Below are 72,089 nucleotides of genomic sequence, written 5' to 3' on the forward strand. Positions count from 1 at the left end.
CTAATCACCTCCCAAAGGCCCCGCCTCCCATCACCCCAAATCACATTGGGGTTTAGGTTTCAATATATAAAATTTGGAGAGGCACATTCAATTGCACCCTTTGTACCACCTCCTTGAGTTGAAAAAGTAGAAAATGTTTTCTTGTGGGTTCCATACCAACTCTTTATAACCTGGTATCCAAAAACATCTGCTGTGACACTCTTACCCTGAACGACACAGAATTTAAACAACTTGTCAAGTGGTTCCTGAGGAAAACCTCTGTGGAGATTATCTTTAACATTTTGAGAAATTCTACAATCAGAATTGGCTTCCACCTTGCACATGACTTCTGTGGTAAACATTCTGTCTCCTGAGGCAACTCCTCTTCACCCTCTGAGGAAGATTCATCTCCCCATGATTTATGGTCTTGGAGTAAGAAAAACATCTGTGTTGAGTGGCTTGATTCTACACTCCTGGACCTTTGAAGTATAGCCTTGAATGCACACAGAACAGGCACGTGCACGTTTGTGTGCGTGTGCGCATTGAGTGGGTCGGTGGAGGAGTGGGGGCTGGTCCTTTGCAGAAGTTGAATCTGCACTGTAGTTTTCCTGTGTTTGGCTGACCCAGGTGGCAAGAATACTTTGCATTCATGATGGCTTTGTTTGCTGAGAATGTTACTGTTGAGTTTTATTAACTATGCCCTTTTCTTAGACTGTTATATGTGTCAAATTTGGTGTAGTTAAGAGGCACTCATAGAAATGTTTTTAAGGTGCTTCCATAACATGTCATATAAAAATTTCCCCAAGTTTCAGTGCTGACAGATGGTGCTGCTCTGTAGTATAAGCAGCAATGTCCTCACGAGACTATTGATTTTTGTTTGTGCAATATAAATCCCTAAACAGTGACTGATGGGCTGGTGAGAAGTGCTTTTTAATAATTCAATAATTTCATTAAAAGATCTGGTCCTAAGTGAAACGGGAGTGGTGACAGGCCTGACTGTGGACTGCATTTTAGTCTTGTATAAAAAACAAGACCATGGTTTCCTTTGTTCATGTTTAGCTATGTTGTTTGCTTCAAGATAAAGTCTTTCAGTACATGAATTCCAAGAAATAGCGCAAATAACATCAGTTCTTCAATGTGTCTCAGGGCAGCCATTTTAAGTTCAATCTGCCCCAATTCAAGGCAGTGGCTTGGTTCATTTGCTTACTAGGTAAACTTGAACATTGATCTATTTTGCCTGCTGCTCTTTAGTTTTCTTTTTTCTTAGCAGGCTCTCACTTCAATAGAGAATTGATTGTTTGTAGGGAGTAGAAGCCAAGATGATTCCAATACAGAGCTTCATTACAGCCAAGAAAGACATATTAACCAAAGTCGTCTTTCTCTAATGTGCCAGAAGCAAAGACCAACAGAAACTCTAAGAAACAAGTAAAGAACCTGTAACTAAATCATGGAAACTCCTGGAAACACAATTAACACTAACCCTAGAGTATCTTCCTGCATTTTTATATTTATTATCTAAGCAAGACAAAGTCCTACAAAATCAAATTGGTTTATTTTACCTCTATTTACTTCAAAAGAGATTTAAACCATCAGCAAATTCATGTATTTACAAAGGAGTTATATACCTAATGTTTTGTATACGTTGTTATCTTATTAGGGACTCCTACATTGTCATCAAACAGATGTAATGACTCTTAAAGTAATACAATTAAGAGTCACAGAGTAAACACATGTACAATTTATTCTTTTTGTTAAGTCTCAGAAAAAACAATTTTGATATGTTAATAGATTCTCATGGGCAAGTAGCTATTAATTAAATAACCCATGAGACTGAGCAGTGAAATGTCAATGCAAGGACAGTCTACTAACATTGTTGAAGAATGGTAATTAACTTACAGTCTTTAGCAGTGGCATAGATATTTGTATTTCATTTTGTAGATATTTGTGTCAGCTATACCAAATTAATTAAATTAAATCAGCAATTATTTAGTAAATCTCTACAGTTTGCACAGTGCTGGGCTAAAAATTTGGGATAAAACAAAAAAGTGGAAGACATGCTCTAGATTCTCAGAGAAAATATAGTGTAGTTTGGAGAGGTGAGACATAAGTAAATTTAAAATATAACTGTTGTATGTGTCAACATATCAGGAATGTTTCAAGGCATTACATCCTCAATTATTTACTATTTTTCTCATCATCCATCATGACTTATGATCATTTGTTAAGAAATATTAGGTAGGGAAAAACAGTGCTGGGGTAGGGCCTGGGGATATGAAGAAGGTGTAAATCCTGGCTTCTACACAGGAAACCAATGATTTAATTTGGTAGATTGATTGCTAAGTGAAATCTCTGCCAAAGCAGAAAGTCCCATGAGTGGGAAAGGGAGGGAGAGAGAGCTGAGGACTAGGATGTTCTGACAAGTTTTGTGGAGGAGAAGAACTTGAAGTACAGGTAGCATATGACTACACAAAGGAGGGGGAGGTGATGGCTCAGGTGGTGACGAGGCTGGAGCCAGCATCATCCAGTGGTGTGGAGGGCGAGGCTGGAGAAGAGATTATGTAACTGGGACCATATTACGTAGATTCTAACAGTTGAAGAATCTGGACTCAGCTGTCCTGCGGAGCATAACAACAGGACGGTGGACCTGTGGTAGGGAGCAGAGGCTCGAGGAGGCAAATCTGGCTGGGAGGCCCTTATGAGGAGATAAGACACCCACATGCCTTCGTAAACCAGATCACAGACTGCATCAGGGACAGGACAGTACCTTGCTTTTCGTTTGTTTGTTTTCTTGTTTGCTATCCCTGATACCTGCAGTCCACAATGTATAATGCAATGTAATAACCCCTTGTAGGGTCATTAACTTATAAGCCATCTAAAGACAGGTGCTGCCGTTCACCACTGAAAACTGTATTTGGCCTCCTGGAACAAGAGTGCCTCGGGCTTCGCTGGTGGCGCAGTGGTTAAGAATTCGCCTGCCAGTGCAGGGGACACGGGTTCGAGCCCTGGTCTGGGAGGATCCCACAGGCCGTGGAGCAACTGGGCCTGTGAGCCACAACTACTGAGCCTGCGCGTCTGGAGCCTGTGCTCCGCAACAAGAGAGGCCGCGACAGTGAGAGGCCCGCGCACCGCCATGAAGAGTGGCCCCCGCTCTCTGCAACTAGAGAAAGCCCTCGCACAGAAACGAAGCCCCAACACAACCAAATATAAATAAATAAATAAATAAAAAGAGTGCCTCGTGAATAAGGCAAGTCAGAGAAACCTAAGAAAATTGAGCAGAGGTCGCTCACTAGTGAGGCGATAAATTCTGTGACTATCAGGGCCTAGTCACAAGCAATCATTATTGAATTACCTGGTAATAACAACAGGGGGAGAACAAAATACACAGTCTAAGCACAATGCAAATGCAAATTACTAGCTTCCTGGAGAGCCAATCAAAGAAAACTTAGGTTTTAATTAAACTGTGACCAAGTTAATTGAAAGTTACTGCATTGTGTGATAATTATCAACTAGAACAGTATTTATTTTGCTGCAGAATCCTGACTTCTTTATCTCCTTTTCCTTTTCAGAAAATGTACAAGTCCTTTTAACCTTTTAGTTACAGTCAGGCCAAAAAATTATGTTAGCAGAATCTATTAAACATTCATTTAATTAAAGCACAATTGGCGAAGGCTGAATTCTTTTTTCTCTAACTATATTTTAACTTGTCAAGATAAGTTTTACTGTGGCACATCTACTTTATTTTTTCCATGAGCTTTTTGTAAAACATGATAATAATAGTAACTAATGATGGTAACAATAGTAATGATAGCTGTCATTTCTCTCCATCGTCTCAGGATCATTTTGTTCTGGGTGTTCACAACTGAGTCATAACTGTCTATGTTAAAGGATTGTTCCTAGGTTTTATTTATCTTGTTCAGCAAATAAAGAAGCCTTTTAATTCAGTTGGGTTCTTGGCTGATCTGTCTCTCAGTGTGATTAATCAATGGGAACTAGGGGCCCAATTCTCATTTTCATTTAAGTCGATAGAAATGTTGAGTGCAATTGTGGTTGTTTAGAAGGGGTTAAAATGGGGTCACTGACTTAAAGATTACTTCTTCTTGTTTTTGTCCCTTAACTTTACTTTCCCCAGCAGGCTTTCTGGTAACTGATTCTCCTGGTTATGAAAGCCTACAGGGAGCAGAGAGGTACTAGCAATTTCTCTTCAGTAGACAGTTTCCATTAGTTTTGTTATTTCTCATCAACTACTGATGTACACCCACGGGTGATCTGAGTGAAGGTAAACGATTAGCAATTTGTTTCACTTCATGTCTAATACTTTCTCAAAAGCACTTGTGACCAGTATCTAATAGAAGTTTAATAGACGTCTAAAGTGGGAAGAAAATTTGGGGGCTACGCTGCTTACCTCCCAGTCCTTCCCTCCAACACCCGTCTAGCATTAGACATGATGGTACCACTTCTCTCCTTCAAGATGTCCAAGCAGGAAGATCCTGCAACAGCCTCTAGGAAATCCATTTCAAGATTAATATCCCTCCTGGCCAAGAGAAGTCATTTGGTTCATATATAATCTGGTTCCTCCTCCTCATGTTGAAAGCCCTTAATGACCGCATCTCTTCCTTCAGCAGGGTTGAGAGTATTCTGGCAAGATGCCATGATGGATGATAAACTTGGTGACCTTCTGGAACTTTTCACAAGGCAGAGAAAGTAGAATGAACGGATGGCAAGGAGGCACGGAATACCCCTATTTGCCACGCCTTAGGAGTCTTTTCGGGACTCTGACCTCGTTCTTGCCCATTGCCTGAGGTACCTCCTCTGACACAGACATGATACAAATTAGAGTACACTCCGTGTTAAGTACTTGTGGGCATTTCTCTCATTTGTGTGTTTCCCAGAAAAGTTAAAAAAAAAAAAAAAAAAGAACTCACTACATTTAAAGGGATGTAGTAAGAAGCTGTGACAGGTGAGTCGGGTGCTGGCTCACCTGGAAACTGCTCAGGTGAGGGGCAGTTTCTCTTCACTGTAAAGGAGCCTTGCTTACCAAAGCCACCCCCGTAACAAAGGCCACTTTCAGTTTGTGCAGAAGTGACCTCAGAATCACAGGCAGGGGAGGGCTGCAGGCAACACTCCGTAGCCAGAGCCCAGTCAGCATTTGTAACACATGTATCTGCCGCCATCAAATCACGGAACAGCATAGTTTAAATCATAAAACCTTTAAGCTTCCATGTTTGTGCTATCTTACACTGATGTTCCTATCTGTGAGGCGCCCTAGCTACAGTGTACTCTGTGCGTCCTATCTTCCCTTCTAGGCTGAAAGCCGGACCACGCCACTCCTCAGAACCCCCAGCCCCCGACAGGGTGTGTGGAAATGACAAGGCACTGGTTAAACAACTGAAGAAGGAATAACAGAGAAACTGCCTCTTTCTAGTAGGTTTACCTAGAAAGACTAGTGGATCCTTCTTTGTAAGAGTTTTACTCTAGTGATTTCTTGGAGAAAAAAATGAAGAAAAAAAATGTATAGAGTTTTATTGAAGACTATTTCTAATAAAAGCCATAGCAATTTTTGGATTGAGAAAGGCAAGAAGGCGGGATGAGAAATATTTCATAAGGAAAAGAACATAATGAACCTCTCTGGGGTTTCGGGGGCTTTTATACAGATTGGTTTCTGTTGGCGCTTATGAGCCAGTGTTTGGGTGGGTTGCTGAAAGAATCTAGAAAGAAGCTCATTTCACTGCTTAGTGTGCAGGAGATTAGGGGTGTGAGGTACATACTCAAACCAAGGGGAAAATGCAAATGAAAATCACGTTTCCTTGAACACATTCTATAGCTCTTCATTTTTCTAGCCAGCTTACACTTATGGCAGTTTTCTCTCTGGACCAATATGCCATTTATTTTGGATCTACTAAGTCACACGCCACTGGAATGCGAGTGGTATTCTTACCGAGAAGCATCTGCTCTCTTCTAGACAACAGCTATTCTGTTCCGTCTCTCTCCACCTCCTGCTTCTTTCAGTTTTCTCCTATATTTTCAATCGTATGCATTCTTTTCTCTGTGAATAAGAGACAGTAAATGCCTGAGGAATTATCTTTGGATACATTTTCTTTCTCAGGCATTGGAATTTTTTAAACATCTTTATTGAAGTATAATTGCTTTGCATTGTTGTGTTAGTTTCTGCTGTATAACAAAGTGAATCAGTTGTATGCATACGTATATCCCCATATCTCCTCCCTCTTGCATCTCCCTCCCACCCTCCCTATCCCACCCCTCTAGGTGGTCACAAAGCACCGAGCTGATCTCCCTGTGCTATGCAGCTGCTTCCCACTAGCTATTGGTTTTACATTTGGTAGTGTATATATCTATGCCACTCTCTTTGTCCCAGCTTACCCTTCCCTTCCCCATATCCTCAAGTCCATTCTCTAGTAGGTCTGCGTCTTTATTCCTGTCCTGCCCCTAGGTTCTTCATGACCATTTTTTTTTTTTTAGATTCCATATATATGTGTTAGCATATGGTATTTGTTTTTCTCTTTCTGACTTACTTCACTCTGTATGACAGACTCTAGGTCCATCCACCTCACCACAAATTTCGTTTCTTTTTATGGCTGAGTAATATTTTAGGCATTGGAATTTTAAAATGTTGTTTGTTCCCTTTCAGTTTTGATCTTCTATATGTAAAATCAAATGTTTATCTGTATACTGGCAAAGGCAAATGTGGTCTTCTGGAAAGTCTCTCCATATTCCTTAGAAAAACCATGAGTCACTTTTTAACTGCTGACCGTTTCCTGTCATATTCCCTTTAGTTCTCAAATAAATCAGGTAAAAAATGGTAGTTTCCAGAGAAAGTGACAGGTAACACATGAGAAAAACAAAGCAGTTTTAATGTAAACTTACTCTCCCCTCTGCTCTGAGAGCCCAAGGATAGACTCCTCAGCAAAATTCAAGGCATTTTCAGTTACAACTTTGGAGGCGCAAATTCATTCCTGGGCTGCTGGTGTTTACTTGCAGTTTGCGGCTTTGGCACCCATGTTCAAGTTTCATTTCTCATTTATTTGTCCATATGTTTTAGAGGAAACTGTGCGGGACTTAAAGTAACGGGGTTTGGGTTCAAGTGCAACTCCATGGCAAGTTATAAACCTCCGTGAACTTGAGTCTCCTCATCTGTAAGATGCAATTGATACCTATACTACAAAGGTGTTAGGAAGGTTCGCTGAGACAGCATATGGGATACTTTGGAATCAGCTGCTGTTCAATAAATGTCAGGTGAATTTTAACCTGAAATTACTAAAGCAAGGTCCAGAAATGAGACCCTAACCAGGATAATTCATCCTCACACATCAAATTTTTGGATTCCTTGCATAAAGAGAAAGTCTCAGGATTCAATTATCTACATAACAATTCAATTTGGCTCTGTATCTTCTAAACAAGCTTAAAATTTATCAGGCAATCACATTCTTTCTGTAGGTAATTACTCGTAGGGAAAAAGCGGTTAAGGAACTGCTTTTCCCATTTTATCCAAAGATTTTTTTTTTTTAAATGACGCCATTAGAAGAGACAGAATCTAAAGTAACATGTCAGCCCCACATCAGAATTAGTCTGCTAGTATTCCCAAATTCTCTGGGCTTATTTAGATGTTATGAATTTAATTAGCAAAATTCCATCACCTCTCACTCTATTTGTAGAGACCAAAGCATAAAACCATTGTTAAAACCATCTATTAATCAATATGCTTTTCTACTTTTTGGTAATTGAGTTTCCCAGATGAAACAGTATATCAACTTCAGTCGTTTTCTATTCAATCAAAGCTTTCCTTTTACTAGCTGGGACTATTTATGCCATTTTGTATTAAGACCGTTCATGCTTATAATGTCAATCATTAAAATAATTTTACAAATTTTGAACAGCATCCTTTAGTTTCCAGACTATTTAAAGTCTGCATGCCCTAATAATTCTTGGAGTCATCTAAGGTCTTCTGTAATCTTATAATTGAGCATTTTAATTCTGATATATATACTTGCTATTATCTTATTAGTGACATAAAGGTGAATTATAAAACTAGCCCCCTCCCCTCCCAGCACCCAGCATCCGTAACACATCACCAACCTTCCCGGCCTTCAAACAAGTTCCCCTTTGGCCTAATTTCATTACTTCATCAATTTTAGGTATCATGAAATTAAATCCATTCGGTTGAAATCAATAAAATGCCATATAGTTGCTGTCAAATTTTCCTTTAAAATGGTATCTTTTATATTTTAAAAATTTAAGTGGTATATTTCATATCTTTGCTTCTTCCCATGTTTATTGTAAAGTCTCTTGAGGTCCAACGTAGTCTTTTGGAAATCCAGTAGAAAAAAAATAATAACACTCAAATAAGGTAACTGACAGGACTGACTGACAAGAGCTAGGTCTTTGTTGGGGACACATTCAATCCAAGGTGACCTTGCAGGGAGGGATTTGGGGGAGTATATATCACATTCTCCTCCTACCCTTCCAACTGCTACCGGGAGTGCCCCCCCCCACCAAGCCCAACTAGAAGATAGAGGCAAGAATGCCTTTTGGTGCAGCTCATACAAGTCAGCCTCTGTGGCACAAAGTGAAACACAGTGGTGGAGCATGACTCTGAAGGGGCCAAGGGGCAATACCAGATACAGGTGCTAAACACATAGGTCTCGAACACTTTTTGTCTGTGATCCTTTAAATTCTATTCATTTTAATGGGAAAAAAAAACCATTGGTGATCTAGACGGGAGCCACCCTAGTGGGTTCTGAGGATATAAGGATAAATAAACAGGACTGGATGAGGGTGAGGGAAGCAAGACACCTGGGACACCTTCATGAACATGAGAGTGAGTGCCTCCTTAAATTTTGCACCCGAGGTGCTTCAATTGCTTCAACCTAGTCTCAGCCCTATAAATAAGACTCCATCCCTGCCTTCAGAAATTTTTCAGACTAGTCAAACATGAACAAAAAGAATTATAACACAAAAGGTTCAACTCCAAGAGCCATGCTTAAAGGATAAGTATTATGAAAGCCCAGATGCCTAAACACTAAATCTCAATTCCAGGGATCTGGTATGGCTCCTCTGAAGGCTGGCTAAGCTGGATCTTGAAGGACAAGTAAGATTGTGAGAGATTTATTTGGTCAACGTGTATTTACTGAACTTCTACTATCTGCTAAGTGCTGTTTTAGACAGTAGGGGGAAGAGCAGAGACTGAGCAGAGAAGGTCCCTGTTCTCAAGGGGCTCATGTTCTGGTGGGAGCAAAAGACAATAAAAAAGTAAGCAAATCAGAGAATACCAAGAAGAGAGAGGCACTGGACGTTGGGAGGCAATTCTCCATGGGTGTTTTTCATGTTCTGCATTTCTTGTGAGCAGAGGCATATCTGCCCTCCTGTTCTGAACTGTCTTTTCAAGCATGTGTGTATAGCAAACAGCCTCGGAAGAGAGTGCCCTCTTCTGGAGCAGAGGGGATTTGCTTACTGTCCAATACAAATGCTCAGGGTTCTTCAGTTCTAACACCACCCGGTGTGTGTGCAGCATTCACTGGGGCCCCTCCGCAATGTTCTCACTGGATGCGAGAGGCAGGGAGAAGTGACACCAACATGGAGCTCATGCCATTTGCTGCACTGTGAGTATAGTAGTCCCCCCTTATCCGAGGTTTCACTTTCCCTGGTTTCAGCTAGCTGCAGTCAACTGTGGTCTGAAAATATTAAATGGAAAATTCCAGAAATAAACAATTCATAAGTTTTAAGTTGCATGCCATTCTGAGTAGAGTGATGAAATATTGCTCCATCAGCCTGGGACATGAATAATCCCTTTGTCCAGCGTATCTTGCCCTTTAGTTACTTAGTAGCTGTCTGGGTTATCAGCACTTTTTAAATTGTTTTCGATTTCAAAAGAGCTCCTCTAATAAATTATGTTTTGTTTCGGTCCAGACTACTGCTGTTCTTTCAAGGTTAATGTCACATTCTTTTGCGTGGCTTAAAAGAGCAGTGTATTTTATCTGCATTCATTTCTATTTAATGCACTCACATTTACTAATGTCCATCTACCAAAATACTTTGGCCAGTCACATACTTGAAGCTCTGAATACTTCTTAAATTTCCTGTGGTATCAGATCCCTGGCTTGGGTGAAAAATATTCTCTCACCACAATGAGGTGACAGTCACATTAGCTGTGTGTGGCAAGGGCCATCTTAGCCTACCCCAACCTCAATGTCCCTTTGCTCCTGATTCATCAGAGAAGGTAATGTGCTTAGCTATTTCCCAGCCTCCTTGCAGCCGGGTGTCGCCATGTAACCAGTCCTGGAGGATAACTGTCACCTCCTATGGGAGATAAATGAAGAAAAACAGGTAATATTTTGTTGTCAGCATCTTCAGGCTTGAGACAAATGCCAATGGTCACCTTACACGTATTTAAAGGTTTACTAGATGGTATGTTTTTGTTCTTTCCCTGTCCCTTCACCCTTCTCTCTTCTTTCCTTTCCCTTCCTACCTTTCCCCCCCGCTCTCTCTCCTTCTTTCTCATCTCTCTTCCCCCTTTCTCCAAAAAAAAGTGCTTTATATTTTAGATGTAAGTTTTTAAGGGATAGTTGGACTAGAGGTAGTCAGCCGGTCTTGAGACTGGCGGGTGACGCAGCGGGGTAGTTTCATGTTCATGTAGAAGCCTCCTTCAACTTCCATTCTAAGTTCTTTTATATATCCTCTCTGGCACTTAACTTCACTTGCTTTCAATAATCTACTCTTCTGCGGTTTTGACTTTCCATTGCCTCCTACACATCTGTTTGGATTGATATTCTGCTGTTTATCACGCAAGCTTGATTTCACTTTGAAAATGATTTCCTTTTGATGGATGCCCTGGTTGTTCAGGAAATCATGGTCTCATGTTCTTAACATTCGCTGTTAGCTGGTCTCAGCACTACAACTGTCATCCCTCCGGGTCTTGGGCATTCACTCATGCTTGCTCTGGACTTCCTTGTAATTGAATGTCAAACACGTTGTATTCCTTGGATTAATCTATATCAGGGCTTGGCAAGCTACAGCTGGTGGGCCAAATCTTAGACCTGCGAGCTAAGACTGATTTTAACATTGTTTAAGTATTGTAAAAGCAAAAAAAAAAAAAAAAAAAAAGGAGAAAATGTGAGAAACTGTATGTAGCCCACAGAGCCTAAGATATTTATATACTATTTGGCTCTTCATTGAAAAAGCTTGCCTATGTCTGACCTATATTAATCAAATAGTTTCTATGTGACACCCACCCCATCATGTGAAACAAGTCATATGTCCTTCCAAGGCTCTTTTCGGTATGATTTGACTTTAAGTATAAGCTATGTAGACTACATAAAATACACCCTAGGGAGATCCCAGGGAAGATATCAGGAGATAGGTAGTGATCTCCCAAGGCAGCCAAAGCTGAGATTCAGTGAGAGATTGTGTATGATCGAACAAGACGTACCAGACAAACAATGGTTTTAAATGTGAGCCCCAAACTATATGAAGACTGAGCTTCTTCTCATCTGGCCTTCTCTACAGCGAGCTGCCTGGGGAGTTGTAGCACCAAGGGCTTGTTTACCTGGTGACAGGCAATAATTCGCCCAGAAAAACTCAGAGGGAGGTCAGCCAGTATGAAACAACCCTGTCCCTCATTCACACCATTCACCAGTCACACTGCTCATTACACAGCGGAAAGGAACAAGCCTTGGTTACTTGCCTTTTATACTATGACATTTGCAATAAACTTGGAACACAATACGAGTTATTTTTACATTGAAAAACTTTGATCCTGTGGTCTCCCTCATCTACACATTTCAGCAGTTTTCCTCACTCCACCCACTTCACAAACTCCTTGCCTGATGCCACGTGCTCCCTCCTGTGCCTCTGTCCAGGTAGGTCTCCACCTGGACTGGCCCTCCCCTAATTCTGCCTATTGAAATTCCGTTTATCCTTCAAGCCCCGACTCAAACACCTTACTAGGAAACCTTCCCAGATCCCCTCAGTTGGAACTCCTTCCTCTGGGCCCTAGGATTCCAATGGCCCTGGGCCAATTATAAGCTTGTTTCTTGGCCTGAGACTTCCCCATCATGCATACAGTATAAATCCAAGTTGTACACCCAAATGCGTCACAGAACTTGGGTTTTGATTTCTGGTGACTGTTTTCCAACCCGAAGCCCAAGGAGGACAGCAACCTTCGTCAAGGTTTGTTCAGACTAGTGGGGAGTTTTCCTGGCCCCTTTTCCCTAGAGCAGGCAGTGCTTCAGGGCTCTGACCTTCGTGCCCAAGGTCCAGTTAGGTTCCCAGCCTCATGGGGCCCAGGCTGAACTTCCTGTCCATGAGTCAGCAGTGCCTAAGGCCTCCATCCCATCCAGTCTCTTTGGGCTACTGCTACATCACACTATCCATTGCACGCTGCTCGGGTTTTGGCTTCTTTCTTTGGATCTGCTTCCTACATTTTTAACCTTTCTTTTGTGCTCGGCTTGTATTGTGGTGTTGTCCTATGTCATCCAGCATTTCTGTTTGGGGAGCTGTGCGTAAGGACAGTGATGCAGGGAGGAACCCTGCTCACGTCAGCTCATTCTGCAAGCTGCCTGATGGTCACGGAGCAGTGTAAAGTTCTGTTTAATTATGGAAGCTGTTGTGATTATTCATTCCACTTAATTTGAGCAAACAGAAAGATCCTGAATACGCTTCTTATGTAATATCACTACTCTCTAACACCTAGCTACCTAGGAGTCCCACACCATATTGTTTTTTACTTTTTCCAACTAAAGGAATAGACCCTGCTGAGGAAAGGTTAAGTGGCCAGAGATGGCTGGGAGAAAAGGAGCAGGCCAAGAGGAATTTCAGACGAATGAAAATACAGTCAATTTTCAATTACCTGGGAAGATGGCACTTTGCCACATGCAGATAGCCAAGAATTCACCTAGTAGCACAGTCAACTCTATGCCAAATAATGTTTAAATTATAATTTAGCAATCTGAGCCCACACTTTGAGCACTTTTCATATAACTAAAGTGACTGTCGCAACCAGTCAAACAAAGAATGGTTTATACTGAAAATAGTTTGCATTTTAAAGGCTGCATCTTATTTTACAGGTCAATGGACTAACTTCATGCAATTTCCATGAAGTCCACAACGGGGGAGTCATACAGGACTGATGGCTAGAAGCCATATATAGCTGGACTTGATTTATTTCTAAGTTTAGATCTATAGAAAATTAAGGCAACTTGATCAATTACTTGACAGTGCTCACTTGATAATGTTATATATGTAACATATATGTATATATACATACATATACATTTAATGTTTGAAAACACAAGTGTCCCCTCTGAAGTTATAGCTCCCAAAGTGAATTCTTGAATTTATTCCTATAATATGTATGACTGGGAAAACACTGAATTAAATCTTTTTTAAAAAAATTAATTTATCTTTGGCTGTGTTGGGTCTTCGTTGCTATGCGCAGGCTTTTCTCTAGTTGCGGCGAGCAGGGGCTACTCCTCATTGTGGTGCGAGGCTTCTCGTTGAGGCGGAGCACGGGCTCTAGGCACGCGGGCTTCAGTAGCTGTGGCTCTCAGGCTCTACAGTGCAGGCTCAGTTGTTGTGGTGCACGGGCTTAGTTGCTCAGGGGCATGTGGGATCTTCCCGGACCAGGGCTCGAACCCACGTCCCCTGCATTGGCAGGCAGATCCTTAACCACTGCACCACCAGGGAAGCCCGAGCCATAGAGTTTTATAGTCAGATGGGAACTCAAAGATTGTGAAACGCAGCTTCATCTTTTTCACACATGGGAAGCCAGGCTCAGGAAAGGTGAAATGACTTGCTCAGGGTCACATGGCTGGAAGCAGGGCTACAGCTGGAACCCAGGTCTCTTGTTCCCCAGCTCCTCAGAAGCACATTCACTACTGGGTTAATGTGAGGAGCTCTGTGCAACAGCACTTGAGGATGATGGGCTCTTTTGGAACAAGTATCTACATCTTGACATAATAAGCACTGCCCGTGTATGTGCAGCTTTGTTACAAAAGGAAGCAGACACATAATTGGTATATATTTTTTTTCTGGCTCTTGATTCTGAACTATCTGAATGTTTCTAAACATTCTGTAATATAAGGAATTGCAACTCATTTCTCATACTTTGTGCAGGGGGCATGTGGTACTTCCGTGGTATTTATGTGGATAGGTTGGCAATTGTGATGGGAAGCCAAAGATAAATAGGACAACGAAAAAAGAAAGATATTTATTTTCCTTATGTGAACTAATAACCATAATATGGCACATATCAGAGTGTGCATTTGAGGGACAGCGGGGATCCTGGCTCCTGGTACAGTCGGCACTGCATTTATCTAGATTGGCAGAGCCAAAGCCTCGGCATTTGACATGTTGTATTTTAGCGCCTTGCACAGTCAGTCCTCTGCTTGGGAAGCATTCACAGGACACTTGTTGGTTGACTGACTCATTCTTCACATCACAGAACTGACCAGTCGTGAGGAGTGGCTCAAATCTTTATTCCACAGTTGAGCAAATAAACAAGAGTGAGGGTATAGCTTTAGACTCACAAATTGCATAGCATATTTGAGATACTCTCTGCAGTTCTGATATTGACCTAGGAGTGTTTTTAAAGCATTACTATGGCAACAATTCCTATTCAGTAGGGGAAAGCAATGCATTATCTATACAAAGGAAGAGGCGAGAAGAGTATTTCAGACGCTGCCTCTTTACACCCTGCAGATGGGTCCTGACCTCTCAGCATTATATTTGCTGAGGACAGTGTCTGGAAAATAAAATTTGTTGACAGCTACTCACTGACTCTGGAAGATATTATCAATTCAAGCACTATGTCATAGAAAACAGCATTTCACTGATTTAAGATTTTCTACAAAATGAATACTTTCATCAGAGATGACGTTGATCAGGTTATCATTTGAGAACACCACGAAGAAAAAAAAAGATAATGTTTTCAGCCGGTAGCTGAAAATTACTGCATGGGATACATTACAAAGACATAGCTGTAGCTGTTCATGCATTTGTCCATGTGGCGTGCACTGAACAAATATTAATTGAGCACAGTCTATGAGAAAGAAAAGTGCTAACTGTCAATTTCATCAGCAAGAGTTACAAAAGTCTACTGATGCTTTTTGAACATTTACAACCAGATTTTGCTTTTATCACTGAACGAGTCAAGCCTCTGCCAACAATGATCTAACTCCACAACATTCCTCTCTTTCTTCCACAGAATTCAGGAACGGTAGGTAACCCACTTTTTATTATCTTTGTTTCAAAAATGAGAAAACTAAGGATACTAGGCTGTCTATATAGCATATATTACAGTGTAAATTGGGCAGTTTCCAAAATTTGCTTGATGTTGATGGCCAAACCTGACAGAACGCTTTGAATATGTGCATGTGTGTATGCATATGTATGCACATATATGCACATGCATGCATAGGTATACACACATATATAAGTACATGAATTATCGGGATTCACTAGATATGTAAATTACTCAAATGCTATATGATTATTTACTCAAGTATGGTTGTTGGACCAGCAGCGTAGGCATCACCTGTGAGCTTGTTAGAAATGAAGAATCTCAGGCCCCACCCTAAATCTACCAAATCAAAGCCTGCCTTTTAATAACATCCCCAGCTATCGTATGCAATTAAACTTTGAGAAGCATTTCTGTAACAGATTGTAACCAGCAAAGTGAGTTGAGAGTTGAGACAGTTTTATCTAAAGGAAAAAAAAACCTGTTTTAATTTTCTGTATGATTTTTAAAAAGTGATAATTTGGGGGGTGGGGTGTAGAGAAGGGGGTCGGTCAGGATGTTGAATTATCTGGATAAGTACCTAAATTCTCAAATTTTTCTGCCAGTGTAGGTGCTGCCATGACGACTGTTCAAGGCTGATCATTCAGGTCTCTTAAATCCCTACTGAATTAAAAGAAGCATAGCGCTGCTAGTCATTGAAAGAGCAATTGTTTATTATACAAACAATGGTAGGAATTTAAAAATTTAAAAAAAGGAAATCCTAAATCTCACCATGTGGCTTTTAAATTTCAGTGCCTTGCCAGAATCTGTGTATTCACATACGATGTTTACATAGTTGTATCTGTACACTGATCCATATATTCCAAGTTAAGGAGCGAGCATGGACAAAACCGTGGAGGTAAAGAGGAAAGAATGTAATGTTTGAAGCTTTTGTATTCAGTCTTTTTCATAGAGTGCTATGTTGAGCTAATTGTAATCATGATTATTAACAGCAATTCAAACTATAATGAAACTTCCTAATCGTGATTTGTAATGGCTGCATCACATCCCATTGAGTTGATGAACAAAGATTACTCAATCATTCTCCTATTATATGGATATTCAGAGTTTTCATGTTTTGTTATTATAAATAATGTAGTAATAAACATCTTTGTACAATAATTTAATTCATTAAGTTCATTTCCATAGTGTAAATTACCAATAATAAATTATTGGATTCAAGTATATGTAATATTATAGGGTTTTGAAAACTTATGGCTGTGTTGTTTTAGAAAAAGTCTGTAACAATTTATTTTGAAACCTGCATTGTTACAGCATTCCAATTTCACCACATCAGGCCAGCAATAGAAATAACTATTTCCAACTTGCTAATTAATCGGTATACAGCTCATGATTTTTCACAATGACAGTAATTAAAACTACCATTAAAATTCATTTTTTCTCTAGTTTTCTTAGAGCAAAATTTCCCAACAGGTGTTCTGTAGCCTAAGCTGTATATGGGCTGCAGATATGTTGATATATTGTGCTCTGTAGTCTTCTGAGTAAGTCTGGAGGTAGCTAAAGCCTGGATGGTCACTCCCCACCATGAAATAGGTTGAAAAAAGTTTGGGAAGTGTAGCCTTAAGCTCACTGTTTTCCCTGCTTCAGCTCTCTTTCTTGCTCTTTTTTTCTTTTAATTAAAAAATTAATATACTTTATTTTTTGAGCAGTTTTAGGTTTACAGAAGAACTGAGCAGAAAGGAGAGAGTTCCTGTACGGTAAATGGAAACCTCCGCTCTTTCCCCTGCCTCCCTTCCCCAGTTTCCCCTTTTATTAACATCTTGCATTAGTGTAGTACATTTGTTAAAACAACTGATGAGCCAATATTGATACATTATTATGAACCAAAGTCCATAGTTTACATTAGAATTCACTCTTTGTGTTGTACATTCTGTGGGTTTTGGCAAATAATGACAAAATCTATTACAACAACATATAGAACAGTTTCCCTCCCTAAAAATCACCTGTGCTCCACCTATTCATCTCTCCCTTCCCAAACTTCTATCACCATTAATCTCTTTATTGTATACATAGTTTTGCCTTTTCCAGAATGTTATATACTTGGAATCATACAGTATGTAGACTTTTCAGATTGGCTTCTTTCACAAAGCCATATACATTTAAGGATCCTCAATGTCTTTTCATGCCTTGATAGCTCATTTCTTTAAAATTGCTGAATAATACTCTGTTGTATGGATGTACCACAATTGTTTATCCATTCACCTATTTGCTGCTTTCAAGTATTAGCAATCATGAATAACGCTGCTGTAAATATCTGTGTGCACGTTTTTGTGTGGTCTTAGGTTTTCAACTCATTTTGAGTAAATATCAAGGAGCTCAACTGCTCCTTGTTTGACAATATGGTAAGATACTGTATGATAATATGTTTAGTTTTAGAAATACTGCCAGTCTTCTTTGCATTTCTACCATCAATGAATGAATTTTAGGTATGTAGTGATATATCACTGTTGTTTAATTCACAATTCTCTAATGATATGTACTGTTGAACAGGTTTTTGTATGCTTATTTGCCACCTGTATATCTTCTTTGATAAGGTATCTAGTCAAATCTTTGGCCCATTTTGAAACAGGTTGTCTTATTACCGAGTTTTAAGAGTTCTTTGTACATTTTGGATACCAGTCCTTTATTGTATATATGTTTTGCAAGTATTTTCTCCCAGCTTGTGGCTTGTCTTTTCATTCTTTTAACATGTCTTTGACAGCAGAAATTTTTTATTTTAATGAAGTCCAACTTATCTATTTTTTTCTTTTGTGGATCAGGCTTTTGGTGTTGTATCTAAGAACTTATTGCCAATCCCAAGGTCCCCTAGATTTTCTCCTATGTTATCTTCTATTAGTTTTATAGTTTGTATTTTACAGTTAAATATAATTCCACTTTGAATTAAGTTTATTTTTTTTATTTTTGCATATGATGACCTGTTATTACAGCACCATTTGTTGAAAACATTATCCTTTCTTTCTCCACTGGATTGATTTCACTCCTCTGTCAAAGCTCTGTCGACTATATTTGTTTGGGTCTATTTCTGGGCTCTCTGCTGTTCCATTGAACTATTTATCTTTTTTTTGTTTCTTGGCAGGAGGAGGGGCAATATCACACTGTCTTGATTATGTAGCTTTATATTAAATCTCAAAGTCAGGTAGTGTCCTCTGACTTTTTCTTCTCCTTTAAATATTGTGTTGGCTACTCTGATTCTTTTATCTTTCCTTGTAAACATTAGACTCAGGTTGTTAATATCCACAAACTAGGATTTTTATTGGGACTGTGTTAAATTTACAATCAAGTTGGAAAGAACTGACAAATTGAAAATATTGAGTCTTCCTATTCATGTACATGGAATATCTCTCCATATATTTAGATATTCCTTGATTTCTTTCATCAGAGTTTTTCAATTTATCACATATTTTGTTAGATTTATACTTAAGCAGGTTTTTTGGTGCCAATGTATATGATATTGTGTCTTTATTTCAAATTTCAATGTTTCATAGCCAGTATGTAAGAAAGCAATTGACTTCTATATATTAACTTTGTTTCCTGCAACCTTGTTATAATTGCTTATTAGTTCCAAAAGATATTTTGTTGTTTAGTCTTTCACATTTTTTATATAGGCAATCATGTCATCTGCAAACAAAGATAGTTTTATTTCTTCTTTTTCAATCTATATACTTTTTATTTCCTTTTCTTGTTTTATTGCACTAGCTAGGATTTCCAGTACAATGTTGACTAGGAGTGGTGAGAGCAGACATTCTTACCTTCTTGATCTTAGGGAGAAAGCATCAGTTTTTCACCACTAAGTAATGTGTTAACTGTAGAGTTTTTGTAGATGTTCTACATCAAGTTGAGAAAGTATTCCTAGTTTGATCAGAGTTTTTTTTTTTTAAATCATGAATGGGTGTTAGATTTTGTCAAATTATTTTTCTGCATCTATTGATGTGATCATGTGATTTGTTTTTTAGCCTGTTGATGTAATGGATTATACTGATTGATTTTTGAATGCTGAAGTAGCCTTGCATACCTGGAATGAATCCCACTTGGTCACAGTGTATAATTCTTTTCATACCTTATTAGATCTGATTTACTAATATTTTGTTGAAAATTTTTACATCTATCTTTATGAGAGCTATTGGTCTATAGGTTTTCCTTTCTTGTAATGTCTTAATCTAGTTTTAGTATTAGAGCAATTGTGGTCTCACAGAATGAGTTAGGAAGTATTGTCTCTGCTTCTATTTTCTGGAAGAGATTGTCGAGAATTGGTATAATTTCTTCCTTAAATGTTTGGTAGAATTCACCAAAGAACTCACCTAGGCCTGGTACTTTGGGGTTTGGCAGCTTATTAATTATTATTAATTTTCTTAATAGATATAGGCCTGTTCAGATTGTCTATTTCTCCTTGTGTAAATTTTGGCAGATTGTGTCTTTCTAGGAGTTGGTCCATTTCATCTAGTTGTCAAATTTGCAGGCATAGAGTTGTTCATAATATTCCTTTACTATCCTTCTAATGCCCATGGGACCAGTAGTGATGCCCCCTCTTTCCTTTCTGATATTAGTTGTATCTTTTCTCCTTTTTTCTTAATTAGCCTAGCTAGAGGTATGGATTTTATCGATCTTTTCAAAGCTTTTGGTTTTGTTGATCTTCTCCACTGATGTCCTGTTTTCAATTTCATTGATTTCTGTTCTTGTTTTTATTATTTATTTCTTCTGCTTACTTTGGGTTTAATTTTTTTCTTTTTCTAGTTCCCTAAGGTGGATGCCTAGATTACTGACTTTTTAGATCTATTTTATCTTCTAATACATACATTCAATACTGTAAAATTCTCTCTAAGCACTGCTTTTGTTATATTTCACAAAATCTTGATAAGTAGTGTTTTAATCTTCACTTAGTTCAAAATATTTCTAACTTCCCCTTGAGATTTATTGCTTGATTCATGTGTTATTTGGAAGTGTGTTGGTCAACGTCCAAATATCTGAGTGATTTTCCAACAATATTTTACTGATTTCTAGTTTAATTTGATTGTGGTCTGAGAACATACTTTGTATGATTTCTGTTTTTAAATCTCTCTTAATGTGTGTCTTATGGCTCATTATATGATCTATCTAGATGAATGTTCCAGGTTAGCTTGAGAAGAATGTGTATTCTGTTGCTGTCAGATGGAACATTTTATAAATGTCAGTTAGATGCCATTGATTGATAGTGCTACTCAGGTCAACTGTATATTTAAATTTTAAATTCTGCTTACTTGAACTCTTAGTTACTTCAAAGAAGGATGTTGAAGTCTCCCACTATAACAGTGGATTTGTCTATTTATCCTTTCATTTCCAAAATTTTTTTCCTTTTATATTTTGACACCCAGTTGTTAGGTGCATACAGGTTTTGGATGGTTATGACTTATTGGATACAAATATATTCTAATTAGAAAGTCAAGAGTAACTGTGTAAGACTGATTCAAGACTTAACAAATCAAATATAAGATGACCTTTCATCTATAACCTCAAAATAATATTCACAATTCCATTGACTGTATACTATGGATAGGAAGAGGAGATGTGCCACTATTTGAATCAACTGGCCCTAAATTTGAAGGCTTTCTTATGAAACACTTGGAAAGAAGGGATAATGATTCTATCATGATACACAATGCTCTGACAGGTTGCACTGATAGGGTAGCAGCTGGTGCTATTTACAAATAAAAGCATTTTTATTAAATCAACTATTAATTTAAAACTCAGGTTATAAGTGTAAATGATTCATTTATTTTAAAGGTACTTAGAATTAGTTATCACACAGTAACTGCATAAAAGCCTGTACAACCCAGATATACTGGGGAAAAAGCCATCTTAAACTTGGAAAGCTATCTAATGTCTAGAAATGATGACTAATAGTGATGTCTATTGGATACTTCCCCCTAAATGCTTGGCTCTTATAAGGAAACTATGCTACCTACGAGTCAATTAATGATAAACATTCACAGAAGAAGCTCTAGAAGAGGTATCTGAGGTGTAGAAAATGTGGCTCAGAGGAGCTAAAAAACTTGGCTCTCAAGAGAAAGTCCCAGAGATCTAACCATATCATTGCACTGTAATGTAAAGTTAAACAACACCTTATTCATAATTAATTGGAGCTTTCTGAAGGTCTGAATTTCCTAGATTGTCATTTAGAAAACAGAAGCACAGAGAACAAGTCACTACATCCAATACTAATAAAACTCATATTGAGACTTTGGCTTACACCAAAGGTGGCATAAGAGGGGCCAGTTTTACCCTGCCATCTCTAGCAATTCTTCCCCCCACCCCCTGCAAAAAAAAGAAACAAATATATGAAACAACAGTTTTCAAGACATGGACAATCAGGCAATGAAGTGCAGTCATTCCTGAATGATGGAAAACAAATGAAGTGAACCTACAGTAGCCCCAGTATATTGCCTTGAGAGAGTTTCCAGTCTGTGGCACAGGGAAGGTAAAGCCAGGCAGAGCCTAATGGACTCTCTGAGTTGAGGAGATGGAGCTGACATTACATAATGATAAACAAGTCAATCCACCAAGAAGACACCACAATTCTAAATGGGTATGCAGCAAACAAGATTTACTAAATGTGTGAAGCAAAAACTATAGGACTGAAAGGAGAAACAGACAATCCAAAATTATAGCTGGAGACTCCCACAACACTCTCTTAGCAACAGATATAACAACTAGGTAGAAAAAGCAGCAAGTATATAGAAGAACTCAACAGCACCATCAATCAACAGGAAACGATGGACATTTATAGAATGTTCCACTCAACAACAGCTGAATATAGATTATTACCAAGTGCCAGTGGAAAATACCCAAATAAACCATATCCTGGGCCACAGAACAAACCTCAACAAATTTAAAAGAACTGAAATCATACACTATGTTCTCTGACCACAATGGACTTAAATTAGGACTCAATAAGAGGGAGATAATAGGAAAATCTCCAAACACGTGGAAACTAAACAATATGCTATTAAATAATCCATGGGTCAAAGAGAAAACCTCAAAGGAAATAAAAAATAATTTAAACTAAATAAAAATACAATATACCAAAATTTCTGGGACACACCTACAGCTGAGATGAATATTTATAGCACTAAATGCTTACAGTAGAAAATAGAAAATGTCTCAAATCAATAATTTAAGCTTTCACCTCAAGAACCTAGAAAAAGAAATGGAAAATAAAACCAAAGCAAGCAGAAGAAAAGAAATAACATATGAATAAAACTCAATGAAATTAAAGACAGAATATAGAGAAATTAATGAAACAAAAAGCTCACTCTTTGAAAAGATCAATAAAACTGATAAACCTCTAGCAAGGCTGACAAAGAAAATAAAAGAGAAGACACAAATTATCAATATCAAGAATGAAACAAGCGATGTCATTACAGACACTTCAGACAGCAGAAAGATAAGGGTATACTACAAAGAACTCCACACCCATAAATCTGACAAGGTAGACAATATGGACCAATTCCTCAAAAAGCACAAACTACTAAAAGTCACCCAACATGGAACAGATGATTTGCATAGCCCTACAACTATAAAGAAAATTGATTTGTAATTTAAAAATTCCCTCAAAAGAAATATTGAGGCCCAAATAGTTTCACTAGAGAATTCTACCAAGTGTTTAAATAATTAACACCAATTCTATACAATCTCTTCCAGAAAATATAAGGGTAACACTTCGCAATTCATTCAGTGAGGCCAGCTTTACTCTGATATCCACCCCCGAAAAAAGTAAGACAGTACAGAAAAAGAAAATTACAGACCAATATCCCTCAAGAATTTAGATTTTTAAATCTGTAACAAAATACTAGCAAATAGGATTTACCAGTATATAAAAAAGAATTACACACTGTGATCAAGTGGGTTTATTCCAGGGATGCAAAGCTGGTTCGATATTCAAAAATCAATTAACGTAATCCATCACACAAACAGGCTATCAAGAAGAAAAATCACATGATCATATCAACTGATGCAGAAAAAGCATTTGACAAAATTAAACATCCATTCATGACAAAACTACCAGAAAAATAGCAATAAGGAGGACTTCCTCAACTTGTTTAAAGAACACCTGCAAAAACCAATAGCTAACATTATACTTAACAGTGAAAGACTCTGCACTTTCCTCCCGAAGTAGGGAAAAAGGCAAAGATGTCTGCTCTCATCACTTTTATTCAACCTAGTACTGGAAGTTCTGGCCAGTGCAGGAAGGCAAGAAAAGGAAATAAAAGGCATTCAGATTGGAAAGGAAGAAATAAAACTGTCCTTATTTACATATGACGTGATTGTCTGTGTGGAAAATTCCAAGAAAGCTGCACAAAGTCTAGAACTAATAAGTGAGTTTAGCAAGTTCATAGGATACAAGATAAACATACAAAAATCAATTATATTTCAATGAACACACAGAAACAATTTAAAATACAACACCATTTAAAATCACCAAAAAAAAAAGAAAAATACTAAGGAATAAATCTAACAAAATGTGTACAACACATACAGTAAAAGCTACCAAATAATATAAATAGTAATTGGAGAGAATACCATGTTCATGACTGGAAGATTCACAGAGTAAAAATGTCAATTCTCCTCAAATTGATATACAAGTTTAACATAATTCCTATCAAAATTTATTGTAGATACAGGCAGATTATTCTAGAACTTATATGAAAAGGTAAAGGAACTAGAATAGCTACAAATTTTTTCTGAATAAGAAAAAGAGTGGAAGAAAACAATCTATCCCATTTCAAGATTAATTATGTAGATACAACATCAAGGCTCTGTAGTGCTGGCAAAGGGACAGACACATAGATCAGTGGAACAGAATGGAGAACCCAGAAATAGACCTACACAAATATGACCAACTAATCTTTGACAAGGGTGCCAATGCCATTCAAAGGAGGAAGAACAGCCTTTTCAACACACTATGCTGGAATAACTAGATATCCATAGGCAAACCCCGCCCCCTCCAAAACCAAAACAAAACCCAAGCTCTAAGTCTCACACCTTACACAAAAATTAACTCAAAATAGATCATAGACTTAAGTATAAAATATAAAACTGTAAAACTTTCAGAAAAAAGCATAGGAGAAAATCTTCAGGATAGGGCCAGGCAAAGAGTTCTTAGACTTGACATCAACAGCCTGATCAATCAAATGAAAACTGTTAAATTGGACTTCCTTAAAATTAAAAATTTTGCCCCATGTAAGACTTTGTTAAGAGGTTGAAAAGACAAGCTACACACTGGGAGAAAATATTTTCAAACCACATATCTGACAGAGGACTAGTAGTTAGAACATAGAATACACCTATTAAAATGGCTAAATTTTTTTTTTTTTAAGTGACAATACCTAATGTTGGTGAGGATGAGAAGAAACTGGATCACTCATACATTGCTGGCAGGAACATAAAATGGTATAGTTACTCTGGAAAACAGTTTGGCAGTTTCTTTAAAAACTAACTATGCACTTAGCATACAGCCCAGCAACTGTGCTCTTGGCATTTATTCCACAGAAGTAAAATTTACGTTAACACAAATATCTACATACAGGTGTTTGTATCAACTTCATTTGTAATAGCCAAAAACTAGAAACAACCAGGTATCCTTCAATGGGTGAGGTTAAACAAACTGTGTTACATTCATACCATGGAATACTAACCATAAAAAGGGGCAAACTCTTGATATACACATTAGACTGAATAAAAAACGGTAATCCCAAGAGATTACATATTGAATGATTCCATTTATACAGCATTCTTGAATTGACAAAATCATAGAAATGGACAATAGATTAGTGGCTGCAAGGGGTTAAGAAGGAAGTTGAGTAGCAGAGAGTGGGTGTAGCTATAATAAAAGGGCAAAATGAGGAGTCTTTGAGGTGAAGCAATGTTCTGTATCTTGACTGTGTAAATGTTAAATCCTGGTTGATATTTTACTACAGTTTTGCAAACTATTGGGGAAAACTGGGTAAAGGGCACATGGGTCTTCTCTACATTACTTCTTACAACTGCATGTGAATTTACAATTGTCTCAAAATAAAAAGTTTTATTTAACAAAGAGCAACTATATGTTTCCTACTAAAGCCACAATTTAAATATAAAGCCACAATTAGATTAAAAGTGAAAGGACAGAAAAAGGTATACCATTCTAACATCAGTCAAAAGATAGCTATTTTTTTTCACTCTATTTTAGATTAGCTATTTTACTGTAAGAAAAAGTAGATTTCAGAGAAAAGGATATTACCAGGGATAAAGATGGTTATTTCAGAAGATAAATGGGTCATTAATCATGAGAACATAAAAATCTTAAATATGTATGCCCCTAATAATGGAACTTCAAAATACACAAAGCAAAAATTGATAAAGTTGCAAGGAACAATAAACAAATGCACAATTATGGTTAGAGATTTTAATACCTCTCTTTAATAACTGATAGAGTAAGTATACATAAAATTAGCAAAGATATAGCTGACTTGACATATATTATCAATCAACTTGACCTAACTGACATTTATAGGACAAGCACCAAACAAGAGAAGAAGGGACTTCCCTGGTGGTGCAGTGGTTAAGAATCTGCCTGCCAATGCAGGGGACATGGGTTTGAGCCCTGGTCCGGGAAGATCCCACATGCTGCTGAGCAACTGCAACAACTACTGAGCCTGTACTCCAGAGCCCGTGAGCCACAACTACTGAGCCCACGTGCCACAACTACTGAAGCCTGTGTGCCTAGAGCACGTGCTCCACAACAAGAGAAGCCACTGCAATGAGAAGCCCATGCACCGCAATGAAGAGTAGCCCCCACTTGCCACAACTAGAGAGAGCCCGTGTGCAGCAATGAAGACCCAACGCAGCCAAAAAAAAAAAAAGAGAGAATAATACATATTCTTTTCACATGTACATGAAACATTTACCAATATAGAACATATTCTAGACCATAAAACTAATCTTAATAAAAGGTTTCTAGTCATAATACAAAATATCAATATGTCCCCAACTGTAATACAACTAATTAGAAACCAATAGAAAAAATTTGGAAAGTTCCCAAATATGTGAAAACTAAATGTCACACTTCTAAACAATCCATGAGTCAAAGAAGAAATCAAAACAAAAATTAGAAAATATTTTAAATTGAATAAAAATCAAATAACAGCAAATTAGAAACTGAGCTAATGCTAAAGCAGTACTTAGGAAGACATTTATAGCACTGAATGCCTATATTAAAAAGTAAGAAAAGTCTCAAAACAATGACCTCATCTTTCATCTTAAGGAACTAGAAAAAGAGGAGCAAATTAAATCCAAACTAGACACAAGAAGCAAATAAAGATCAAAGCAGAAATCAATGAAATAGAAAGTATAAAAACAACAGAGAAAGTCATTGGAATCAAAAGCTGGTTCTTTGAGAGTATATCAATAAAACTGATAAGCTTTTAGCCTGACTGAGAGAGAAGATATAAATTACCAGTATCAGAAATGAGAGAGGTAACATCATTGTGGATTCCACAGATAATAAATGGATAATAAGGAAATTTTATAAACACTGTTATCCCTCTGAATTTGACAACTAAGGTGAAATTCCTTAGAAGACACAAACTACTAAAGCTCACTCCAAAGGAAACAGATAACCTGAACAAACCTGTATCTATTAAAGAGATGGAATTTGTAGTTAAAAAGCTTCCCATGGAGAAATATTCAGGATGATAATTTACAGGTGAATTGAACCAAATATTAAAAAGGCAATAATGACAATTCAAAGGAACTTTTCCAGAACACTGAAGAGGAAAGAATATTCTACAGACTAATATCCTTCATGAATATAGATATAAAAATTATAAACAAAATATTAGCCAAATGACTGCAACAATATATTAAAAAGATAAAATAAATCATCATGATGAAGTAGATTTCATCCCAGGAATGCAGGGTTGTGTTAACGTTAGATAATCAACCAATATAATTCATCATATTAATAAACTAAAAAACTCATCTCAATAGACACAGAAAAAACATCTGAAATAATCCAACATCCATTCCTGATTAAAAACCAAAACAAAATGAAACTAAGAATAAAAGAGAACTTCAACCTGACACAGAACAACTGCAAAAAAACCTACAGCTAACATCACACTTAATGGTAAAAGACTAAATTCTGTCGCTCTAAGATCATGAAAAAGACAAAGAGGTCTGCCTACATCACTTCTATTTAACCTTAGAGTGGGGACTGTAGCCATTCCAATAAAGCAAGAAAAATAAATAAAATATATCCAGATTAGAATGGAAAAAGTGTCTTTATTCACAGATGGTATGATTGTCTATATAGAAAAGCCAAAGGAATATATAAGAAACCTATTAGAACTAATAAGTGTGTTTAGGAAAGTTGCAGTATACAAGATCAATATACAAATTTTTATTTTTATATACTAGCAATGAACAATCAGCAGTTGAAATTTAAAATAATACCATTAACAAAGCCATTATATATGACCTACTTATGGATAATTTTGACAAAAGATACAGAAAATCCATATGCTAAAAACTACAAAACACTGCAGAAAATTTTAAAGATTGGAAGGGGTTTACCTTATTCATGAGTCTGAAGACTCATTAACGATAAGAGGCCTTTTATTTCTAAATTAAGCTGTAAATTCAAAGCCAATCAAAACCTTAGCAGACTTTTTGTTGGAATTGACATACTGACTCTAAAATTCATACAAAGATGCAAAGACCTAGAATAGTCAAAATAATTTTGGAACAGTAGAACAAAGTTGGAAGACTGAAACTACCTGATTTCAAGACTATAATAAAGCTACAGTAATCAAAACAGTGTGAAATAGGAGTAAAAATGACAGATCAATGGAACAGTATAGAGTTCTGAAATGGACTCACACATAGGAAAACCTGATTTGTGACAATAGTGAAAAGGCAATTCAGTGGTGCTTTTTTTTTTTTTTTTCAACAAATGGTGTCAGGCTAATTGAATATCCATGTTAAAAAATGAAATTTAACCCATACCCCTACCCTCATACAAAAATTAACTCAAAATGTGTCATAAACCTAAAATTTCTGGAAGGAATCTGCAACCTTGTGAAGATTTCCTAGATAAGACACCAAACTCAACCCATAAAAGAACAAATGGGCAAACTGGACTAAATAAAATTTAAATCTACTCTTGAAAAGATACAGCTAGAAGAATGAAAAGCTAAGCTACAGACTGGAAGAAAATATTTGCAAAATGCACATCTGACAAAAGACTTTTATCATGAGTATATATCCTAAAACTAAGGGAGCTGTAATATTCCATGGTGTTTCTGCTATGGTGGCTGTAGGAAGTAGAGCTTGAGATTTTGGGGAACTTTTGAGCTCAGAAATTAGGATGGTTTAGGCTTGTCACCTGGGAGTCTGTGTTCAGAATGCAGGGTGAGGGGTACATCTATTTTGGAGGAATTAGATAAATGAAACAGGAAAGCAGTTAAGTTGGGTTTGGAGTGGGTGTGGATAGAACAGTAATGAAATGGGATTGTGGAACAGACCTGGTTTCTCAGTAACTAGGGGAAATGAGAGTACTTGTTCATACCATGGATTCAAAACTAAAAGAAATAAGCACAATATTGAATCAAAAAAATTGCACGGGAAGCCAAAAGATATGGGCAAATTCTAAAATTCTACTTTACTTTTTAATCATGTAGCACATGCAGGTGCCTGTGCACCTATAACCTGAATAACCACTGACAGAGAACCTTATTCAATTTTAGAAAATGTGGCTTAGCCCTACAAATAAGTCAAAACTTATTCACATGTGACACTTATTCCTTTCACAAAATGCTGACCACATTTTGCTAGAATATTATTCAATTTTCAATGACTTTTTCAATTCTTGTTATTAAAATAGAGAAAGAATATCTTTTGGATACTATTCTTCCCTTAACACTTTGTAAATTCTCATTGCCTTAAGGAGGCCTTTAAAAGAAGGGCTTTGCGGGCAGCTGCAGTACATGAGAAAATAAAGGGGTGGGAGAGGCTGAGGCTGGAATAAGAGCAAAAAACTGCTGAACATGTGATAGACAGAGAGAATGTATTATGACTATTTGAAACCACTATTTCTATGTACAAAAATTCAGGGGGGCGCCCTCCTAGTTTCTACCACGAAATTCCTCCATGAAGCAATATAGTTTTAAGTGATGGACAGAGAATGAGAGCACAACAGGAATAAGGGTGCTAAACAGAAAGATCGGGGAGGGAACTTCCCTAGTGGTCCAGTGGTTAAGGCTCCACACTTCCAATGCAGTGGGTGTGAGTTTGATCCCTGGTCTGGGAACTAAGATCCCAGATGCTGCATGGCACAGCTTAAAAAAAATAAATAAATAAAAATTAAAAGACAAGGGAGAAGTTCTCCTCTTAGACACTTGCTCCAGGAAGAGAAAACTCTTTTCCCCTAAAGATTAGAAATAGGATAAAAGTGGTTTGACGGCCCTCTTTCTGGGGGGTTACTATGGGGAATGCTTTTTACCAATTCAAGCATACTAAAACCAAAATCAATTTGTCTCCCAGACATCTATTTTCATAAATTCTACTATACAACAATGTTGATAACTTTGTATTGTAACATTACAGCAATACTTAGAATATTATATTAAGTGGATGTACATATATTTTTTTCATGCATGTCTTTTCAGTGGCAGTGGTTTTCATCTTCTGGCTTTGTGTGTATTTGTGTGTGTGTGTGTGTGTGTGTGTGTGTGTGTGTGTGTGTGTGTGTGTGTGGTTATCTCAAGCTGTCATTGGACATTTCCACTTGACGTTTTTTGATACCTCCAACTTAATTTCAACCTTAACCTTTTGATCTCCAACTTAACCTATCTGAACAAAACATCTACTGACTTTCCTTAATTCCCTTTACTTGTGCCTCTCCCTCATCTGCTTAGGCAGCCAGTCACTCCATTTTGTTAATCCTTCCTTTGTAATTTCTCTCATTCATTTCTTTTTTCTTTTTTATGGTGATCCTCTATTCAGGGCTTTTGAATCTTGTGTTTATATCACAAACCTTCAAATTGGTCTTCCTTTTCAGAGCATGAGATGGAATGGAGACTGGATAAAGGAATGATTTTACTGCCTCCAGACATGCCAAGTATGCTCACACAAAGGAAGTTCAGGAAGGGTAAGGTCAGACCAACCTAGGTGAGATACTTTGGGGTGGAGTGGGCAGAGGAGTCACAGAAGAATTGCTGAAATTCTTACTCCTTGGAAACCAGAGCTGGAGTTGGAGATGCTTACTGCCAGGCAGGGTGAGGAGAGCTGAGTGAACTGAGGCAAGGAGGTCAGAGGTACAAATCAGGGATTGAGGTTGTAATTTCTGGTCCTTGGTACCTGTAAGGTCAGAGTAGGGTCAACCCCTCTTGATACCATGCCCTTAATGTTTGTTTCACTTATTTATGCTTCAACTAGAAGTACTATAAGTTTGTTGAGGACAGATACTTTTCTTATAACTTATGTGAGGAACACAATATTTTATAAGGGACTAGTATTGCTGCTATTACAGATATTATTTGAATATTCTTTAATTAAGAGTAAAATCTTTCAGCCCTCTTTGAGGCCCTTAATTTCCATCCAGATTCTCTATGGAGCTGTTTACTTAGTCATTAATGGTTCTTTGAAATAAATCACTTACCTTAGAGTTCACAGGACTTCCTCTTCAGGAAAGAGGATACCAAAAGATACCATCTTCAGGAAAAAGATGTGTCCTAAATATGAAGAATTCAACAATGTTGCCATGAAATACTACAGATTTTCTTTTTCAAGTTTGTGCTTGAAAGCATAATGGGTGACTTATTTTTCTCAGTATTTAAAAAAGAAAAAATTTGTACTCATTTGGCCATGAAACAAACATCTTTATATCTCAAGATCATCTCTTAATTTCTCATTTTAATTTCCCTCACAATCTTGTGAGTTGCTATAATATTTTATGGTATTTTAGTTGATATAAAATATTATTATGGCCTCCTTACCAATACCAATTTGAACTTTAATACTGACCATTCTTAGCAGTTCTTGTCTCACTATTTTCAAAACTAAAAGCATTTTTGAAAGAAAAATTCAAGTAAAAATTTCATTTTTCTTTCAAGTAATCTAATTTCGCTACAAATAAGTGGCTCTGAAGACCCTCCTAATAGGTTTCTCAGTTACTTGCTTAGCTGTTAGTCTGCTGAGGCTGGATGTTCATATGTTCCAAAAGCCAGTTTATGCCTGAAGTTCACTCTGTAGTAGATTACTCTTCAGCCCATGTGTCATAAGAATTTAGACATTAAACCTCAAGGTAGGGGATAATATTATATAGAAACATAGCCAAATGAGCTTTGTTTCAAATCCGAGACAGAAATCCATCAAACCATCTATTCATCAATATTTTCTTAATACCACATTATAGCTATTAGATCAAATCAAATGTGGAATAGCAAGATAAAAAAATTTTAACCCTAATTTTTTTTCAGTCCTTGAACTCTTGACTACCCACTGACTGCTTCTTCATTGTTAATTTGAATGAGCATTCAGGAAATGTGGTTGTGAGGCCCTGCACTACAGATAATTTTCTGGATGATCTTGGGTAAGTCATTTAATCTCTCCAGTTCTTTATTTTATTTTATTTTTTTATACAGCAGGTTCTTATTTATCATCAATTTTATACACATCAGTGTATACATGTCAATTCTAATCACACAATTCATCACACCCCCTGCCCCCGTCTCTCCAGTTCTTAATTTCTTCACCTAAAAATGAGGAACTTGGAGTGTTAGGTTATTTCTAAGCTTCCTTTGACTCAAAAAGCCTATGAGTCTATTCTTCAAGAAATTTTAATTAATTAGAGCTGACCTCTTGAAATTAACACCATTAATTGAAGGAACCTAACTGAATTTCATTTCTTTCTATGACAAAATTGGACACAGTGATACTAAGTACCATCAAGAGGGCAGTGGGGTGTTACACTTACCTCTAATATTTTCTACTGATTCAAGTGGGAATGCCAAGGTATTCTTGCTTCCAGTCTGATTCAACCTTAGTAAAAGACAGGACTCTTTTTTAGTAAAAGAATTGATTCTTGGGTTAAATCAACGTGTGGATTAGTGGATCATTGTCAGAGACTGACTTCTCAGTGCTCTATTCTTGGCCTGTTGCCCTTTTAAACATTTTGTTAGTGATCAGAAGGAAACTTTTTCCAAATCAAACTTGGGAGAAATATCTAATATATTAAGGCAACAGAATCAGATTTCAGAAGAATCTCAATGAGACCTTAAAAAATAGGCCAAAAGCACAAAGATAGTCATTCACAAGGGACAAAGGTTAAGTCCGATATTTGGTTGCCAAAGCATCAGCTATCCCAATAGAGAAAGGAGAAGAACTAGTTTGACAGTAGTTGCATCTTCCCCTCTCCTTTCCTTTCCCCCCACCTCGCATTCTAGCTCAACGAAGCCCCACGCGCGCGGAGCTGATGGCACTGCACAAAGTCTTAAAACGTGAGTACATGCCTGAGCTGCAACAGCAATAGTGTTCAGATCAAAGGGAGAAAGTGCACCCCCTATATCCTCTACAAATCGCCTCACCTGCAGATACGGATCAAGTTTGGGGCAACCTACTTAACAAGGCCATGGTGAATCATTCTTGATACACGCCGAGTTGGCTATTGTGCATAAGTAATTTGAAGCCAAGTCATATAGAGAGTGCTTGAGGGCTCTAGGGAGTCTGGTTTGGAGAGGCGTAAACTCAGGAAGGACGAGTACCTTTCGGCAGGAAGCAGGGTGAGGAAAAACGGGCACACACAGCAGTTGCCTGGCTGCTCTCCTAATGAGGAAGTGCGAAGGCGTGGCCCCGCCTAGCGTGCCGGATTGGCCTAGAGCGCCGGAAGGGGCGGGGCGGACCCGAGCGCCGTCGGAAGCGGCCCGCGGGACGCCTTGCGGTCAGGCATACGCGCGTGCCGTGGGCCCAGCGCGTTGGTGACGTTCCGTGACGCCTCAGTGGTTGCCGGGGCACTGTGTGGGCGTTTGGAGTCAGGCGGCTCCTCTCTTCGAAGCACCTCTCATCGGGAGCGGGCGGCTGCGACTGCATCTTGGGCGGCCGTCCGTGCCGAGAACCATGAGACCCGGGGGCTCAGGCTGCTCCGACGGCCTGCTGCTGATAGTCGGCTGGCTGCTCCTAGCGGGCCTCCAGTCAACGTTCGGAATCAACATCACCGCGCTCCAGGATCCCAGCTTGGCCAACGAGGGCGAGGGCGAGGGCGAGGGCGAGGGCGAGGGCGAGAACGAGGCCATGGAGAAGAAAGTAAGCTACAGCGAGGCCGAGAACGAGCCCCAGGCTGAGGCCGAGGAGGATGGTAAGTATGGGAGGCTCCTTGGCGGGGACCCGCAGGCACCCTTTGAGGGTCAAGCCTTCCCTGCTCTTTGAGGACGATGAGAATTATCCAAGTTAACATCTGTAGAGCTCTTCTCGAAAACAACCCCGAATTTATACATTATCTTACACCTCATGGCCTTAAAAAAAAGATGTGCTAATTCTCCAAGGCCAGAGCAAGATAAACGAGCACACGTATATAAATTGTTACAGAAATACTGCTCTAAATATTGCTCAGGACAAGGGAATAGATGCTTATTTTTTTAAACGTCAGAGAGTAGCTTCCCACCACGGGGACCGATTTTGACTCCCCTTGCAGTTATGTTTTTTCCTTTCCATTGCAGATTTTTTTTTTTTCTTGAAGTTCCAAATTGCCTTAGGTCTTCCTCCTTTTCACATTTTCACTTTGGGTTAGAACCCAAGGGAGTTCTGAATTCCCCTCACGGTGACACGTCTAGATAGACCAAGATGCTGACAAAATTCCCCGGAAGCCACGTGTCAGCTTCATGCAGCCTCCACCCTTGAGCACCTCTGCAGTGTGATAGTGTTTTATTTGTAAGTTCAACTTTGAGTCACAAAGGAACAATGGCAGTAGAAAACACCAATAAAGGGATCCAGCTAGAGGCTTTGTTAGATGATATAATGCATGTTAACCAACGAAGACAGCCTGTGTTTGATACATAAATTTGCCTTATTCTCCTGGCACACTAAGCAATAAAAGTTGACAAGCTGTGGTACATGTTATATTGATTAGTAACTCACGTGCTTGTAGGTAAAAGGTCAGTTGCATGTTTTCAGCCATCTAAAGGAGAATGCTTCCCTTCCCTCCATAAATGACCCAGCTGAGATTCTTTTAAATATCCCTGGCAGTCTTATGTCTCCTATAAGTACAAAGTAGGTGCTGTATTTATCAGCCATTCTTTTATTTCCTGATGACGGATAGTGACTCTCAGCGACATAAAGAAATTGACTATCTGATGTTAATGGTGGAGTTGAGGTTTGTACTGCCCTGATAACATTACATTTCAGAGAGCTTGGAGAAGTCCTTGACTTTGGAAATATGAAAAAGAGGACTAGGGTAGAAAAGAACTTATTCTAAAGCATAGTAGCTATCGCTTCCCTCTAGTTTTAAAAGTAATTAACAACTTAAACTGGTCAAGGGATACTTCTAGCTGTAAATGCTAGAGTTTAGGCTAAACCCAGGTGATGGAGTTATAATGCCTTAGATTCAAATTTGTGTTTTGTAATGTACCAGCAGAAGGTATCCAAGCATTTCAAGCAAAAATGTCAATTCAGACTTGATCAAAGTCATAGTCCAAATTATTTCACAAAGTCAATATTGATTTACTTATATATACATCAAGTGTATATTTGCTTGCTGTATATTCAAGGCACTGTATTTGGTGCTTATAAGTATAGAAGTGTTTATGAAAAATTACAATAATCAAAATAGGAAAATATCTTAGAATTATATGAAATTAAGTACAAAATGAATGAAGTGTGAATGAGGTTATGCTATCTTAAGCATGCTTGTAGAGCTAAACAAGTTACAGAATGCTTGCATGGACGTTATCATGTTTAATTCTTATAATAATCAGATAGGTTCTCCTTTCCAAATTTTGCAGAGGGGTTAAATAGGCCTGACACAGTTGAAGGAATTTGCCCAAACTCAGAATAGCTAATTTGTGGTAGAGTAGCAATTTGAACTCCAATTTTGATGCGTATTCCCGTGTAATATTGTTGCCTCAGGACATAATGCCTTTTAAAAATTACCTTCTAGCACCTCATTTAATATTTATTTTTATTGCGCTTTTAGTCCTAATCTGAGTTATGAAGAATTGATTATATACTACAACTAGTGGAATTCATGTCAAATTTCAGAACAATTAGAAAAAGAGAAACATGAGATTTAAAACCAACAATATTTAGCTACCCGAATACTTATATATTCCTAGATTATCCTGCTAAATAAAGTGTCGAAATAAATTCTTAGGAATAATTTACCATCTTAACCTGAGAATGAGTAGAACCAATCTATAACATAATTTTAATGAACACTTTGCATAACTACTTCTTTTGGGGTAGAAATAACGCACTCAATTTTTTTTGGAAAACAGAGAATAGAAAAAATTGGGCCCTATAATTGGCAGGCTTTTTTGTGTTTTTCTGACCTCCTATATAACTTTAAGTCACTATGTATTACAGTGATGAAAAACATTATTTTTAAATTATGTACAAGGTTTAAATATAAATCTTTGTAAGTTATTTCCTAATTTAATTCTTCAAAGGTTTAGTTTTCTTTTGATTTAAACAGTAATGGAAGATGTACTAGGAATGGCATTGCTTTTCTGATTTAATAAAACTTAAAAAATATCTGCTTTCCATATGATAAGTGCTTGTATCCTCCATCCCCAAGTAAGAGTTCTTCACTTAGAAAGTTTTCCTATGATTAAATAATGTATTTTTGCATTTATGTTTAGTTTCAAATAGGACAATAGTCAAAGAAGTAGAATTTGGGATGTGCACCGTTACATGCGGTAAGTAGCATAGAGCAGATAAATAACATTTGTATTGGGGCGGGGGGTAAAAACAACGTGTACTCTTCATTCATCTCTCACTGATTTCTATTTCTAATATCTATGATTTACAAGGTAGGATATTTTCAGTTCATAACCTCTAAGTCTCACTTTAAGCCAACTCCCTATATGTATATATTTTGGGGGGAGGGGCACATAAACTGCTTTCACCAAAGTAAAACTTTATCTCACAGATGTTCAGAAGATGAAAGATCTCCTGATACATCTCACAGATGGTCTTCCACATACTGTGCTGGCAAATCTATCAAGAAATTTACTTTATTTGTAATAGCCTATTCTAAATGATACATTTTCACAATTTATATGTCATGTCTTAGAGAAAAGAGGTATTGGCTTTGTGGGGAAAATAATATTCAAAAACTATGACTTATTTTGATCATTCCTTGAATAGAAGTTGGACATAAAAATCTCTTACATGGGGGTGGGATTAAGACTACACATGCTATAATAGACCAGTGTTTCTCAAACTTAAGTGTTCACCCTAGGTGCCTGAAGGGCTTGTTAAAACATGGATTGCTAGGCCTACTTCAAAATTTCTAACTCACTAGGCCTTTGAAGGGGTCTAAGAATTTGTATTTCTAAATAAGTTCATAAATGAAGCTGATGCTGCTTTTTAAAGACCATCTTTTGAGAACCACTATAGACTAGTGTGCTAAGAAGACAGTAGATAATTCACAATGAAATTCAGTTTATTCTAAATAGAATCTGCCTTGGAAAAAAGACAGTGACAGGAGGGAAGGACAAAAACCAGAGGATAAGAAGACAGAAAGTCCATGTAAATATGGATCAGAACAATATGTACGTTTTTTAATTTTTTGGTCAAAAATTGTGCCTGAATTGTTTTTGAGATAGCATTTCTTAAATGATGTTAAAATAGACCTAACATAAAATTTACTACTTTAACAATTTTTTAAATGTACAATTTAGTGAAATTAAACACATTCACATTGTCATGAAATCATTACCACGATCCACCCCAAAACTTTTTCATAATCCCTAACTGAAACCTCCGCACCAATTCAACAGTAATTCCCCCCTCCCCCCAGCCCCTTGCAACCATTATTGTACTTTCTGTCTCTTGAGATAGTTTGAAACCTGTTTTTTACTTTTAACTTCTTAGTGTGTAAGAGTCAGAAAATTAGAGGAATTCTGTGTAATAAACCTGTGTTTATTCATTTGCAAATTACATCTTCTGGCTGCTTACTTGAGAAATTTTCACAGGTAGAGAATTATTTTTTTGACAATTCTAGTAATTGATACTGTCCTACTCTATTATTTAAAGATGTGCTTCAGGGACTTCCCTGGTGGCGCAGTGGTTAAGAATCTGCCTGCCAATGCAGGGGACACGAGTTCGAGCCCTGGTCCGGGAGGATCCCACATGCCGTGGAGCAACTAAGCCCGTGCACCACAACTGCTGAGACTGCACTCTGGAGCCTGTGCACCACAACTGCTGAGTCTACGTGCCACAGTTACTGAAGCCCGCGTGCCTGGAGCCCGTGCTCCGCAATGGGAGAGGCCACCGCAGTGAGAGGCCTGTGAGCCATGGTGAGGAGTGGCCCCCCTCGCCACAACTGGAGAGGGCCTGTGCGCAGCAACAAAGACCCAAAGTAGCCAAAAATAAAATAAATAAATTTTTTAAAAAAGATGTGCTTCAGAAATTATATATTAGATTTGTTTATTCAGCAATTTTTTTTTGTTTTCTGGTTTTAAATTTTTGCCTGCTATGTGTCAGGTATTGTTAATAGGTGGTAGGAATAAAGCAGTGAACAAAGAAGTGGAAACTCTCTGCCTTCAAAGAACATATTTTTTGGTAGGGGCAAAGAGATTAAAAGTGCCTTCGGTTTTTTAAATAAAAATAAAAGGCACATTTTTCATTTTCACCAAGAACTTTATTGAACAACGTATTCACCCTTTTGCTCCAATACCTTCTGCCATTTTCCAGGCAACTTCATAATTCCATCGTCCCAAAACTTTTTGAGCAAAGAACTGTTCTGGGTGCCTTTTACAGTCTTCCAGGGAATTGAAATTTCTTCCATTAAGAGAATTTTGTAAAGATTGAAATAAATGGAAATCTGCAGGTGCAACGTCTGGTGAATATGATGGATGAATCAGAACTTCCCAGCCAAGCTGTAACAGTTTTTGCCTGGTCATGAAAGAAACACGCAGTCTTGTGTTATCCTGCTGGAAGATTATGCGTTTTCTGTTGACTCATTCTGGACACTTCGTCGAGTGCCGCTTTCGGTTGGTCTAATTGGGAGCAGTACTTGTTGGAATTAAGCGTTTGGTTTTCCCGAAGGAGCTCGTAATAGAGGACTCCTTTCCAATCCCACCGTATACACAACATCACCTCTTTGGATGAAGACCAGCCTTTGGTGTAGTTGGTGGTGGTTCATTTCGCTTGCCCCACAATCTCTTCCATTCCACATGGTTACAATGTCCACTTTTCATTGCCTGTCAGTTTGTTTTAAAAATGGAACGTTTTCATTAAACGAATGTGTTCATTACTTTTCAGTAGAGAATCACATGCAGAAATATGGTCAGGAAGGTTTTTTTTGCTTAACTTACCTGGAGCCCAAACATCAAAGCGATTCACATAACCAAGCTGGTGCCAATGATTTTTAATGCTTGATTTGGATATTTTTGAGTATGTCCGCTATCTCCTGCATGGTATAACATTGATCTCAATTACTGTTTCGATTTGATTGCTGTCAACTTCAACTGGTCTACCTGACTGTGGAGCATTGTCCAGTGAGAAATCTCCAGTACGAAACTTCACAGACCGCTTTTGACACGTTCAGTCCATCACAGTACCTTCTCCATACACTGCACAAATCTTTTTGTGCGTTTCAGTTGCATTTTTACCTTTCTTGAAATAATAAAGCATAATATGCCAAAAATGTTGCTTTTTTCTTCCATCTTCAATATTAAAATGACTACACAAAAATTCACCAATTTTGATAAGTCTTTTTTTAAATGCACGCTGATATGATAGCTGTCACATACTATCTAACAAAATTGTTTCGAATGAAATTAAAGACAACTAAGTGCTACTAGAGCCATCTTACGGAAAAACTCGAATGAACCTTTTGGCCCACCAATAATATGTAAAACATGTAATATGTCAGATGGTAATAAGTTCTACAAAGGAAATACACCATAAAAAGCAATATTTCACGTCTATAATTTTAAGTATTAAATCTTTTCAATTTATAACAACTATTTAAAGGAAAAAATGCTTTAGTGAAAATTCTGTTGAATCCCCAAAACAATATTTTAGCAGTCAAAAAGTTTTCTTGGAATACGCAGGCAGATTTTTAAGTATGGACTTAAGAACATCTCACATCTACACACATCATTGCGATAAACTGTATCTGGCTAAATAAATAAATGCATAAAATACCTGCTTGGAAAATACACATTTCAGAATAAGGCTATGCCTCTAGAGAAGTACCATTCATAAATTCAAGGAGAGCCATTCTGCAGCCATTCTTAAGCATCTCTTTTATCAAGAGACCTTTCCCCCTCCAACCTTCCTTCTCTTTATCTTATATGGAGTACTCTCCTTTGTGTCTCAAAGTTTGGTCCACAGACTCACTACATCAGCATCGACTGAGAGAGCTTGTTAGAAATGCATAACCTCAGGACCTACTGCAGACCTACTTACTGTATCAGAATTCACATGTTAGTATGTCTCCAGGTGTTTTGCCAGCACTCTGAAGTTTGAGAAGCACTGTTATAAGCCATCTCTAGACTTCAATTTTCCCTTACCTTAAGAATGGGTTTTATGATTAACATCTTGCAGGGACTGAAAGAGGGAATCTGGTAGAAAGGATATCAAGGTGGTCTATTCCTTAGCCTGTGACAACACAGTCTTATCACAGGGCATGTTCAGCACGTCACTGAACCAGCTTTTATCATTTCCCTCAATTCTGGTAGGGCAAACTCAGTGGAGATCTGAGATCAGTCAGTAAAGATGTGATTTCTTGCTATGAAATGTGTGGCAATTCTAATGAGAGTATCTTTTTGGAAATGGAGATTTGGTCATTAATAGTCCTGAAGTATTTAATACAGGGATTTTTACCAATTTAGATATTAAAAAGCATTTATGTTAAAATGTAATTTTTGTAATTTCCTCTGCAAGCTCAACCCACCCCACCCCCCCACAAAAAAGTTTCATGGTCAAATAAATTTGGAAGATCCTGTGTACTACTGTATTTCATCAAATCTAAGACTTTCTTGGCTGTGATAATCACATTTTATGTATCTCTAAAAAAGGAAAAATGCTGCCATTCTTGACACGCTGTCAATTCTAAGATGCATTCTGATTTCAAAGATATTAAAATGTAAAAATTTTACATCTTAGATCAATGAAAGTTTGCACGTAAAAGCACATTAATTTACTAACATATTAAAATTTCCCCTAAAATTCTGAGGAAAGAGGTTCCTTTCATTTTAATGTAATGTATAATTTCAAAATGTATATAATCATGGAATCCTTTTTCTTATTGTAACAACCAGAGGATCTAGTGTTTTATGTAACTTGCTTTGGAAAATGCTGTTTTATGAAATAATTCAAAATGAGGGACCTAAAAGTATCTAAATGTTATTACCCTGAATTTAGGAATTTAATTTCTGAGATTAGGAGAAAAGTCTCAAAAAGACCTAGGTGGAAAAGTAAAGGGACTCTGGAATTATTATTATTATTATTTTTTTAACATTTGCTGATTTCTTTTACCAAAGGTGTTGGTATCAGAGAAGTTATATTAACAAGTGGATGCCCTGGGAGTGAATCCAAATGTATCGTACGGGTGGAAGAATGTCGTGGACCAGTAGATTGTGGCTGTGAGTTGACCTATGTATTGGAGGGAGACTGAGGGGGAAGCATTTACCCTGGGGAAATATCCTTAACCTCAGGTTGCCGTGAGTAGAAGGAGGTGATCAAATGATATACTGAAAGGAATTCATAAGAAAACTTAAGCTTCTGCTTCTCTAGACAGTTACAACTCTTTCTACTTTTGCTTCACATTTTTTCAGTGATAAATTTAACATATATTCTCTCTAGTACACTGGAACCGTGTTGCACTCAGGGTCTGTGGTTGAGGCTGTCCTCCAGTAAAACGCTTTTGACACTTTGGTCGTGACAGCTTATCAGTAGATTGGTAAACCTTACATTGGGAAATTTGAGAGCCACTCTATACCACCTTTCACTAGTCTGAGATTCCATTATCTTTAAACATGGAAGGGGTGGAGTGTATGGGGCAGGAGGGGGGGTTCTGACCCTAACCAGTAAATTGGAAGCCACTAGTAGATCTCAAAGTTTAATAGATCCCTAATTAGTTTGCCCTTGCTATCTCTTCTCCGCGATTTATTCTGCTGAAGGAACAGACAGGTATGGTGTTTTGTACCTGCCGCTTTTGGCGACTTAATCTTTGATGCCTCTCTGCTCCTCTACAGTCAAACTTTCAGTAATACATTTGCTAACTTCCAGCATGTAATTGGTTTTAAAGTTGGAAGTGACTTTTAAAAGTAGTGTTGTGTATAAAGCAGTTTACAATGCCCATTGGTATATATGTATTTAATTTTTTTTTTCAGGGGGTAAACCAATTTCAGAAAGTCTTGAAAGTGTTAGGCTAGCATGTGTTCATACATCTCCTGTAAACCGTTTCAAATATATTTGGAGACTTCTAAGGCCAGACCAAGTGAGTAATGAATGTATGTAATTTGGTGCTTTCTAGTGAGTGATAAAATGTGTTTCCCAGTGCTTGATGACTCTCAGAAAACTTTCTCTTTAAAAGCAGTTTGCAAAAATGAAGTTAAAATCATACAATTTTATTATTATTGGGATTTAAATGTTTTCATTGCTTAGGGAGGCTAAGACTTTACATATGCCTTAGGGCCAGCTATTATCAGAACTTAAAAACACCTATTTTATATAAAGTGTTCTATTTTGGAAGCAAGGGTTTCATTTGTATATATAGTACAAACAGTACTGATAACAGTAGCTAACATTAATAGAGGACTTATTCAGTGCCAGACATACACAAAGTGTTAGAGTTTCTTTTACTCACATAACAATCTATGAGGTAATTCCCATCATTATACCCATTTTACAGATAAGTACAGTTGTTGTTCAGTATGCTCAGGGGATTGATTCCAGGACTCCTTCAGATACCAAAACTGGGGATGCCCAAGTTCCTTATATAAAATGGCATAGTATTTGCATATAACATAAGTACATCCTCCCATATACTTTAAATCATCTCTAGATTATTTATAATACAATGTAAATGCTATATAAATAGTTGTAAATAAAACGTAAATGCCAAGTAAATACTACTGTGCACCCAATTCAATTTTTGCTTTTTGGAACTTTCTGGAATTTTTTTTCTGAATATTTTAAATCTTTGGTTGGTTGAGTCCACTGACATGGAATCCAAGGATATGGAGGACCAGCTGCAGCTGAGATGCAGAGAGTAACTTGCCCTGCTTCACACAGGCAGGAAGTTGGTACTTGTTATCTGGATTATCTGACTTTAAAATACATGTGCATAATTAATTACTGTCCTAGACTGAGAGAAAATGACTCTTATTTTGTTACAAGAAATAAATCGTTTCCTGATCTTAAGTTTTCATGAAGAATGTTGATACCTCTTTTTTTCTTTTAAAATAGCAAGCCATTATACTTGCAAATGATTCAGCAATCCTGGAGGTTCACAGGGATACTCATCCTAAGGCTTTTGAGTGTGAAACGTTGGATAATAATGAAATAGTAGCATCTATTAAATTCACAGTCTATACAACAACTGGTAAGTACCCAGCAATGTTTTGGTTTGCTTATATCTCAAACTTCAAAGCACATCAAAATCACCTGGAGGTCTTGTTGAAACACAGATCACTAGCCCAACCCCCATAATTTCTGATTCTGTAGATCTTTAGTGGAGCTGGCACAAGAATTTCCATTTCTAACAAGTTCCTAGGTGCTGTTGATCCAGAGATCACATTTTGGGAACCACTAGTTTTATACCATTTAGACTTTTCTACAAGGTAATACTTAATTCTTATTTTTTTCCACAAAGTAGAGTCAGATGTACCTCACTTTGGGAAACTGGTGTATTCCTGAAGTGTCTCCAAAGAACAGTCCTTTAACTTGAATTATATTCTTACTTTTACTTCTATCACAGAGGTGAAAATGGATACATAGAATTCTAATGGATGCTTAACGAAAGTTTTGATACAGTAAAATAAATAAAATTAAGAAACATTATGGCAAAGCATATCTTTTTAAAAATTATTCATTCGAAGGCTTTTTTTATGAAACAATAATACAGTCCTCAATGTATGTCACAAAAGGCAAATCTTGACCCAAACATAATTTTACATGTTAGAAACTGTGCTTCCTTTGCAAAAAGGATCCATGTGCATGTCTTTTCAATTTAAACTATGATGTCTTCTATCTCCAAATAATTATTTCCTTTTGTTGAACTGCTCTTAACCATTTTTATTGTTGTCATCTGTGTTTTGGGGTGTGTGAGGGGTTTGGTCACAAGTTCTTTTGAGAATCCAATCAAGACTCGGGAGGCTTTTCCCAGAAAAATACCCACATATACTAACATGCCAAACGTTACCTGTAATTTTAAGAGAGTTCATGGATTTCTTGAAGCTATTTCTCAATCCCAAGTAAAGAACTCAAGCTGCAGTCTAGAGATACCATGAAACATAACACCCTTTATTGAACTGGAAACAAGCTAAGGTGTTTTTGGGGTGATTTAAAAAAATAAACTATAACTTTCTTTGATGTGTTGTTCAGTGTCCTTAAAAAACCATCTTTATGGTGAAAGCTAATAACCTTACTCCTATGTTGGGACAACAGGTGTTATTAAAAGGATAATTTCAATAAAGTGCTATAAAAGGCAAAAAAGGACCAAACATCATCAACTAAAAAGTATCTCAATGAGTCATAGTTCAGGATATTAAAGGATTCAAAGGCCATTCTCAGTTATTGTCCCCACAGCTTGGTCCCTGTTAGGACGGCTTAGTAGTGGTTAGCTCTTCTTATGTTAGAAGGCAACATGTGTAAGCTAAGGGCTGGAGCACAGACGCCAGTGTCAGCAAGTGAGACAAAGTTGATTTTTCTCTCTTGTAGCTGTCCAAGGCTGGTGGGATAGCTCTGCCATCTCAGCACATGCACTGATTAAATGACAAAATGTTTTCAGAAAACTTTGGTATTTATTAGTTTCTTTTAAAAAGTACAATTGGGTATACTGCTGTGACAGACCCTTTTGGCTCTTTAGACATCAAACAAATATTTTGGCTATAAATGTCCACACAATATGGTACTGGCTTGAAACAAACGCATGATTGAAATATTTTCAGGGTAAATATGGTTTAGTTAATGAAAATGTCCCATCCATCTCTCATATAACAGGTTTTTCACTTCCACAATAGTTGTCTTTCATAGTTAGGCACGGTTTTGATTGAATTATGTCCCCCTGAAAAGATACTTTCAAGTCCAAACTCCTAGAACTTCAGGAATGTGACCGTGTCTGGAAATAGGGTAGTTGCAGATGTAATTAATTCAGTTAAGACACGATCATACACACTAGAGGAGAGTGGGCCTTTAATCCAATATGACTAGTGTCCTTATACGAAGAAGGAAATTTAGACACAGAGACACAGAGAGAGAGAGGAGAATGTATGTGAAGACTCAAAGACACGCGGGGAGAAGACAGCCATGTGAAGACACACAGAGATTGGAGTTATGCTGTCACAAGCCACAGAACATCTGCGGCTACCAGAAGCTGGAAGAGGAAAGGAAGGATCCTTCCCCAGAGCCACTGGAGAGAGCATAACCTTACCATCACCTTATGTTCAGACGTTTATCTTCTAAAACTGTGAGACAATATGTTTCTGTTGTTTTTAAGCCACCTAGTTAGTGGTACTTTGTTATGGTGGCCCTAAGAAACTAATAAAAACATAAACTTAGTTTTTCTAAAAAGTGAGAGCATCGAAATTCAGCCTGTTTTTCATCAGAAAATTTCAATAGAAATGAAGACTATTTTTTTATTAGATATAAAAGTAATCTAAGGGACCCTTGCAAGAAGACTACCATTGAAATGAACCAGGATCTTTAAACCTCTCATTCTTCATCTTCTCTTGGCTAGTATTGCAGGGTAGTAGATAAATGGAAAGAAATTTTGCATTTCTTCTCAAGTTTTAATCCTAAAAGGTTTTTTTAAATTTGAGCTTAAAAAAATCCCACTGCTTCTATAAATCTAAAATTATCAAAAATAAAAAGATTTTTAAAATCCAACAATGTTGTAATATAAATATGATATAAATTGTCTATCATATTTGGAACTATTTAGCGAGCTTACTAAATTGAGTTTATAGCTCTAGAATTACCAAGGAAAATGGAAAATTATACTCCATGGTGTTTAAAGAATAGGAAGAAAATCCAGATGAATAAGCAGTTGAGATTGCCCATATATGAGGCTAATTCTGTTAGAGTGGTACTTACCAAAATATTAAAATACATAAAACATAGCTTGCACAAATCATTATATCTCCCTGGATGTTGGTTTACTTATCTGTGTAAAAGTTGTATAAGATAATCTTTCTGGCCCTTCCCCACATGAATCTTTTATGAGTCTATGATTTAGGGAACAGGAAGAGCCAAAAGAAAGCTACATAATTCACTGAGTAAGTAATGCTTGATATAAATTGAATTTTTATCAGTTTACAATGTAGCAGTCTTATAATGCATATGGTAGACTGGTCATGTCTCCATAATAGCATTATCTTCAGGAAGAACAGAAAGATATGGGACAGAATGCTGATTTAAAAGTGGTGTTTGGCTATTCGTATAAAGAAGAATGAGCTTCAATTCCTACTTTACAATGTATACAAAAATTAGAGATGTATTATAGTCCTAAATGTAAAAGCTAAAACCATCAAGCTTAAAAAAGGAAACATAAGAGAGTATCTGTATGATTCAGGAGTAGGCAAGTTTCTTTTTAGACATGACAAAAAACAATCACCATAAAGGAAAGACTGCTAAATTAGGCTTCATCAGAATAAAAAACTTCATCTTCAAAAAATGGTGTTGAGAAAACTGGACAGCCACATGCAAAAGAATGGAAAAAGGTCACTATCTTACATCATACACAGAAATTAACTCAAAATGGATTAAAGACTTGAATGTAAGACCTAAAACCATAAAATTCCTAGAAAAAACATAGGCAGTAACCTTATTCATATAGGTCTTAGCGATATTTTTGTAGATCTGACTCCAAAGACAAGGGAAACAAAAGCAAAAATAAACAAATGGGACTACATCAAACTAAAAAGCTGCTGCACAGCAAAGGAAACCATCATCAAAACAAAAAGACAACTTATGGAATGGGAGAAGACATTTGTAATGATATCTCTGATGAGGGGTTCATAGCCAAAATATATAAAAACTCACACTAATCAACATCAACAACAACAAAAAACAAACAACCTGATTAAAAATTGGGCAGAAGATCTGAATAGACATTTTTTCCAAAGAAGACATACAGATGGCCAACAAGCACATAAAAATATGCTTGACATCACTAATCAGGGAAATGCAAATCAAAACCACAAAGAGATATTACCTTACACCTGTTAGAATGTCTATTATCAAAAAGGGCAAGAAATGACAAATATTGGAGAGGATGTGGAGAAAAGGGAGCCCTTGTGCACTGTTGTTGCAGCTACTATGGAAATCAGTATGGAGATTCCTCAAAAAATTAAGAATAGAACTACCATAAGACAGCTATTTCACTTCTGGGTATTTATCCAAAGAACATAAAAACACTAATTCAAAAAGATAGATGCACCTCTATGTTCACAGCAGCATTATTTACAATAGCCAAGATACAGAAACCGCCTAAGCGTCCGTTGATGGACAAATGAATAAAGATGTGGTATATATACTTACAATAGAATACTATTCAGCCATAAAAAAATTGAAATCCTGCCATCTGCAACAGTGTGGATGGACCTTGAAGGTATTAATCCTAAGTGAAGTAAGTCAGATGGAGAAAGACAAATACAAAGATTTCACTCATATGTGGAATCTAAAACAAAAAACAAAACAAAAACACACTCATAGATACAGAGAACAGATTACTGGTTGCCAGAGGGGAAGGGAATTCAGGGGTGGGTGAAATGGATGAAGGGGGGAGTGCAACTGTATGGTGATGGATGGTAACTAGACTTGTGGTGGGGATAGCTTTGTAGTGGATACAGATGTCAAATTATAATGCTGTACACCTGAAACTTACGTTAAAAAGTTTAAAACTTCAGCTCTTTGAAAGGAATCATTAGGAAAATGAATAGGCAAGCCAAAATCTGAGAGAAAAAAATTTATAAAACATGTACAGCAAGTACAATCAGTTTGGGAAAAGATCTTGCAGTTTCTTGGAAAACTAAGCATACCTCTACCCTATGACCCAGCAGTTCCGCTCATATGTATTTACCCAAGAGAAATGGAAATGTACGTTCACAAAATGACTGGTGTGAGAATGTTCATAGCAGTTTATTTATAATAACCCCAAACTGAAACAGCATAGGTGTCCATCAGTAGGAGATTGAATAAACTAATTGAGGCATACTACCCAGTAATAAAAAAGAAAAAAACTATTGATACATGCAACAATATGGTTGAATCTCCAAAACATTATACTGAGTAAAAAAGCCTTACACAAAAGAATGCATAATGTATGTTTCTATCCCTATGAAGTTCTAGAACAGGTAGAACTAATCTGTGGTGGAAAAGAAAATCAGGACAGTAGTTGTCCCTAGAGGTTAGGGTAGGGATTAACTGGGAGGGGCTCGAGGAAACTTTTGGGGTATAATAATATTCTGGGTATATTCAGGGGTTTGAATTATATATGTCTGTTTTCATTTGACAAAACGAAATAAATGCACATTTAAGATCATTGTGCAATTTGGTGTTCATAAATTTTACCTCAAAAGAAAAAATGTAAACAAATATTGAACTCTAGTTAATGATATGCCTGTTGAAGAATTTTGTAGGAAGTGTGCAGACATCAGCAAATTATCTTGAAATGCATCAAAAAATAAGATGAATCAATGGATTGAGAAGAGTATGGATAGAGGGGTAGTTAAAATGTTGATGGTAGTGTGTAGGTGGTGGGATGTTTATTGTCAAATGCTTTCAACTTTTCTGTGTGTTTGAAAAGGACATTTCTAACACGCAGAGGTTCATTAATAACTTTGTTTCTACTAATTCTTTCTGTATTTTTCTAGAGTTGTTTTTCAAATATAAAGTTTCCATTTAGATATCCATTTTCTTTTATTTTCCAGTAGTAATAATCATCAGGTGTTTTTTTCTCTAGAATTGCAGATGAAAAGATCAAGCCGACCAGACATTGATGCAGTCCTAGTTTTTGTTCTGACCATAGGAGTTATTATCTGTGTATTCGTGATCTTTGTACTGATCTTCATAATTATAAACTGGTAGGTGAAGGACTGAAACTAAGCCATCACCCTTGATTGATGTCTTCCTTGTCTGCCCCTCCCTGTCTGTTGAACCCAAGGCCCTGTCCATGATGCTTCTCACATGGGTTTTGAAACTGTCCAACTCTCTTCATCCCTCCTGAGACTCTCCTGGTTCAAGCTACCTAATCTCATGACTTGATCCCCAGCCATGAGAAAGCTTTTAAATGCAATTTTTACAATTTTACGTAGTAGTTGCTAAAGAAAAAAGTTTATTGAATTAATATTTGTGTTGTCTGGTTGTAGTTATCACAACTTTAAAAGTTGGTTATCGTAACCTACTAATTCATTTATATGAGAATATTTCTAATACCTACATGAGTATCACCCCCTGATACATCTGAGGGCTCATCTACTATCACAATGCAGCTGGTGCACCACACACTAAAAATAAATCATGACTAAGAAGGCACTTCTATATATAGAAAACTAAATATAAATCTATTTAGTTTTCATTTCATAAAAGATTTTTAAAATGTTTTTCTTCCAGGGTGGCAGTCAAAGATTTCTGGGGGGCAAGAGCCTCGACGACTGAGCTGAGTTCATTGAGATACAAAGATTCAACCTATCTTGACCAATCACCAACAGAAATACCTGGACATGAAGATGATGCTTTAAGTGAATGGAATGAATGATGTATGGATGATGTATAGCAAACCAAAGGAGATTAAAGCATATCAGATTCATTATTATAAAAATAAAATATATAGTGAAATACTTTGACAATATTGTAAGTGATTTATTATAGTCTGAAGGTAATGCAGTATGAGAAGGGGCTGTTTTAATCAGTGCATCTTTGTGATGGAGTTATGAAAAAGTTTTAAATTTGTTCTCAACATTTACCATTTCAAGTAATCACATGGTAGCTTTTATCTAGAGGCACACACACAAAATCTTTTAAACACATTTTTGATCACTTTGATCACTTCTAAGGTGATTTGCCTGTTCTGTCACAAACAAGAAAAAAATATATAGAAGATGCTTTGCATATTAGACTTTCTCCCTGCTGGGAGCACTGGATTGAACTTGCTTAAAGCAAACCATACTTTATTATCTCTGCAGGGCATGTGACATACAAAGCATCACTTTTAACACATGAAATAATAATAATGATAACAGCCAACACTTAGTAGCTACTATGTGCCAAGCATTGCTCAAAGCATTTTACATATATTAAGTGATTTAATTTTGATCACATATAGGAAGTATATAAGGAAGAACTGAGGAGGAACTTGGGGATGGCTGAGTAAATGACATGAATTTAACATGCCCTGTAATTCTCACAGAAACAGTGAATTAAGGAGTTTTGCATGACCACTGGTAAGTACCTTCATTGTGTTTGGTATGCGGGTGATAACATCTCAAAACTTATATCTGGATATCATCACTGGCTTTTTGTGCTGTGTCATTATGTGATACAGTTGTGGTCAACTATCAGACAAGATAACGAGACATTAGATAATTTGATTTGGTAGACTTCATCAGAAATTAATTTTCAGAGTCTGTGATAGTAACACAAAATACACTTAATTTTTTGTTTAGATGAACTGTATGCCAACTTTATTGCTATCACTATGGGATTTATCTGATGAAAGCGTTAACTGCACATCTGTGAAAAAGTCATTGTAGATGGTCATTTATGGTATACCTCCCTCTGGTAGCCTAGACAGAGGCTGTGTTGTGGAATTATCCATGCTTTTTGTTACACAGCATTTGTATTTGAGAGAAGCAATGAAGAATTGGGTGGAAAATTATTTTGTTATCTGTTGTAGGAATTCCACTAGAGATTTTAAGTGAAAAGAAATTGTTTTCTTAAAATCTTTCAAAAGAATTTGTGTGTGTGTGTGTGTGTGTGTGTGTGTGTGAGAGAGAGAGAGAGACACCCCTTCTTCCCCCATATAAGTGTGGGGAAAAAAATAAGTCTTCCCACTTCTTATTCCTGATTAAGTATGGTCATGTAACTTTAGCATAAATGCTAGACATTCTTGAATAGTAATTACTGTCAATTCTTATTTTTAAAACCATGAACAGCAGTCGTTTCCAACTATACTTCAATGACCACTAATGTTCAGTCAGGTTAACAGGTTTAGTTGTCAGTGCTGTTCACTGGATGTTTCTGGCTGTCTACTTACCAACCATGTGCTAGGGCAGTACCTCCTCTGCCCCTTGAGATTGTGTGGGGTCATGTGACTACTTCTGGCTAATGAGTTATGAGCCCAGATTTCAAATGTCACTTTCAGTCTAGAACATTTCACTGTGAAAACATCCAGAGCTCACCCTTCTCTCTGCTAGAACAACCAGAAATGTTTAGATGGTGGCTGCTCTGACACCTTGGATCCCAGAAGAAAGATCACATGGCACAGGATCTCCAGTCAATAAACAGTGGATATGTAGTGTGAAAGACAAATAAACTGTTATTTTAAGCACTGAGGGATAGAGGCTGTTTGATACAGCAGCCTTAGTAAGACTATCCTGAGTGACACGTTTTCTGAAAAATAAATTTTCATGGTCAAATGAGTCAAAGACTTCTTCAGTACAGGACTTCCCATCAATGTGTTATATACATTGTGACTCTCCAACAAGGGGATATAGGTGCAACATTTTCCTAACTTATTGGTGGTCTGTGGAACAAAATTGAAAGCCTGCCATCCCAACTCAGAAACACGCTTTTGAGCAGGACTCTCTGGTAGGTCTGTCTACGAGGAGTCAAGGCTCAGTGAGGTAGTCTTTCATAATGTATAACACACAACAAGTCAGCAACGCAGCTTGACAATAGTAGCACCTTCCCTCTTAGATCTTTCGGTGTTACTTAGACCTTTCACTCATCCAGACCCACCTTGATGGACTTTCTTGAAATCATCCTCCTAAGACCACAACTCCTCTCTTAAGTACTATGACCACACTGAATTAAGTTCAAATAATTGAAAAATCTTATATTGAGGTGGATTATAATATGTTCCAGGTCTCCATGAACTCACTCCAGGTCTCATGAAAACCCTCTGTCTTTTGCCACTTGGTCATAGTCTGTGTGTAAGAGGATCTCTCGCTGCCATGGGCCATGGGGGTCTCTGTTGCACATCACTAAAGATTAATGGGGCCAGTCACTTTCCTCTCCAGGCAGACCAGGCCAGAGGCATCTTCTAGTTCCCATCTACTCCTAAATTCCAGACATCTGTTACTTTTCCTGGTCACCAAAATATCCACAAAAAAAGCCTTGAAGTTTGCGTCTGGATCCAAGAGATTAAAAAAATGTAAGCAATTATATACCAAAAAGAGACCTTCCTTTGGACCCCAGGACATTGGTCTCTGCATATGCAGCAGCTGGATTTTGTGAAGCATTCAAATAACACCGTACTCACCAAGAGAATCTTTCGTTTGTCCTTCCAATCAACTAACATTCATTGGGCTACCCCATGAGCCAGATACTGTACTAGGCACTAGGAATACAGTCTGTGCAAAAAAAGCAGAAAAGATAAGATCCTTCTCTTGGAGTTGTTCAATTACCCAAGACAGCCATTAAAATTAACTAAAACTGGGATGAATAAATCGAAAGAAACCTGCAAGTTTCTATGAAGTTGTAGTAGGGGAAATGACATTTAAAGGAGCTGTAAATGTACACACTGCTATATTTAAAATAGATAATGAAGAATCTACTGTATAGCACAGGGAACTCTACTCAATATTCTGTAATAACCTAAATGGGAAAATAATTTGAAAAAGAATAGATAACATGTATATGTATAACAGAATCATTTTGCTGTATATCTGAAACTACCAAAACATTGTTAATCAACTATATTCCAATATAAAATAAAAATTAAAAAAATAAGGAGATGTAAAGCCTCTATAGGAGTTACTCTAGTTAATGGGGAAGAGGGCCTAGGCAGAGAGAACAGTAGTTGTGAATGCTCTGAGTCAGGAAGGAACATGACACATCCTGAAGAAGGGTTAGCTGAGCTGGAGTGTAAAGAAAGAGGAAAAGAGTGGTGGGAGATGAGGCTGGAGATGTATGTAGGAACTGGTGATAGTGTGTATATGTGTGTGTGTGTGTGTGTGTGTGTGTGTGTGTGTGTGTGTGTGTGTGTGTGTTTACAACACATAAGAAAAAATATAGCTAAGTGACCTGAGAATACAAATCAAGGGAGTCATTGTTGAAATTGGCACTCCTGATTTTTCTTGCTATACTGCATTTGCCTTTACCTTCCTGGAATTCATTTATTATTGACCTTTTAACAAACAATGACTATTGATACTCACCTATAGGGTAGTCTATACTTTAATTTGGGTTCCTTTGAGTCCTACTGAAATGCAAGAACTCATTAATCAGACCTTAATTCTCATCCGTAATAGTTCCTAATTCACTCTCATATTGTGAAGCTAAGAGCTAGATAGAGAAGATTAAGAGTTCACAACAATGACCAGGGCTGGTGGGCATGCCTCGGGGCCAGCAGCAAGCGATAAAGTGGTTGATAGACATAGTAGGCTGCAGTTTTCCGCAATCTTGAACATGACATGGAATTACTCACCCTGTTGAAACACATTTGAATTTTCTTTAGTTAACATAGGCATAATGTTTCAAAATGGTTTTCTTCCCAGAGTGTTTCTAGTATAATCCATATATTCTCTGTTTCTGTCTTCTTGATCTCTTGAAAATTGACGTGCTTTTTTGTTGTTGTTCCACTTTACATTTTAAATCTACTTCTCCAGTCATTTTTGGTTATATTCTGGAGGACAATCTTTTTGGAATTCATAACCCATCACTGTTGTGATCCACCATCTGTCTCAAAAAACATAGAACCCATTCACATGGTTATTTAGGCTTTGAGGTCTGTGCAATTTTATTATCTGTGATCAAGTCATTTGTGTGATGGAAAACAATTTCTCTCTGACAGTTTTCTGATTCTTGTTGAAAATGAAACTAGGATGTTGAATATCTAGAGTTTTTTTCCTTCACCATTTAAAGGAAATAAATTGCAAAATGGAACGCATCTTTCTTTCATGTTCAACTTCTACATTTTGTGAAAATACCCAGTGTATTTAAGTAAATGATAGGTATTCAAGTTTTTTTCTTATTAAGAGGAAAATTTAGGATCAAGCAATAATTATTTAAATCGTGTTCATAGAGACATGTGTACTAGTTGGTTATTTTTTGTACCTGTCCATGTATTTATAAATATAGACCTTATTTGAAATAACAAGAGCCTCTAGGCTCTGTAGTGAGTACTTTCACTACATGAAAGTCCATGACTATCTCTGCTGAGTGAAATTTGCATGAGAAAAGGTCCAAAGGTGGCAATGTAAATGGTTGCTTTATGTGAGGCTAGTAGGATATGTCCTTGAGGAATGTTTCCATAGCTGTAGAGAATTTATGCTGAGCTACCTACAATGCCCACTGAGTTTCTTTTTCACTCAGATACATTTTTGGGGAGGTGTGCATTATTTGTTGAGGACAGTAGGAACATCACAGCTTCCTTTCTGTACATTAATCTTCCTCCCTTTTCTGACAGATATGGTTTTAGGTATTCCTGAGATAAAGCTCAAGGTGATTTTGGACAAACTGGTTGGGTTTAAGCCCTCTCGTTAGAAAGACATTGTGAGATTTGAATTATTTACGCAGTACCCCAAGGTAACACCAATAAAGTGATTTACAAGGAACAGAAATCATCTGACAGTAATGAAATCGTGTTCTTCCAGAACAAACACTATAAGACCCTAGAGGTAATAGGGACAGGAAAGAGTACAGTACAAGCAATACTTTTTTGTATGCTCTGGGGAAAAGCAGCACACAGCATACAGTTACTAGCGTGAGCAAGCTTCATAAAGGAAGTAGATGTGCTGGGTTGCTTTGCAGCAGGAATAGGAGTTGTGTCGATGTGCACGAGTTGGGAACTCTGTGGAGGAGGATGACGTAGAGTGTTGGCCTCACGTTATGAGTGCCTGAATCTGATGGCTAAAGATGCCAGAGGAGCTGACGGGGTCAGAGGAAGAAGTGGGGGTAGGGTGCGGCCTGGGGGCTGCAGGAAGGATGAGAAAGAGTTCTAAGCAGGTGCAGAGTCGTGGGGAGGCTGGAAGGTGAAGAGAAGCCAAAGCAGAGTGGGAGAAACAGAGTCTGAACAGCAGGAAAGGAAAGTGGACTTGGCAGTCACAGTTGGCAAAGACTGGAGTAGAGAACCAGTGAGAAAGAGGCCAATGAGAAGGAGTTTGTGTAAATCAAGGCAGGATGTGATGAGTGTCTTGGCAGCAGAGAGAAATAAAAAAGAACAGATTTTAGGGAAAAAAAGATTTTAAGTAAAGCTAGATATGAGGATATACAGAAAAGGAGAACATGAACACAGAAGCCAACTTTAATCTCTTTCTATCATTACCTTCCCTTTCACCTATTCCATGTTAATTAATCCTTATTTTATCAAAAATCTCCTTTGACCTTCAGTAACACCGCTTTCCATCTACCTCCCTGTCATCCCCTTGCTTATGGCTTAATCTCTTGGTCTTCCTTATCTCTCTTTTTGATGCCTCTAATTATACATCTCCAACCTGAACAGATCCCCAGTGCTTTAATTTTGTATTTCTGCTGTTGGATATTTCCTCATGGATGCACTGCTATTATCTTCAGAAATTGAAGTTTTCTTTATATACATATTTTTTTAAAGTACCTCCTCTGTGATAACACTATCTTCCAGTCATTCGGTCTCAAAACCTCACCTCTACATATTCAAATAGTCTTCAAGGCCAGTAAATGTCTCCCTAGGATCTGTTCTTCCTTTTCATCCAAGTTCAGACTCACCTTTCCCTAACCCTCCTAGGGGATTATCTCTCCCAGCTGTCTCTGGCCATTCAGTGCCCTTCAGACAGGTTTTCTATTAAAACACTGGTCCCTTTTCCTACGTGAAGAATTTTATTTTAGTTATTCAAGTGCTTCCACAATCCAGCCCAAAACCCAACTTGAACTTTGTCTTTTATTCCTCCTATATGTGTATCTTTAGCTTCAACAAGATCAATCCATCAACTCCCCCTCAAGCATGTCGTGTGCTACATCCGCAGCATGGTCCTTATTCTTCTTCTTCAGGTGGGAATTTTCATTTTCTTTCTTCCTCCATCTCTCATTTTCACTTCTCTTTAATCTAAATCTTAGCCACCCTTTAAGCCATTCCATCACGAAGCTTCCCTTTTACACTGTACATATTTTTAAGCCCCCATATTAAAGAGACCAAAGCATTTAACAACTAAATAAGAGGTTTATTTTCCTCTCCTATGTAATAATCTAGAGGCAGGTGGGCAGTTGCCTATGAGTTGATTTGGAGATTGTCTATTTTGTTGCTCTACTCATTCCCATGGTGAGAGCTTCAGTAAAGGCAAAAGGCACAGTTCCAGACTACAGTAAAGGCAAAAGAGAAAGTTGAGGATAAAGCAGCTTCCTTTAGAGGGTGTGACCTGAAAGTTGCACACACCATTTACCACTCACATCTCATTGGGTGCCCTTAGTCACATGACCATGCTTAGCTGCAAGGGACACTGGGAGTCTGATCCCAGTTAAAATTCAGAATAGTATTTCTAAAAGGAATAAGGTGAAATAGAGGGTGGAAGGTGCAGAGAACATTGGGGAGAGGAGAGGAGGAATTAGCATCCTGTGCTACAACCACCAACCCCACAAGGATCTCTACTGTCTCTAATCGTCTGTATTGATCTGCTTACATTGAATTTATGCTCTTTTCTTTATTTCTTCTTTTACATTTTTCTTAACACTCCACCTAAAATATAAGCTCCTTGAGGACTCCAACTGCATGATAAAATCTTCGTGTCTGTGTACCTAACACAGTACTTGGTACACAGAGGGTGTGTAAAAATGATCGTTCTTGCAAATTATGGTGATGATGATGCCTTTTGGATCTGAACATGATTGGAATTTGTGGTTCAAGCTGAGAGAGAAGAATCTATTCTGAATGCTACATTATTCTTAATGCTACATTAAGACTTTTTGGTAGGAAGAGCATTACAAACTCCAAGAGAGCTGAAGATTGGGTATGCTGTTGCTCTCTAGAGCTGAATATTCTCATATAATGAGGCTTAAAATGGGAAACTGTCTTACTCAAAATTCTTTGTGTGCTTCTCAATTTCCCTGTGTTCACGGGGAAGGTTTTCCTACACACTTAGCAAGTGCAAACATAATGCATTCTTTTGGCTGCCATGTCCAAGGGCTGCCTTGGGTGGTCTGTTTAATGGCTGTCTTCACAAAGTAAAGGTGAGACCTATTTTCTACCCAAGTGGTGGCAGAACCACGGCAAGACTTGGGGTGGGGAGGGGTCCAGTGGGATTTTAAGATCCTCATAAACTTCACAGTCTCATCAATTCTGTGATATGAATAATAGAAGACTTCCAAAGTATGCAAATGTAGCTTTCCTTATCCCCCCACCGTACTAGAATGCTGCCCCTAATTTCTGCTTTTACAGAAACACTAGAGTTACTATGTTCAGATAAGCAAGGTATTAGAGCTTTCTTAAATGCAATGGATGGGAGGATAATGGGACGACAAAGATCTGATTGTATAACATATATTTTGTGCACATATTCAAGTTTTACCTAAAAGTGCTTCAGCATCACTTGGCTAATTTCCCTCCTTCCATGTGAATATATTGTGAATCAACAGGCCTGAGGAGTTTACGTCCAGACTCATGATCTCATTGAATCCTTATAACATCTGGGTGAGGTCATTATTAGTCTCCTTTTAAATATGAGAAAGCTAAGGCTTAGTGAAGGTTGAAGAACTTACCCAATACTATGTGAGTGTTAAGGGATAGATTGTTAACTCTGGTTTTGCTGACCTCAAACCCAGATCCCTTCCTACATACAACCAATTTATGAGCATGCTACATTAAAGATGGCAATAAGATAAGCAGGCATTCTGAACGTGAATAGGGTGATGTTTCAAAGGAGGAAGGCAAAATTTAATAGGTAAACCCGTGGAAACCAATGAGATCATGCAGCTAACTGTACTTTTAGGTTAGAAATTGGGTGACACCTCACAGAAGCCATGCTGTAGTATGTTAATGCAAATAGAGTAAAAATTCTCCATCACTTCAAAAGGTTAAAAGTTGTGACTCCAGATGCTAAACTGCTAGAGACAAATTTCAGACTGGTACATTGACTCTGTCAGCTATCAGAAAAGCTAAAATGAGCAGTGCAAGGTGGCCATGAGAGCAGGGTGAGTGAGGGTGGGAGGGTTTCAGAAAAAAAGAGGAAGGGGATTACATGTGAATAGTCAGGAAGCTGTCATCTTATTGGTAAGGGACTAGGTCAAGATGCAAAATCCTACAGAGAAAGGACAGGGTGTGTGTAAAAGGAGTCACATAAATAGAAAGAAGTGACCTTCTCAACAAGGGAAATGGAAACTAGGAGCATAGAAAAGAACTACAGATGGCCAAGAAGCCATTGACGTCAATTATAAACACTGCCACACTGAATGAAATTGGCAAAAACCGAATTCTAAGCTCATTTCATAAAGAAGTAAAAGAAACATGAGGTACAGAGATAATCACTTAATAATTTAAAGGCTTCTGGCAAATGGAGGGGTCAGAAGAGGCTGGGTAACAAAAGAAGTTTTTGAGGTAAGAATTTTAAACACTAGACCATGGCTTCAAGTGATGCTAATTCCACTGAGGGGACACAACTGGATCCCAGTTCTTCTGAAGCATGAGTGGGAGACACACAGCCTTCCACTGTGTGATTAAGAATGGTTGAAAGTATGCTTCAGTTTTTTTCACTACGAAAAAAAAGTGCCTTTATGTTATTAAATTGTTTATTAACTTATGGATATAATTCCATAATAATGTCAGAAATCTGACATTATTCTGGTCCAAAGGATCTCCCATGAAGATTTTTCTTTCCAGAAAGGAGAATATTGGGAAAAATGCAACCAACAACTTTTTTTTTAAGAAAATTTGATAGGATCAACTGCCTTTTGTCTTAACAATGGAGATGATAACTTTTCTGGTAATGTTGACAATATATTGTCTATGCCTCATTTTACAGGATGTTGTACCTGACACTGGACTCTCCATATTTTTTGACAGAATGGGGGATAAAAGTCCGAAACTTCAACTAGAAGCAGAGATATGCGTTCAACTTTAAGAGAAAATTGTCCTTTTTTTGTATTTGGAAAACATCTATTTTAGCTAATAGTTAAGCAAAGATGAGCAAAAAATTTTTTCTTTTAAGTCAGGGGGCTGAGTTCCACATCCCAATGACAAGTTTGTCCCCTTACGACAAGAATTATATTCCAGCAGACACTGCTCTGAGCCTGGGGGTGAGAGGAAGCTTCTGAGGGGTTGAGGGCTTGGATTGGGTGAGAAAGGAAAGTCAGGTTGGCACTGGCACCTGGAGAGAGGTCATGGGCTAAGGAGAGAGACACCAATAAAGGCCCCTACAGGGGCATAATCTAGAGACCTTAGGCAAAATCTAGTTTTATATCAATTTTTAAGTTTTCTGTACTTTAATTCCCTTCTGAGATTTCTAAACCAGCAATAAGATTTGGTTAAACATAATCATCTGGTCGAAGCCATGCTTTGGAGAACTGAGGGATAGATCTATAATAAGGTACAGCTGAGACAGGTTTGTAGACCTTGCAAGCATTCCTTGTAGGTTCTAGAAATAATCAGTGAGAGAAATCTTGTAAAGGACTGGACTTCTGCAGTCAAATAAATCGAGAGTGGAGCCATGGTTGTCCAGGCCTTAGAAAGAAATACCATCATGGACATGCATGATATCCTAAACATGCATGGTTAGGAGATAGCTGGATTAAACATTTGATCAAAAAAAAGAGGCCAAAAATGCTTCCTCTCTGTAAAAATTCTAGGCATCAATTAAATAAATAATAATAATAATTTGTTCCTGTTGATTGGCTCACACAATGTCTTGAGACAGCTCATGTCCCATTATTTTTCTTTATTCTGCTCTGTTCAAACCAAAGCACTCATTCAGGCATTGGCTGGAGTCAATCAGCTCCTTCTCTGTAGCCTGGGGTACCTTCTCCTGGAAATGATGGGTTTCCCTGAGGTTAAAACAGACACTAGCAAAGCTGAGATCTCCCAAGCCTGGTTCCCCCTTCACTATAATCCCTAAACCAATATAGCCCCTTATCTCTCCTTTGCCATTTTCTCAACATCCTAGAGGACAATCAGACATGATCAACAAGAGAAGGTAGTGTGGGAAAATGGGCATTCAGTGACGTATAACCCAGAGGAGATGGTGTGGGAAAGTGTTGCAATTTTAAAGACAAATCTGTCACTTAGTAGTCGTGACCCTTTATGAGAACCTGGGTAAACTTTTTAAAAGAGAAAGCTTTCTCAGTGAGTTAATTCTTGGGAAATTTTAGTGGCCAGATGGCATCTTCTATGCGATGTTCTAGTTCAAGGGCAACTTAAAAAAGGAAGATCTTCTAAAAGAATTGTCAGCCAAAAATGTCACCATATTTTGCCCTGATGTCCCAGTTCCTCAGCCCATTACCAAAAGGGACCAGCAGAGGAGCGTTGTCTGATGCTACCGAGGTCAGGAGCTTCTTTCTTTGTGATCATCTGTGGTTGATATCATCACAGATGGGTTCCTCACTGTGCTTTGGAGAAATATATTTCCTAAATTTTACCCACCAGTGGGCCTAGAAATCTAGAAAAGAAGAAAGTCATTCTAAAGCAATTAGTTGGGATCAGCTGAAAGAACAAGGTGATGAAAGGAAAGTCATTATGGAAATATCAAATAATCTAATAAACTTGAGGTTAAAAAAACCCAAACAAACCCTATCTTGGGGAAGGAGGCAGTCTCAAAAATTTTTTAACAAAAATTTACTTCTGGGCTTCCCTGGTGGCGCAGTGGTTGAGAGTCCGCCTGCCGATGCAGGGGACACGGGTTCATGCCCCGGTCCGGGAGGATCCCACATGCCGCGGAGCGGCTGGGCCCGTGAGCCATGGCCGCTGAGCCTGCGCGTCCGGAGCCTGTGCTCCGCAACGGGAGAGGCCACAACAGTGAGAGGCCCGCGTACCGCAAAAAAAAAAAAAAAAAATTTACTTCCTATGCTGTTATTGCCACTACTGCTGCTGTTGCTTTTAGTATTTCCTGTTCTCTACGGATAATAAAAAATAACATGCTTCTGAAACCTTATTATCATTTATCAACAGAAATGATACAGGATTTGAGGTTAGAGAGACATGGAAAGGTATTGTGTCTCTGCCACTTATTTTGTGTGTGACCTTGGGGAAATTTTACACACTCTCCAATCTTATAATTATCTATAATTATACCTACCTCACTGGCTTTTTTTTTTTTTTTTTTTGTGGTACGCGGGTCTCTCACTGCTGTGGCCTCTCCCATTGCAGAGCACAGGCTCCGGACGCACAGGCCCAGTGGCCATAGCTCACGGGCCCAGCCGCTCCGCGGCATGCGGGATCCTTCCGGACCGGGGCACGAACCCGTGTCCCCTGCATCGTCAGGCGGACTCTCAACCACTGTGCCACCAGGGAAGCCCCCTCACTGGCTTTTGAGAGAAATAAAAGAGACCCAAGTATAGATCACTTAATGGGCTATCTGGTATATACTAGACACAATAAATGGCAGGTGTTATTACTACTACTACTATAATTTTTGTAACTAGGGCAGCATAAATTCCACACTCACAAAGTAGAATGGCAGACACATAGCATAATAAAATCTTGGAATCACGTTTGCCCATTATAGCAACTTATAAGTTATCAATTTTATTTGCAAGTTCCTAAGGAATACCAGAATTTCCAAGACACAATACATAGACATTCATATTCACAACACAACTCTCTGCTACAGACAGTAAAGTAAGAGGATGGCAGCCCCTGACCCCCAGGACCTGGCCTGGCACTCACAACTAGGCTATGGCATTCTGCTGCTGAATATAAACAACTTCATAGAAAACCATTTTCAGACAAAAACATGAACATTGTCCAAACCACAAAAATGATCAAACATCCACCTATTCTGTAAAACAAGAGTGATTGTTGATTATTCACCAATCACAACATTAGCCTTACTTCATTCTTTTCACCTTCACTAATTATTAGAGAAATGCAAATCAAAACTACGATGAGGTATCACCTCACACTGGTCAGAACGGCCATCATCAAAAAATCTACGAACAGGACTTCCCTGGTGGTGCAGTAGTTAAGAATCCGTCTGCCAATGCAGGGGAAACGGGTTCAAGCCCTGATCTGGGAAGATTCCACATGCTGCGGAGCAGCTAAGCCCAAGCGCCACAACTACTGAAGCCTGCGTAACACAACTACTGAAGCCCGTGCACCTAGAACCCGTGCTCCACAGCAAGAGAAGCCACTGCAATGAGAAGCCCATGCACCACAATGAAAAGTAGCCCCTGCTTGATGCAAAAAGAAAAGCCTGTGCACAGATTCTAAGACCCAATTCAGCCAAAAATAAAAAAATAAATTTATATTAAAAAAATCTACAAACAATAAATGCTTGGAGAGAGTGTGAGGAAAAGGGAACATGCATGCCCTGTTGGTGGGAACGTAAATTGATACAGTCACTATGGAGAACAGTTCCTTAAAAACTAAGAATAGAACTACCATATGACCCAGCAATCCCACTACTGGGCATATACCCAGAGAAAACTAGAATTCAAAAAGACACCTGCACCCCAGTGTTCATTGCAACACTGTTTACAATAGCTAGGACATGGAAGCAACCTAAATGTCCATCAACAGAGGAATGGATAAAGAAGATGTGATACATATATACAGTGGAATATTACTCAGCCATAAAAAGGAACGAAACTGAGTCACCTGTAGAGACGTGGATGGACCTAGAGAATATCATGTAGAATGAAGTAAGTCAGAAAGAGAAAACACATATATCGTATATTAACCCATCTAGAAAAATGGTACAGATGATCTTATTTGCAAAGCAGAAATAGAAATACAGACAGAGAGAACAAATGTATGGATACTAAGGGGGAAGTCGGGGGTGGGAGGAACTGGGAGATGGGAATTGACATATATACACTATTGATACTATGTATAAAATAGATAACTAATGAGAACTTACTGTATAGCACTGGGAACTCTACTCAGTGCTCTGTGGTGACCTAAATGGGAAGGAAATCCAAAAAAGAGGGGATATATGTATTGTTGATTCCTTTAGCTGTACAGTAGAAACTAACACAACATTGTAAAGCAACTATATTCCAATAAAAATTAATTTAAAAGAAAAGAATTATTAGGTGCCCAACCCCCAAATTACTGCTACTTCCTACTTCCTGACAGCATTCAATCCAAAGAAAAGCCCCACTTCCTCTCAACCTCCTCCAATTCTTGACTATACTTTATCTCCTTTAGAAGTTTACAGGCACTGATCGGCTATTTACAACATTAATCACTACTGAAGAGAAGTCTCTGGGGTCAACTGAATTATTTCTGCCTCTGGAAACTTATTTTTCTACTTGGGATAAAATTAAAATTCATTGTCGTTGTTGCTGTCATTGCTGAAGATCAGTAATCTTATTGGGATACAGCTCGGTATTGATTATTCTGTATCATTTTTTCTGGGTTGAGGTTTTTCTTTCAATCTGTAGATTCATTTCTATCAACTATTTCAGAGTTTTCTTCTATTGTACTGTTGAGTGTTTTTCCCTGTGTCACATGTTCTGTTCCATTCTTCAGAAATTCCATTCATGTGTGTGTTGGGTCTCCTCACTTTGGTGGTTTGGCTCTTATATCTGTTAACCTCTGTCAATCATATTACCTGCTCTTCCTGCAGCTGCTCCCAGCTGTCAGATCTTGCTCTTCTAATCACAGCATCCTTGGATGAGCCTTTTCAGAAGTGACACTTATTTTCAGTTCATACGTGTTTTGTCAGTGATCTGAGGAAGTATTGTATGTGTTATCTTTCAATGTCCTTATTTATCTTGATCCCAATTGTATAATATTTTGCAGATATTTTATAGTATGTGATTTGGGACTGTTGCCCCTGTCCTTGTATCCTTTTTGTTATTTTGGGTAAGTTTCAAAAGAAAGAGATGTCATCTTTATCTAAAAACTTCAGAGTTGTTTTAATAGTTGTTATATAGTCCTGGCACAATGATGATGTGGTTGAAAATGATGGTTTTCTCCTTGATGCCTGTTTCATGCCTCCACTTTGTATGGAAGTCATGTGACTGGGGGGATGACCTCAGTTACAGAGCATGATGGCATAATCCCTGAGTAAGAAGTTGGTTCAAGATGGGCATGTGACAGTGAGATGTGAGATAATGTTTGCAAAATTTTTAGAAAATATTTTTTCCATCTTAAGAGAGGACACAGAAAAGGACAGATTTTTGTTCCTCTGTTACTACTCTGCATGGATTTAAGGCCCAGAAGTTATGCAGCCACCTTGATTTCATCTTAAGCATGGGGCTAACATACAATATACTTGGAGACAGAAACCTAAGTCCAAAGAAATTGGATCCACTAAATTATGCTATTTCTCAAGCTGCCCCACATTTGGACTTCTGTATTCCAGCCATTGCCAACATATTTCCTATGTTGAACATGTTGAATTTTCTGGCACTTCCAGATTGAAACCATCCTAACTAAAAGATACAGCAATGTGGTTCTTGTTCTCCCTCAACTGGGCATGTATTGTACGATAGGTGTTCCAACTCTGTAGGAAGTTCACCTGGAAATATGCCAAAATAATTCAGGTAACTACAGGGCAACAAATGCCAAGCTTACCATGGATGCCTTGGACCATGGGCTGTGCACTGAAATGTCCCAGTGAAATTGTTGTGTTTCTTTTCATTGTAACAATTACAGGCAAAGTAATCATAGATCAAAGCCCTCGTTGGCTCTATCTCTGTGATTTTTAGTAATGGCTGTGATTTTCTGCCTAAGGTAAGTAATACTTTCAGAGGCAAGCCCTTTGGATTAAAGTACAAAGCAACCTACTGAATAGAGTTCTTGCTCTCCTTCTGGAAATGTTTGAAGGAAGTGATGGTATATAATAGAGATATCTGGGAACCACAGAATAGTTGAAAAGTGATAGAATGGGCCACCTATGGCTGGAATAGGGTCTTTATCCCAATCCATTCCTTTCCATGACAGCTAACCTTGTACTGGGGATAATTTTGCTTAAACAAAAATAATTCAGAATAAAGTTGATTTTTTTTCCCTGATAAAAAGAAAAAAACTCTCTTGTAGTTCTACCCTTGAATTTTTGAATCAACTAGCTCTATTTTATATTTAATATTAATAACTATTAATTATTTTGCTCAACAGCTATCTATTGAGCACTAATTGCTTGTCACATTGCCAGACACTAGGGGGTTAAGGGAAAGTAGAGACAATAGTACATAAGGAGATTCTCTGTCTTTGAGGAGCTCCCATTCTCTGAAGACACCAATACAGGACAAAAGCTCTTTAGAAGGTAGTAAAAGCCATAAAACAATTGAAAACCCAATGGTGAAAATAATCACTAATCTACTGCCAACTAATTTATGCTTATGAGTTAATGCTTCTCAGTGTTCACTCTCTCAAGTAAATCTTTTTTTGTAAAACAAACTGCTTGGATCCGATGTTTTAGGTCTTAGCAATGATGAATAGTGAAGAAGAATTTTCCTATTGCAAAACTTTGCTCAACCCTTAGATAAATTTGGAGGTTACATTCATTTCTTCGTGTTATTCGAATGCTAGTCATTAAATTAAGGCTGCATTGTATTCAAACACCAGGGAGCCAAAGATGTTCATTCTGCTTCAAAAGATGCCTGACTTTTATTCAGGAAGCAGCTCATCATATTTAGTTCATATTTCTGCATATAGTCTGGAACTCTCTTTGACAGGTTAGAATATATCTTCAAACTCTATTATCCTGAGCACAGGTGGCTCTTAGAATGGAATTTACAGGACAAGGATTTTATGTCTAGTTTTCAGATTATTTTTATCTTAAAAATGAACACAGCTTTCCCTCCCACCATTAGCAATGAACATAAAGCAATAATGTTCGGGAGAGGAATTAGCATATCTCTTGGTAACATCTTATAATGGTAACAGGCATTCAGGGCAATGGATTCATCAATAAGTGATTTGTGGGAATTTTACCCTGGAGAAGTTGTTACAGCCGTCATTTACAAGTCAAAGTGCCCAGACTTTTTAGATGATGATTGTATGCTGTTAAAGAATTTTCAATCCCAGCCTCAGATTTTTCTATTGAAAATCAAACCCTCAAAAGAAACATAGAATTAAAGCTTGGGATAACCGAAGAATGTTTTGGTGGGGCTGCTGAATTTGCCTTCTTTATGGCTAGGCTCACAGACTTGCATCGTTCGTTGATTCTGTGAAACTAGGTGCAAGGAGAGAGGGAGCTCTATGTTGGAGGTTTAATAACTCTAACTGCTGACATATTTTCCAGTCTTGCCTACTAGGTGTGACTTTCAAATGCTTATTAATTTCTGTGCAAATCCAGAAGCAACTCGAATCTCAAAACCACACAGGGGGACTTCCCTGGTGGCGCAGTGGTTGAGAATCTGCCTGCTAATGCAGGGGACACGGATTCGAGCCCTGGTCGGGGATGATACCACATGCCGCGGAGCAACTAGGCCCATGAGCCACAGCTCATGGAGCTCATGGAGCTGTGCGTCAGGAGTCTGTGCTCTGCAACAAGAGAGGCCGCGATAGTGAGAGGCCCACGCACCGCGATGAAGATTGGTCCCCGCTTTCCACAACTAGAGAAAGCCCTCGCACAGAAACGAAGACCCAACACAGCAAAAATAAATAAATAAATATTTTAAAAAACAAACACACACACACACACACACACACACACACACACACACACAGGAGTTCTGTTAAATGTATTCCCTTTCCCATAGAAGTTGATCTGACACAGAGCTGTCTCCATCCTATTAGTAAATCTCAAGGGGTCATTAACTGAAGGTGGTCTCCTAACTAGGCTCCACATGGAACACATTTGTCTGACTTTCAAACCAAGTGTTCCCCAACTTCTTAGCCTTGGCCCCCAAACTCTTAAGAGGCACATGACATTGAGACAATTTGTTTCTCCTTCAACACCTTGAATCAAGCTGTCCCTGGGAATCTCCATGTTCTGCTGAGGAATGACTCCCTTTGACTACGTGGAACCTTATTTCATTAACAGACACCCTCCTCCCCACTCTTCATCCGCCTTTTTTTTTGCTGCTCCGCGGCATGTGGGATCTTCCCGGACCGGGGCACGAACCCGTGTCCCCTGCATCCGCAGGCGGATTCTCAACCACTGTGCCACCAGGGAAGCCCTCATCCGCCTTTTGATAGACCAAAGAAAACATGGAGTTTGTTTGAAAGACTGCGGAATACAAACAAAAGAGCCCCTCCATCCCACCAGCTAGACTGAGCCCGTATACAGAAAGTCACCCACATCTTCTGCTCTATGTGGGAAGCATTACAGGTCTGACTTTTGAGTTGAGCAAAGGCCTCGGAGTGGTAAAGGAATCATCTATTGAGCTGGAAGAGCCGTAGATATCACTGTTTCATGGTTCATGCAAACATACAATATCCACCAAAGGCAAGGGATGCAAGATGTGTGTCCTGGTCCTACACTGCCCTATCTCCTTATGGTTTCTATGTGTTCCAACACTACTAGGCTTTGGATGCTTCACCAAATATACAAATGACTTTCAGAACTTTATCAACTCTATGCCTTTGCTTTCAGAAAAATCCCCGTTCTCTTGTTTCTACCTGGTAAAATTACACTCAGTGTCAATGTTGCATTCTCCTTGGTGGAAGTTCCTCTGCTTCAACCCCTGGCAAAACAAACTGCCCTTTTCTCTGTGCCCCCTGTAGTACTTTTGCCAAAGGTTACTATACAAATGATCTTGTGAGAACCCCTTCTTCACTGTCTGTAAAGCTTTGGTGGAGAACATTACGCATTGAATGCATTGAACCACGCCCTTCCTCCTAGACAATGTGCAGGTAAAAAATTCCTTTCAGTTCAATAGAAAGATAAGCTTTATTTCTTATGAATAACTGGTATGCTTCCTCCTTCCAGGTATTTCCTCCTTTGCATTTACTGCCAGGAAACTTAAAGCTAAGTATGGTATTCCTTTTCAGTGATGGTAAGGTTTTTAATCTGCCCGGCTGCTCATAATCTATGGGTTCTCTATTTGCATTTCCATTTTGTTAATTTTTTGTATTAATCATTTTTTTGTGAACAAACATATTATTTTTAGAGATAGGTAGGGCATAAACAGAGACAAGAGCAAAGTGTTTTATTAGAATGATTCTCGGAGAAGGTATTTAGGTGAAAGAGTGTAAGAATTAGGTCCAAGTGGACAGCCTCCCCAGGACTGAACTTAATCCACTGATAGAGCTTTGAGTGCCTAGGGAAGAGGGTGACGAGCTCTCGAATTGTTTTCCTTACAAAACCATTCTCTTAATCAGTTTTTGGATAAAAGCTAAATACCAGATCATTTATTGTTTTTTTTGTTTGTTTGTTTGTTTTTGCCGTATGCGGGCCTCTCACGGCTGTGGCTTCTCCCATTGCGGAGCGCAGGCTCCGGACGCGCAGGCTCAGCGGCCATGGCTCATGGGCCCAGCCGCTCCGCGGCACGTGGGATCTTCCCGCACCGGGGCACGAACCCGTGTCCCCTGCATCGGCAGGCGGACTCTCAACCACTGCGCCACCAGGGAAGCCCAATACCAGATCATTTAAACAAAGGTATTGGGAGTTAAGCAAGTTGAGTAGAAGAGAATGTGGATCTACGACTTTGGGCCAACGCGGGGAGAAGAGACAGAATTGGGGAAACTGCTGGAGCCAAGTGATTTGGGAGAGTGGTTCTACACTGAAGCATCCCTGGATGAACCGTTTTACTCCGCGGGGAGAGCGGCTTGCACTACGAAATTCTTCCTGCATTCAATTCCGCAGCAGGTGATAAGCCCCAGGTAAACTGGCCATAGCTCTCACATCACCCCATTCTGGCCGCTACCACCTCGTCCCTTCCAGCCACCAACAAATCCTCTAACAGGAGAACTTGGAGAAGGGAGAGTAGAGATGAAAATCTAGGGGACTCCTTTTCTCTTTCGGGGCTGCTGTGTCAAAGGGAAATGGAAAATGGGAGGCGGGAAAAGGAGAGGCAAGCCTCATTCTTACGAATTCTTTACGATTAGGCATAAACGCTCCAAATTACAATAATCTTCTGAGAACGCCAAATACTTCTCAGAAAAGTAGGCAAAACTATTTGAGTTTTCTTCCTAACTTTCCTGGCCAAGACAATATCAAAAAAAAGCAGCTTTCAACCAGGGGACTGCCCAACCAACAATGTCAGTTTCTCTATGTGAAACTTTCATTCCCCTTTCACCACCCATGACAGAAATTGCCATCTTCCTTATCTCTCAATTTCTGTTTCAAGTTCTTGTCTCCAAAGGGGACCCCAACACTCCGTCTATTCATATCTAATTCTGGAGGGGAGATTCTGTCAGAGAACATGATTGTTTCAACCCCAGCTTCCAATGGAGATGGTAATGATGGTACCATGGAGGACTGCATTTCTGACTTGTCTATCTTTCTTCTGCCTGTCCATCAGTCTATCTCTACCACCAGCTGTATCCTGTGTCTCTGAAAGTAAGCCTTTCCCTGACAGCTGCTGGACTTCTCATCAAAGGACAAGTGAGTCATCTTCATTTGCCCCAGAGGGCACCTGGAAATCTCTTCTGTTCTTTTCCACCCTTTCCTGTCCTCAATATCCATCAACAGTTAAGTGAATTGTTTCCAAGATCAGCCCAGGTAGAAAAACCCTATAAAGCATGTATTTTCCCAACAATGAGGTGTATAGTTCAGGGTCAATTTTCATCATTCACCTCACCTTGACTTGCTTTTTAAAAAAGTTTCCTGAAATATTTAAATTAGACATATTTCCTAATTAAAATTTACATAAGTGTTTATTTCCTTAAATTAGCTTTCATATTTACTTCAGATAAAAGAAAATAGTAGCATCTTGAAAATGTAACATAATCGGGTACCCAGAAGACAACCTTTTGTCCTCTTCCCTATTAAACTCAGCCAAAGCAAGAAACTTAAGATGAGAGGCTAGATAAGAGAAGAAATAAGTCCTAATTACCTAAAAGGCAGATTGGAGGTTATCTTCAAATCTTCAAATCAGAGGTTTATTGCCCACTCTTTGTTCTCTACTCTGTTTTTAAAATTTTTTTTCCTGGATTATGTCTTGACATTTTGGCCCACTATGAATGCAAACAGTAGCAATGAGGCATCCACAAAGTAATGCTCAAAAATGTCACCAAATGGCTTGGTCTGAAAAGCAAAATACAGACACTGAGGAAAAGAACCAAGTTTGTATTTATTCTTTGAATCATTGTACATTTCAGTGGAGGCTTCCGGATGCCTTGGGTCTTCCTCTGTTAGTCTATTTGTTTTTTCCTGAGACTATCTAGGAAGTGTTATTGTAGATTTTAGTGCTGAGAAGCATATTGACGTCAATGGAGTTCACTTTGGATATTAAATAAAACTGAAGTGTAAAAAGACCTGAGAGGAAGGAAAGAAAGAAACATCTAATCCTTAAGTACATATTTGCAATGTGTCTCTGACAATATGATGGACAATTAGATAAGCTTCATTTCTTTTCTAATATTAAAAAACATTTCCTCCCCAACCACTAGTATGATTTTGTTCTTTCTCATATAAAGTTTCTCACGGTTTTAGCATATAAAACTTTAAATCACAGAAAGACATTTAGAGAGACTAAGAATCTGCTGTCCTCAAGTTGTTCCACTGAGCATGACAAGTCATTTTGTAAACACTCTGGTTTCATAAACTTGAGATTCTTTTACTGCATATTCAGTTTGATTAAAGTCCTTCTAGTTATAAAGCATTACTATTAGCCCACACTTGGGTCACTGGCAGGATACATTAATGTCATATTGTGGCAGAAAGAAGGATATCAGGAATTTGGGAAATATGGATTGTAGATCTGTTTTTGCTTATTATTTAGGGTAGGTTTGAAGTATTTTAATTTGTTAAAAAATAACTTCTCAGTTGCTTGTCTTTTTAAAAAATATTTATTTAAATTTTTTTTAAATTGAAGGATAGTTAATTTACAATATTGTGTTAGTGTCAAGTGTACAGCAAGTTAATTCAGTTATAAACCATTTTTTATAATCATCTGGGGTTGGTAATTGGACTGGCAATCATCTGAGGTTGTTCAATCCCATGGGAAAATCAGGCATAGCTTGGTCATATACATATTTGACATTGGGTATGAAGTGAGAAGAGGGAGTTGGACATGAAGGAAGAAAGAAGAAAACTTGCCTACTATAGTGGGGATAGCCATATTCACTACTACTAGTTCTATGTATTATTCCTACTAATGTCTTGTTATTGAACAACATGCATATATCACTTATTTGATATAAGGATGGAGTTTACGTATTCTGCAGATAATAGAGTAACCAGTAAGAAAAACACCATCTTTCTTCAAATCTAGGGTGTTTGTTAATTACCTTGCTTAGAAAATGTTAAGAATATTCCATTAAATAAATACATGGATTATAAGATATATCCTTGTTTCAGAAATGTTAAAAAAAATGTATTTCTGAATTCAAAAAATATATTATAAATGATATGGGAATATAAGAAACAATATCTATTTGAGTAGATAAGATATAAACAATGAATCAATTAGAAAAACAAAAACTCATCTGGCTATTATACCAAAGAATCAGTTATACAGGTTCTATCACTGAAACTCTGTGATTAGTGAATAAAATTAAAAGAATTTGAGGAGCATTTGGAAAAACAAGAGATAAGAGAAGATATTTACATTTGAAAAGGTAAATCAAGAAAACCCAACCTACTGAAGTATCTTTAATTTATCTTCTTACATATACCTTGACTTTGAAATTTAGGGCCCTTTTGACATAACTTTAGAGAAAACATTTCTCTTAATTTCCCACTTATATCTGGAGAAAGCTTAGTTCCTCAGTCACATGGTGAGTCTAATAAGACATTCTGTAATAAAATTTCAGTCTCCAAACAATCTTTAAGGCATTGAAAATAAGATTTAAAGGGAATATATTGAATAATAAAAACTCATTACTCTGTCTCTCTTTCTCTCTCTCTCTTTATGAGAACTGATTAATTTTCAGGGCTTTCTGATGGTTCATAATAAGTATACATCTACATATGTTCCCTTGGGATTAAGCCATCTGGGAAACTCACATATGTTCTTGGGATACTGTATCGCAGCTGTAGCCTAAAGTATTTCTGTTTCTCTA

General features: G+C 37.9%; 1 protein-coding gene across 2 annotated transcripts; it reads left to right on the forward strand.

Moving 5' to 3' along the window:
• The first annotated feature begins 30,356 nt into the window (after positions 1-30,356).
• On the forward strand, positions 30,357-49,532 carry SPACA1 (sperm acrosome associated 1). Of its 2 annotated transcripts, XM_067011207.1 has the most exons (9): positions 30,357-30,446; positions 31,777-31,889; positions 32,743-32,796; positions 36,148-36,204; positions 41,005-41,106; positions 41,857-41,963; positions 42,935-43,070; positions 48,651-48,771; positions 49,301-49,532. In XM_067011207.1, the coding sequence occupies exons 2-9, from the start codon at positions 31,880-31,882 to the stop codon at positions 49,443-49,445; spliced, it is 732 nt and encodes a 243-aa protein (XP_066867308.1). In that variant the 5' UTR covers positions 30,357-30,446; positions 31,777-31,879; the 3' UTR covers positions 49,446-49,532. The 2 variants fall into 2 exon arrangements, with proteins under 2 accessions (XP_066867308.1, XP_058939364.1); XM_059083381.2 differs by lacking the exons at positions 30,357-30,446; positions 31,777-31,889; positions 32,743-32,796 and adding an exon at positions 33,413-33,650 and having other exon boundaries at positions 49,301-49,489.
• Positions 49,533-72,089: the final 22,557 nt, after the last annotated feature.

The sequence above is a fragment of the Kogia breviceps genome, chromosome 13 (genome assembly GCF_026419965.1).
Source record: "Kogia breviceps isolate mKogBre1 chromosome 13, mKogBre1 haplotype 1, whole genome shotgun sequence".
Taxonomy (NCBI): domain Eukaryota; kingdom Metazoa; phylum Chordata; class Mammalia; order Artiodactyla; family Physeteridae; genus Kogia; species Kogia breviceps.

Coding starts and splice junctions, on each gene's coding strand:
- SPACA1 (XM_059083381.2), top strand. CDS start 33,413: ATGAGACCCGGGGGCTCAGGCTGCTCCGACGGCCTGCTGCTGATAGTC. Junction 41,107..41,856: donor TGGACCAGTAGATTGTGGCT/GTGAGTTGACCT, acceptor TTTTTTTTTCAG/GGGGTAAACCAATTTCAGAA. Junction 41,964..42,934: donor GACTTCTAAGGCCAGACCAA/GTGAGTAATGAA, acceptor CTTTTAAAATAG/CAAGCCATTATACTTGCAAA.